General features: G+C 27.4%; 5 protein-coding genes and 1 pseudogene across 11 annotated transcripts; 1 reads left to right on the forward strand and 5 right to left on the reverse strand.

Moving 5' to 3' along the window:
- Positions 1-249: 249 nt before the first annotated feature.
- On the reverse strand, positions 250-12,664 carry TERT (telomerase reverse transcriptase). Of its 6 annotated transcripts, none has more exons than XM_068642919.2 (14): positions 12,250-12,664; positions 11,132-11,188; positions 10,579-10,644; positions 10,322-10,475; positions 9,628-9,682; positions 9,252-9,540; positions 7,761-7,893; positions 7,152-7,296; positions 6,767-6,905; positions 5,265-6,497; positions 2,587-3,131; positions 2,106-2,378; positions 1,341-1,623; positions 250-576 (listed from the first exon to the last, which is right to left on the reverse strand). In XM_068642919.2, the coding sequence occupies exons 1-13, from the start codon at positions 12,541-12,543 to the stop codon at positions 1,350-1,352; spliced, it is 3,657 nt and encodes a 1,218-aa protein (XP_068499020.2). In that variant the 5' UTR covers positions 12,544-12,664; the 3' UTR covers positions 250-576; positions 1,341-1,349. The 6 variants fall into 6 exon arrangements, with proteins under 6 accessions (XP_068499020.2, XP_068499019.2, XP_068499018.2 ...); XM_068642918.2 differs by having other exon boundaries at positions 11,108-11,188; positions 12,250-12,663; XM_068642917.2 differs by having other exon boundaries at positions 9,252-9,682; positions 12,250-12,662.
- Positions 12,665-13,831: 1,167 nt separating this feature from the next.
- On the reverse strand, positions 13,832-14,651 carry LOC137836126 (MLP-like protein 31). The gene is made up of 2 exons (XM_090302552.1): positions 14,427-14,651; positions 13,832-14,232 (listed from the first exon to the last, which is right to left on the reverse strand). The coding sequence occupies exons 1-2, from the start codon at positions 14,617-14,619 to the stop codon at positions 13,958-13,960; spliced, it is 468 nt and encodes a 155-aa protein (XP_090158678.1). The 5' UTR covers positions 14,620-14,651; the 3' UTR covers positions 13,832-13,957.
- A 2,315-nt stretch (positions 14,652-16,966) lies between these two features.
- On the reverse strand, positions 16,967-18,414 carry LOC150027419 (MLP-like protein 43 pseudogene; annotated as a pseudogene).
- Positions 18,415-27,213: 8,799 nt separating this feature from the next.
- Positions 27,214-28,563, reverse strand: LOC137834748 (MLP-like protein 43). Its single transcript, XM_068642924.2, is given in 3 exon segments — positions 27,214-27,731; positions 28,354-28,470; positions 28,473-28,563. Coding segments are annotated over 3 exon segments (456 nt in total). The 5' UTR covers positions 28,537-28,563; the 3' UTR covers positions 27,214-27,456.
- Positions 28,564-32,953: 4,390 nt separating this feature from the next.
- Positions 32,954-34,317, reverse strand: LOC137834749 (MLP-like protein 43). The gene is made up of 2 exons (XM_090302551.1): positions 34,098-34,317; positions 32,954-33,461 (listed from the first exon to the last, which is right to left on the reverse strand). The coding sequence occupies exons 1-2, from the start codon at positions 34,288-34,290 to the stop codon at positions 33,187-33,189; spliced, it is 468 nt and encodes a 155-aa protein (XP_090158677.1). The 5' UTR covers positions 34,291-34,317; the 3' UTR covers positions 32,954-33,186.
- A 6,861-nt stretch (positions 34,318-41,178) lies between these two features.
- LOC137834750 (delta-latroinsectotoxin-Lt1a protein) lies at positions 41,179-45,561 on the forward strand. 2 transcript variants are annotated; one of them, XM_090302942.1, is made up of 4 exons: positions 41,179-41,976; positions 42,899-43,084; positions 43,709-43,797; positions 45,102-45,561. In XM_090302942.1, the coding sequence occupies exons 1-4, from the start codon at positions 41,383-41,385 to the stop codon at positions 45,130-45,132; spliced, it is 900 nt and encodes a 299-aa protein (XP_090159068.1). In that variant the 5' UTR covers positions 41,179-41,382; the 3' UTR covers positions 45,133-45,561. The 2 variants fall into 2 exon arrangements, with proteins under 2 accessions (XP_090159068.1, XP_068499026.2); XM_068642925.2 differs by lacking the exon at positions 43,709-43,797.
- The last annotated feature ends 26,528 nt before the right edge of the window (positions 45,562-72,089 follow it).

Genomic DNA, 72,089 nt, shown 5'->3' on the forward strand with positions numbered 1-72,089 from the left:
GACCAAATCTTATAATTATCATTAGATAAAACTCTAGCTTTCCAAATTAAATCAGATTTGATATTTATGTTTTATTTTCCAAATAAAAGATGTTTTGGACTGGGACGGGAATTTCAGTGGCAGCATTTATAGAGTATGTTGGGATACAAAGTTGAAAGTGGTTAATAAAAAGCTTTTACTGAAAAAGGCTATTTCTAGAAGAGAAAATTTTAAAAGAACTTGATTTTATATCCAAACAAGAACTAAGGCTTGAGCGTTCAACATCTGACCTTTCTAATTTTCATTCGATCATATAGATATTTGTTTCACCAAGGTATGTAGGTACCATTCATATACCTGCTTTACATCATTACACAGCAACGATGAACATATAGTAGAAGCATTTGCATATGTTATGTAACTAAAAAAGCAAAGGAGGAAGGTGAACCTCAGATTTCAAAACTCCCTTTTTCTAATCATTTTTTCCTATTGTTGAAAGCCAGGTAAAAAAACAAAACCAACTTTACCATTCAAAATCATGTAAACCCAAAAAATTGAAAGAGTGAGCATTCCCATCATGTTAGGACTATCTCTTACCTGCAAGGAAGGGCATTTCAAAATGTAACAATTATCAGTACGTAATCGTTTTTTTCTCTTTCCATTTTAAAAATTAATCACTAATCATGCTGAAAAATTGCTGCTAAAGTGTTCAACTTTGTCTAAAAAACTAGCAATTTTTTTAAAATACATTTTCCATGAAAAACAATATACAAATTTAGACAAGTTATTCAGTTTAGCAATAGTTTGTTTACACAATTACTGAAATTTATTTTTAAAAAAGGACAGCATGTGTAAAACATTGCATTATCCCCCAATGCCACAGGCTAAAGTAGAAGGCTGGTACCCGAGTTAAGGGGAAAAATGCTCGAACCAATTAACTATGGTCAGGTCAAATTGGCTAGGTTTCTCAATAATATAAACTAACCTAGCTTGAAGCAAACCAATCAAATTTAGGTCAGGTTATGATATTGGTTATGAATATTTATATATTTTTTAAAACTTTGACAGAGAAAATTAAATTAAATAGTAAGGAGATTTCAGATTGTGTATTTAAAAAATTTAAAATATTATTCATAGAAGAAAAAAACTGCAGTTCAAGACAGTTTGAACTCAAGTGGTTCGACTGTATGAGTATGACCTCAATAATCGTTGGTTACATCCCTGTGGACCTGATTTAACCAGTTTATCCAAACTAGAGGTATTTTGGTTAGGGTTCATCAATCTATCCGGATTCTTGATGACCCCATAGAACTTGCAATGCAATATTTGAACAGAGAACTACAGTAATTATCGAAACTAACCTTTAAGAGCTAATACTTGATGTCCCAAAGCAGAGAGGAATTTTTGGTATCAATCGCATATTTAAGATCAGGTGACACCCTCCCAGACATTCTATGTGATAACAACCTTGACTTCAAAACAGCCAGCAACTCCTTATGACGTGATTCCTTTCTCTTGAGTACTTGTATGTAAGCATGGAATCCAAGCCATTCCACTTCTTCCTTCTCCAACTCCAGAATCGGCTCTACATCAGAATTAAGACTCATGGAGCACATCCTTTTCTTTATCAGCATATGCATATATCTGGCAGTTCAGCATGAAAGAAAACAATTGATTAATGGTTGTATACTCCATAGAGTTGAAGTATTCAGAAAGAAATACATAATCATTTGATCGAAAACTCATGCAGAGCATTAGTTTGATGAAAAATAATAGGTTAGACACTTCAGAAAGAAAGCAACATAATAATTCATTGATTCTGAAAAGTAAAAAAGATAAAAGTTCAGGGTGCTGCTGACTAAGTATTTCTAGAGTTAAGCTAAACAATCCTAACTGACTAGTAAGATCAAACTGTCACCAAAAGACTGGTTTAGATCCATCTGTCAACTAACTAACGACTTATAATTACACAAACTTAAGGTAAAACATACAGTATAAACATGTGTATGTTAGGTGCTAATTCATCCGAGAAAGTATACTCTGATAAGAAAAGTCTATCAAATCAAAATGAGAAAAGGCAGTCTTAATATAAGCTCCAAGGTAAGATCATGATATTACATTCATACCTCAAAGATCCCTGAATAATGTTTGAACAATATCTTTTGTGAAGTTTGAAGATGAATGATAGATCCCGAATATAACAATGAAACTTCATTGCACATAACAGAAATACTTGAAAAATATTTAATCTGACAACAGCTGCTGAATTTATATTCGAATCAAAGAATATCGGGTGGCATTTAGGTCTTAGAAAGAGACGCAGCTTCTCCTTAAGATTAATGCCTGGTTTACCTTGCCAGCGAACAGTAAGTGTGGAGCTTAAATGGTTACCCAAGTACCTGTTAGGCACATGGAATGGAACTACTTATTTCAAGGAAAAAACCAAAATCTTATCAAAATTTGTAATAGAACTAAAAAAATCTTATCAAAATTTGAAACTCTACACTCAAACATTAATGATTAATAAACATAGAAGAAGATGCCTATCTATAAAAAATGCTAATTATGACAACAAGATCTATCAAAAAGCTTTAAAAGAATATTAACCTAGTGTAGTCAGCCTGAATTTCCATAGTGGAGCAATTGATAAGAAGACCACTCCATCGAAGAAATGAAGTAGCACCATCTTCACCCACGTAAACCCTGTTCAATGAGGAACCTGATATCTGTTCTACATCAAAGTTCGCACCAAACTTTTTCCCATTCATGTAGCAATTGTAACCACGAAACCCTCTTTGTAGCCTGGAGAAAAAGCTATCTGCCTGCTTTTTAGAGGTTGATATGAAAAGGAAATCATCAATAAATCGCATTAGCATGTAAGAGGAAGATGATACTTTATCATCACAGTTGGTTTGCCCATCATCATTCTCCTTGCAGCTACCAGATTCAAGAGTCTTTTCAAGAAATGGAAATATTATATGTTTCTCCAAATGTCCATAATACATGGAACAAAGCAAAGATGACAAAATTCCTCCCTGGGGAATACCAATATCTTGCAAGTAAAATTTTCCATCAAACTGCAACACATTGTGCTTCACATGCTCCGTAAGATATGAAAACAGAACTTTCTTTTTTACAAGCTTACACCGTTCCTGATATAATACACGAGTTTAAATTAAGTAAAGGAATTTTTAAAGTAAAACTTGTTGGACATAAATAATCATATACTTTGAGAATTTACCACAATTTCTTTGAAAGTAAAACAATACTAAGACATTATAGCTTGAGAAATATGTACAGATTGGCAATTAGGCCGGCTTACCCCATATTTATATCAACCATATACATTTAATATTCCTAAAACACAATAAATTTAACCCACAACTCAATCGCTCTTATTGTTCTCAAAGATAGATGAGTCACAATTAGAACAATAGACTTAATTATTTCATTTATTTAAATTACATAGCATTAAACGATCATGTTTTGCTAGATTTGGATACGAGCACCAAAATCTCATAAAAAAAGCCACACTAGAGACATGGAAAAAAATGCATGACATTGCACTATAAGTAAAATCTATGAGAAATTTGAGTTATCATTGTTGAGAATGAGATATCATTTGTCTGCTCTCTCTCCTTTCTAGTAGTTACAGGTCTCGTTTGGTGCCTTTAGAGATTTCACATCAAAATCTGTAGGGACTTGGATATTATGAGATGCTCAGTCCCAAATCGAGTGCTATGAGATTCTCGATGGAATATTTAAATGTTGGTTGACCCCCTTAATAGCTAACTTTTAAGGAAAGGTTTCCCAAGTGCTTAGGTGTTTATCAATTGGTATCAAAGCTGACTGTTGATGGAATGCTCGGTAGAGTAGAATAATTAAGCTTTTGGTTCTCCCCCTTTAACAATTAGATTTTAAGGGTGGGTTTCCCAAGTGCATAGGTGTTTATCATTTTCTTTTCTCCAAACTGTATTTCCTGCTGAGATTTGGACAAAAGACTGTCAACAATAGTAAAATTTCCTGCACTGGGCTAAAGGTCATCAATATTAAGTGGGGTATGATATGCAACAGTGTTTTGGAGAAAATGAGGAACTATTTACTAAGGATGTTTCCATGAATTTGCAGGAAGCACTAGCTGACTAAGTTGTGGTATGATATGATAGACTGAAATTCTTTTACTTCTATATATGGTTTGAATGGGGAACATTAAAAGATAATAGGCTTATTGCTTATTATTGCGCAATTGGATTAGCTTATTTTGATGAAACATCGCTTTTGTTTGCTGCATCCTGAGAAAGCTTTTAAAAACAGAAAAGAATGGTTCCTAGAAAAAGAAGGCAATACCAAACATGCATTTAGTCTTATTAGTGTTAGGCACAGACCTACACTTCTAGTACTAACATAGCTATCAATCTTGAATAGCAGTATAGAACAGCTGATCCCAAAACAGCCTCAATGGGATAGCAAGTAGTGTGACGGCCACTATTACAAAATTTTATATACAATTTACATAATATATATACTAGAAATTTATACAATTTCCTAATGTATAAATAAATAGTGCAAATTAAATCATATTAACTGAGTAGAAAAGGATGCTTCAAATTGTCCTTTGTGCCCAAGCCAATGCCTGGACCATGGAATCTAGTATAAAAAGATAATTAAATAAAACAAAATGTCATTTTAAAATATGAGTAATTTTAGTGCCTTTCTAAGCTTACAGACAAGGGATAAAAAGACAGTTTAAATTAAGGAAAATTCTTCCTACACCCAATCTCAATCTTTTTGAACATGCACCCTACATAATTTTAAATTTCCAAAAATGCCCTTCATTCTGAAAATAAAATCTGAAATGGGAAATAATACATTCCAAAAAAGTTGATCCAGAAGAGATTATTGTGTTCCGGCATAAAAATCTGGAAATCAAAATCCCTTTCCAGATAAAAAAATTGTAATACAAAAACTTCATTCCAGAAAAAAAAAAATCAAAAACATATTCCGAAAAAGGGGTCCAGAATGTATTTTTACATGTACCCATTTTATTTAGGGGTATTTTTGTCTTTTCATACTAAAATTGGGTGCAGGAAGTAATTGCCTTAAATTAATATACATCTCCAATACCCCGTCCACATGTTAATTAATCATAAATAGGAGGAAAAGAAATATCATATTTATACATTTATGCTTGAATGTGTAAACTTGTGACAAAATTAAACAGAATAGATGATGACGTGACGTGCAGTATACACACCCAGTTGACTTTCTCCCATGAAAAATAATACCTGGTTAACAAAGACAGAATGCCGGGAATGAGCGGATGTAAATGAAGTGAATCGTGTGTGACCATTGTTGCTTGTTTCATCCAACATTGTAAATTGCTTTTGAACCCACAAAGACTTTTTTGTGCAAACAACTTGATCACACTGCTTAAGAATATATTCATCTTTCAGTAGAACATTTTTAACTATGCCAAGAAGGTTGTTCTGATCAATAGAATCAAATGCTTGCAACACATCAGATGTAACAATGAATAAATTAGGCATAGTTCCTGGTTTTTTCTTTTGGCCAACCAAAAATGGGCATAGTTTTTTGTAAACATCATTGTAGTCAAACACCGAAGAACCTAGCTTGTCAGGATTCTCGAACAGAATTCCTTTTAGAATAGTGTGGGCATCACGAAGAACAGAATTTACAGATGGATAACGTTTACACTTGATTTTCTGGTGGTTTACCTTCCCTTCGGTTCTACAATTCCGAACTCCCATAGTGGACAAAGACAATGGCATTGTTGACGAACCTTTCAGATTTGCCACCATCCTTACTCCATTTTCTTTGGGTTGAAGTCTAAGTTTTGAAAACCCAAATGGTCTACCTCTAAGAATATTATGTACAGCTACATCATCCAGGTAACTGTATCTCCGGTCTCTGAAGCAGGCAATAGTGTTAGCAACCAACTTTTCCCAAACTGGTTTTGGATAATAGTAAATATCTTGCTTCCCTTTCTCACTTTCAGTAACATAAAAGTTTGCTTGCAGCAAAGGTACAACCAGACAAGAGAAATACCAGAAGATCCACTTCTCCAACAGCTTGCGTTTGACAACATGCACAACATCATTCCTATTCTTGAATTCTTTATGAAACAATTCATTTTGCCCTTCTATATACTTTAGAACACGGGCATTTTTACTACTTAAGAAATATTTATTTGATAAGAAAGGAAACAATGATATTTTAAGTTTGTGCATGCATAGCTTTAAAGGGAATTTCTCAAATCTTCGTAGGTGTATGAACTTTGAAATATTTCTCCTCATTATTCTCCAAGCAGGAGGAGTACCTAATATTTCCGAAGGAAGTAAACTCCTAGAAACAGCCCATATGAAAGATACAACTTGACTTTTTGAGCAGTATGAATTAAATTCATCAGATTGCGAAGATATTGCTTCCAAAGTATCCACACAGTCTTTAGTACCCAACTCCTGATATTTCTTGCGCAAATTTGTCCCTGATTCATTGACCTGCAGTAAAAATTTAGTTTCAAAGGTATATGATATTTCTTTGAATATGGAAAAGTAAGAGTATCATAACTATTAGGAAAAAGCTACAAACTTGCAAGCACTAGAGAGATTCTAATTTCTATGTGTGAATCAACTTGAACACAAAAATGTACCCATGCACATCCACTGAGAATTCTAGGGAAAGTTATACATAACCTCACCAAGGAAGTGGAAACTTCTTGAATCAACCGACTAGCACTTTAGTATTCTAAAAGGGGGGGAAATATAACCTGAAGTCCGGAACTTGATCTTCTAATTTTATTTTTAACCAATGACGGAAAAACACAATGCTTATTCAAGAGTTTTGTATGCTGGCAACACCGTGTCCTACGAATGAGATGCTTAAACCACTTAACAAGAGAGTGATACCTGCAGAAAGAGCACTTAATTTTTTTTAAAATAATTACAACTTATAAGAAATTAGATAATTCATCATTGACTTAAATCTAGTATATCAAAAGATCATCTAAACTGCTCGATGCGAATCGTTAGAAAACTGAAATAATAAAAGGAGCAATTCGAAAACATGAAGAAACAAGTGTAATTAAAATTGAAAGTGTAATAACATTCATATTTAAGAATGTGTTGTAATAAAAAGGGCCTGCCTGAACTTACAGGCATTCAGAGTCAATGAGACATGAGTCATTGCTGTGCAAACAAGACGTTGGCGGAGCACTCACATTTACATCAGAGAAGCCAAAAATATGGCCAATGAGATGCTTTGAACAAGCCAAATTTGGCTTTAAGGAATATAAAATATCTGAAGATAATCAGTGAAGGAAAAAGCATACTATCTTTGAATTAGAAGGAGCAACACAATAGGCTCTTATGACATTATTATAATAGGGTAAAATAATGTCTTTAATACAAGGGTAAAATAAAGTAATGTCTCTATACGGAATTTGAACAGCAAGAAATTGTGTAAGAATTAATAAAACAGTTCAAGCTTGAGCTTGTAAATATAGGAGCAAATCCATGTAAAGTATTAAAGTATCAATGATGAAGGGAAACCAAAATATCCCATCCAAGAAGTGCCAAGTATAACATTGAACGTCTTAGCTTTGGTGTATAGAGAGGATTGCTGGTAATTGTGTGTCTTGTACACATATGAGTACTCTTATTTATAGTGAAGAAAAACAAAAACAATAACTAAAAATGAGAAATGTTTGCTAAGATATTTCCCTATTTAATGTAATCAAATCATATCTCTAACATGGTGGATACTTTTCTTTGGAAGAACTGAATGAGAAGATTCCAGGCTATAAAAAATAGATTGCCTTTGGATATTGGTCCTCTTAGGAACAGCTGGAAGAGATTGCAAGATTAAACAGCAAGAACATTGCAATGACATCTGCAGCTAAACAACATTTAAGAAGCATGTGAATATAAGATAAACAATTATTGGAAGATAAGTTATGCCAAATCAGCATTGAAATAGTAAATTACTGTTGGTGAAGATTGAAATAGATCCTATGGTCCTCTTGTAGCTCAGCATTAATAATTTTGGTAACGGAGTTGTAACCTACCATCAACATCTCAACGCTCACTCCATCATTAACATATTCCAAAACTATAATCTGCATTCTTCTGAAAAAAGGATTTACTGTAGAGTAACTAGAATCTGAATGAAGATATGTCCATCAACAGTTTTCATCAGGCAGGCTAGTTTCCGTTGCTTTTTTTTGAGATTTTGCTAGCTGGATTTTAAAGCTTGCCTGGAGAATATGCTTGAAAATATTGTAGGTCTTATGACTGAAGCAAATTCCTTTACTCTTTTATGATGTTACTTTGTAACCTAAGGTATATTATTATGCCTCCTTTCTATCTTGGTGAACTTTTCTATTATGAAGAAAAAGTACTTTGTGTTGTGCCTATGGTAGATATGCTAACTTTCAGGGAATTCATTGCATGTTTCTCATTGTAATTAGTTACTTTTTTGCTCGTGGATTCCACCACGGTACAAATTTCTACACGCCAGAGTCTAGCTTTAGAGAATTACTATTTTCAATACCACTTATTGATGCAAATGATTATTGGAAGCAGACAATCTAAACTATTTCAGCACTTCATAAAAATATCACATGATTCTATCAACAGTAAAGACCAAAGGTAAAAAACATCAAATATAATGGAAATAGATTAGAATATGTAACAAACTATGTGAACTTTTCTAGCACTTTATAAAAATATCCCGTGATTCCATCAACAGTAAAGATCAAGTATAATGGAAATAGATTAGATTACATTTCCTCCAGTTAGAAATGAACCGGACCAACTCAAGTACTCAACTACAACGTTAGCTAAATGAAGGATATTTCCCAAGTCTCATAAGGAGCACTATGTTCATATTCCGAGTCAATAAGGAATCTAATACCTACAATATCAAAGTACAATGAAATGTCTTTAGAAGTTTAACTTCCTCTAAATGTTGAATGATTACAGAAGAGTAAATAATTATTATCATTATTGCACTATGCACTGAATCCAAAAGAAGTAAAACAGCCTAAAGATTTCCTTCATTCTTATCAATCCATACAATTATAAAAATTATTACACAAAAAATTATCAATATTTTGCATTGATGCTAATAAAAAAAAGTGTGGAGTACATGAAGAATACAAGTTCTATACAAAAATGAATCAAATACATACCAAAATTTCAGGACAAATGTTTGTAAGTGGCATTCTATAATAGTTGATCAAAACAATTAATCACCTTTGCATGATAACTTAAGCTGCTGGTGCTTGGCGGACGCAGGCAATCTGAACCAGTGGGAAGTATATTGCAATGTATATTTAGACTATTTCCTTCAAGGGTTGACTGATTTTGCATTTTGCAACGGCGTCGCTGCCATCTAAATGGCCTACAACGCTTTCCTAGCCTAGGTGTAACACAATTTGAACCTTGTTTTCCTTCAGACTCCAACTTCCTTATTACAGTTTCAGTTCTTGTCGACTTAGGAACTTCAGAAACACTGACATCATAATTCCTGCTCCCATGATGCCTGATCAGTTGCATTGAAGACTTATCAGTTATGCCAAGGTTACTTGAAAAGCCCAGAGGATCATTGATACTACAAGAAATATCACACTTTCGTTTCTCTACTGGTAGGTCATCAGCATCAGCTCTCTTCCTCTTTTGCTCGCCTATTGCAAATAAAACCCATTATTGCAACATCTTACATTCCCAATATGTCACGTTTCTCGAACTAATCATTTAAGTTGTCAGGAAACATGACACAAGATAACGATAAGAATAAATTGGTTCAAAAACATCCACAGTTCATTGATTTCTGAGTTTATCCATAACTGATATACAGCAAAGACAATGTTTACTGATTTCTCAAATGTGTCAATTTACATTAAAATCTTCTAAGAATTTCTGAATTTCTAGACAAGTAATTTTAAGATCATAGAATCAAATACTGATCAACAGTCTGGCACTGTATGGAAGTCTAAATCAATAACAAAACCTTGTATGCTTTAAGAAACACGGTGGATTTATGAGTTAGGATCCATTTATACCAGGTGTAATGTAAGTATGAAGACTTACACCCAATCCCAACCATTAATTTTATCAAATATGATGATGTTGAAAATTTAATCAGAGAAGATTTTACAACCATATCCATGAACTGATTCAAACCATCAGATATGATAAATTAATGGTAGGGATTTGGTGTAAGTCTTACACATATTGTAAGCAGGTCCTAATTGTGGATTTAAACATGCTAAATGCATATATATTATTGCAATAACAAAAATCATAGATAAACAGACACTTACCATATGCCTGATAGCCAAACCTTCGCGAACCCGTGAGCATATCAAAACATAGACGACTGATAGGAGGACCTCCCACCTGGTGGTGTTTTCCAAGGGGAGTTGCCAAGAATATTGATGTATTCCTTAGTAGGTAAATCATAAAATCATCCCCAACCTGCATTGATGAAAGTTTTTACCAAGTTTTGATAAGAATAAAGCATAAAAACTACATTAATCTAAACAATGATGATCCTAAAAATCTTTATATCATCAAATACCCTGCTTAACAGAAGACACCAAGATGCACTGGATAGAAGCTCCACAGTAAGGCTTGAACATTTACTCTGCATATGAAGTTCAAACGGGAAAACAAACACCCTAAATCATAATAGTCTTCATAAAAAATTGTATTATTGCATCCTTTGATATTCCTCCATTTGACAATTTATATCATGTCAACACTCAGTATTTAACTAAAATATCAGATAACAGACCTAGTGTGCAAACAAAAACCATTAACAAGAATGCAACCTTGAGAGATGAAATAGCATAAAAGCCACTTAATTCGCAGTGCAAAACCATAGTTGAAGAACTAAGGATCAACAACGTCTTAATTAATAAAACAAATCACTTTAGGTAGTACCGAATGAACGCAATTGCATTATAACTCCGTGAAATATCTAATCCATCAGTATGAATATACAATGGAAAAACGGCAACATAGACAACAAAAAAAACAATTCCCGAGTGTAAAAAATAACACAAATAACCTAAAAAATGGTACAATAGAAAGGAAGAACTTGTCACCCTATCATAACCAGAGCACAATACATTGGAATCTGCTGGTACCCTTTGATGCAGCATCTGTTCAATGGTCCTCTTTACAACCTGAAAGCCAAAAAAAGCATTTATAAACCATTATCTCGAGGATTCTACCCAAAAAACCAAACCCCAACACAGGGGAAAGCATATCCTACATTTTTCAACAAGTAAACTGTCAAAAACAGAAATCAAACAGTGATAACCATAATCTATAACGTTCAGAATGAAGTGGAAAACTGTATTAATCTCACTATGGGATGGAATTAAATATCCGAGTATCAGAAACCTAAATATAAATTAGCAGAAAACAATCAAGGAAACCCTCTATTTCCTTGCCCAAGCTAGGTTTAATTCTCAAGGACATATTTCCTCCCCGAGACCCCTCTCTCTGTATAACAGATACCTCCTTCCCCCAACCATCCCCCTGCATCGTGCCTTCTCATTTTAACTATGTTTTTGGAACCTAACTCAACTCAACAAATCTGGTTTATTGGTAAGTAGTGTACCCCATTTATTTACATGTTCGTGACAATATCTCATAAGTTTATGTGAGACTTGGGTTGTTTTTCTAAGCACTTTTGGACTTGCAGCAGTAATAATATTATAAGTAGACAATAATGGATTAGACAAACTCTGACATCATATAATAAAATAATATGATATCAGAGTTTGTCCCAGTTATGTACATTGTTATCTTGGTACTATCGCTAGTCTATTGGAACATTTTTCCCAATAATGATTAAGGATACAGTAGAAAAAAAAATTATTGTTCAGTTGATTGTTGAATATAATATATTGAGTCAGTTATTAACAGTCTAATGATTAAGAGGTTCTTATAATGCATTGCAGTCTTTTGTGTTGTCTAACTTTTTTTATTTGTCAGTTTTTTAGAAGGAGACTTATTGGTTCTTATAATGCTTACAGTTCTGCAATGTATCTATTTAAAACGCTATATTACTCTGAATAATAGGTATAAGAGAAAGAAAAAGTAAACTCATATAAAACACTATGATACACATTCAACGTAAAAACCTTAACTATGAGTGATTTGGATCTCTTTTTTCCTTAAATCTCACTTAACTTTCAGATTTCTAGTAGCTCAAACTTGTACTCCTAAGATTTAGTACCTGATTTTGGGACAAGCCGGAGAGGGGGACGAAGACCGGGAGCGAAGGTGCGTTTTCGGAAACGACGACGTAGCACTGACTGAGGAGTTTGCGGTAATCGGAAGGATCGTCAGGTCGGAGGAGAAAGGACTTGGCGTCGAGGGTGCAGCCAAGGCAATGGCGTCCGTTGCAGCGGCAAAGCTGCGGCGGAGGAGGGAGCAAGGATGTGACGGTGTCGGAGAGGGTTCGCGCTCGGTGGCGGAACATGCGCCACAAAACGCCGGGAACCGATCGCTTGTTGCGCTTCCGTGCCATTTTGGCGGGAAAGTGATGGAAGAGTGAACGACAGAAATAATTTCAAATTAGAGAGAGTGAATTTATTAATTACTTTAGATGATAAAATGGAAAGTAAAAAAAAAAAATAGAAAGTAAGATTATTCGGTGTAATTTATTAATATTTATAGCCTTTACTATGAAAATTAAAAAATATTAAATAAAATAAATTTTTTAATAATAAAGAATTTATTTAAGTTTTTAACTTTTTTATTTTTTATCCAATCTATCTAAAAAAAATCTTTTTTTTCTTCTACTTCTTCATTTTTTTCATCATGCAAACTCTGTCAGTGATGTTGATGGAAATACCTAAATGATATAACTTAAATAAAATAAAATAAAAATCATTTTGATACTAAAAAGGAAAAAAGAACCAAATTGAAACTAATAAATAAAATAAATGTAAAAGGTATAGTTAAAAAAATGAAGTCTATTTTTCAGAGATATGTTTTGGTTTGCTTTGCTGGAAGACTTTTTAAAGGCTATTTATACTAATTATAATAGTAAAATTTTATATTATCATGTAAATATATTGTATGTATTTATATATAACTATTTATATAAAACGTAACATAGTAAATTATTTATTTAAAAACTTCTTATCTAATGAGCTTCTTAAACCATATATAAATTTATCCTTTGATAATTTTATAAATTTGATTTTTTTTTGCGGAGTAATAAAAAAAATTCTGTCTTTCTCTTTCTATACGTATAAATACTTGTTGCTTTAGTATTGATCGATGGCAAAAAAATTTATTTAATTTAGTTGAGAAGAATATAAGTTTTTTTTTAAACAGCAAGAAGAATATAAGTTTGATAATAAGTGTTGAGTAAATTTTTGTCAACCTAGTTCGAATGAGTTATCATTTTAATTAGCAATTCACAACCAACTGTTTATTAATTAATTGTCAATAAAGATTAAGAACTACTTATTAGTTAATATTAATAAATGGTCATCTCAAAATTATTGCATAGCATTTAAAATTATACACAACCAAAATTCACAATGACTAAACACAAAACATAAATTTGTTAAGCTCACTCCCGTTAATTCTTCATGCACTTTATTATAAGTAGTTTGTAATATTTTCTTTTGGACAAAACATTTTTTTTATTTTTTTCTTTTTACTTTTAATAATATTTTTTTTCATGTGATGATAAATGATTGTTGTTACTTGAGGTGTGAGTCTAACTGAGATGTCAAGTGTCTAACTGATATGTCAAGTTGCATAATGATACCTAATATGAAAGCTTTTATGACAAAAAACAATTTATACATAATATTGATGGAATTAATTAAGGGGTAATTAAGTAGGCCTCACAATACATCGATTATTATTTCTTAGATAGGAACAACACGAGATATGAGCTTTATTTATATTTGACAACTAATGATCTAGTTGTGCTCCTTAATAAGCTGAGTATCAATGTTCTTGCTGAGCTCAACTCCCCATTGCATAAAGTTGTGAGGATCAGGAATGTGGTTTTCTTGTTTCTCAAACTCCATTGCAAACTGCATCACACTGCCATTTTTCTTTGGAGTAACTTGCAAATTAAATTTAAAGCTCTTGTAATGTTCCAACAGGTCTCCCTCTATAACTTTGAAACTCACTTTATAATTTTCCCTATTTATTCCTTCAACCACCTCCTTTGCCACACAATTGTTTCCATCTGTTGTTGTTCAAACTAAAATTTCAGTTTCTTTATAAACTTATTTCTCTTTAATTTCTCAAAAAAAATGGCACCAAGAATCACAATGTCTCAAATTATTCATGTAAATCAAATTCTGATTATGATGTTCTTAAGAGAAATTGTGAGGAACATAATGTTTTGTTAATAAGGTTTTGAAATGGAAGTTTGCATACCATGTGTGTAATTCCAAGAAATGATGGATCCCTCGGTGCCCCATTCTCCTTTGTGAATTTGAATAGACTTTACTTTCTGAGGTGACATGTTAGCAATATCGTGTGGCCTATTGCAAAAAACATCATAGAACTGCTTAGCAGAAGCCTTGATATGGATCTTAGTTTCAATCTTTTGAAATTGAGAGTATGCCATTTTTGCTTCACTCCTAAGAAGATATGAAAAATATGTGGACAATACACCTATATATATACTCCTCTTGTCTTGTTGGAGTAACCTAACAACACATAACCTAATTAAGTCTTTTATAAATTGAGTTATTTATTAAAAGTTTTCCTTCTTTTAGATGAAAATAAAATATATTTAAAATATTAATATAATTTTTTTTTTTAAAAATAATTAAAAGTATTCCAATTTATGAAGTAATTAAAACTTAATTATATATAATATGATCTAGAAAAAATCACATTAGTTTAGGAAAAGAATTGGAGGCAACATTTCTTAATAAAAAATAACCTTAGAATTCATTTTGCATTTTGTTTGATCATTGATTTTTTCTAAATTAAAGGAATATATGTGTTTTTGATGTTTCAGCTGAACCACCACTAGTGGAGGAGGCATCTTCTTTTCTTTGCAATACTATGACTTTATGGGCTCACATGGCAGAAGATTTTAGTTTCTCCCAATCTGATTTTTTTTTCTCTAGAAATGTACACTTAAATTAAGTGTTAGCATTTAGAGAATAAAATTATCAGCCTTAGGAATAAATTGAAGTTAGTTTTGTTCACACAAATAATTCAAGGTTAGCTTACTTTAATAAATCATGCTTAAGTAATATACTAGTCAATAATTTAAAGTTTAAGTATAATTAATTGTTGGAGATTCCACATTGACTAGAGATCCCACATCCCACATCCCACAACTCAATGGAATCATTGAGTTGGCGTGTATGAAATTAATGGATGTATTTGAGATATATGAAGATTGAATTGAGGGAACACAAAATTAATATTTAGAATGGTAGCATAGTCAAGTTATTTTCGTTAAGAAGATAATAGATTTTAACTTTACTAATAATTTAAATTACATATATTAAGGTATTTCACATAATGAGAAACTAAAGAAGGTTATTACATCATGTTCCATATCGTAGGTGCAAAAAATCACCTCAGCATAAGAAATTGAGGTTGAATTATCAAAAGTACTTAATATGAATATTCTATAAGGGGTCAAGTTGTAGCAAAATTATCTTGATGCTATAAGAGATACTATGTGTGTTTGTGTTGGCTTTTAAAATAAAAAACATTAGCAAGGACTACGCTAAATTAAATACATTTTAAAATATAAAACACTAGTGTGGGTCAAGCGAATGCTAAATTAACTAAATTTTTAAATAAAAAAATATTAATATGAGCTAAACAGACTCTAAATTAAATAAATTTTAAAAAAACACTAACATGGATAAGCGAACGTTAAATTAAAATAAAAAATATTAACGTGAGCTAAACTAATGCTAAATTAAATAAAATTTAAAATAAAAAACATTAATGTCACTAAATTGATGCTAAACTACTTAAAAACGAGTGACAAATCTATCTTCAAAAACTGACCCTAAGTATCTTTAAAAGTGATATGTTGATTATTTACACAATAAATTACTACTAAAGAAAATGCTTTTTTTAATGATTTTTAGTGAAACGTAGGACATACAACATTAATTTAAAAAAGTAACCGATATAGTATGCACACTTCTTACATCAATTGATAAAAACTTCTTTATTTTTTATATGGTTAGCATCATATATGTTGATCATGCAATCAATGTAAAAAATAGTTTTCTAGTAGTTATTTTAATAACTAATAATATTTTATGACCAAATTTAATAATAATTAATTTAATGACCAATTTTAATGATAAAAGAAATCATTTATTAGAAATTCAAACTTTATTTAATAAAATAATTAAAATAAATAAGTATATATACAACATTGAGTTCATAATTAAAATAAATAATTATATTATAACAATGTAACATTGTTAGGCCAATAAATGTCAAGTAAAGTCTTTCCAACCTAATTCAAATTAGTAGTCAACAATTGATAACTAATTATTTGCTAATTAATCGTTAACTAGATTAATAACTATAAGCTTAGTAACATTCAAAGTTCTACACAAAGGAAAATGTTGTATGATAGGTGATTGTTGAAGTTTGGAATATTAGTCCAGAAAATATGTTAGACTTCATAGTGATATATAACATAAAGATTTAAAGGGAAAAAAAAAGATTTCAAAGCAAACTTTGTGTCCCAAAGTTGACAAAACACCAAATACAAATCATACAACATAACATAAATTTGCTAAGCTCACTCCTACTAATTCCCGATGAACTTTATTATAAGTACTTTATACATAAGATCGATGAAATTAATTATAAAGGATAATTAATTAGGCCCCATAATACATCAATTATTATTTCTTAGATAGCAACATCATATAAGATATGAGATTTATTTATATTTGACAACTAATGATCTAGTTGTGTTATTCAGTAAGGTATGAATCAATTTTCTTGCTCATCTCAACTACCAGTTGCAATAAGGTGTGAGGATCAGGAATGTGGTTTTCTTGTTTCTCAAACTCCACTGCCCACTTAACCACACTGTCATTTTCCTTTGGAGTAACTTGCAAATTAAATTTAAAGCTCTTGTAAAGTCCCAACAGGTCTCCCTCTAAAACCTTGAACCTCAGTTTACAATTTTCCCTATCTATGTCGTCAACCACCTCCTTTGCCACAACTTTGTTATAAACTTATTTCTCTCTAATTTATCAAAAACTTGGCACCAATAATCACAATGTCTTATATTATTCATGTAAATATTATTATAAAGCTAATTTTCTTTTAATCCTTGAAAATAAATCAAATGTGAATAAATAAATAAAAGAATATAATGCATAAAAATAATACTTGAGTGTTACTAAAGACGTCAAATATGGTTAAGCAAATCAGATTATGATGTTCATATGAGAAATTGTGAGGAATGTAATTTTTTTTTAATAAACACTATAAAAAAATTATTAAATCAATTTTAGAGAAAAAATAATTAGTTGTTATATTGACTAAATTAGATAGTATTTTAGAAACTAGAAAAATTATTGGTATCTAAATTAGTTTCTATTATTGATAAATAGTTTATAAATTGGTAGCTAATTAAATAACAATTTAGAAACTATTTATCAATAATAGAAACTAATTTAAATATCAATAATAATTTTTTTGTCTCTAAAATATTATCTAATTTAGTCAACATATAATAACTAATTATTTTTTTTAAAATTAATTTTTATTTAATCATTTTTAGTAATGAAATTTTATACTTCCAGGAAATGATGGATGATGAAAATGAAAATATATTTAAGATATTTAATGAACTTTTTAATAAAAATTTAATTAAAAATACTCCAATTTATAAAGTAATTAAAACTTAACTATTTATAATATGATATAGAAAAAATCACATTATTTTAGGAAAATAATTGGAGGCAACATTTTTTAATAGAATTAACCTTGAATTTTACTTTGCGTTTGGTTTTATCATTGAATTTTTCTAAATTAAAGGAACATGTGTTTTGATCATTGAATTTTGCACAAATTATGAATCAATCTTTTTAAAACTCATTTCATAAAATACATTAAATAATTAAAATAGATAAGAAAAATATTTCTACGTGTAAATGAAGAGGAAAACCATAAATAAGGGAACAAAATATAAGATGACTTAGTAAAACATGATTAATTTCTATCACAAAAATTTCCTATAAATTTTAGAAATTTATTTCTATAATATTTTTGTCTTTTAGGATTTATTGACCTATTTGAATTTTGAGTAACTAGTTCATATATATAGTTAGAGAATAAATTTTAATTTCATATTTATTGTGGTTTAATAACACGATCTTAGAAGAATTATCGTGTTCACATACCTAGTCATTTCATGATACTTGTTGCTTTAGTATTTGTAACACCAGATTCCCCCACGCATAGTTTCTTTCTTTTCTTTCTTCCTTATCTCCACTTCTCTCTCTCCATATTCTCTTCTTTCCCTCTCTCTTAATTTACTCTCTTAATCTTCATCTATTTTAAAATCTGATCGGACCACGTTGTAGCTGGCGAGTTAATGAACATTTCTACCCCGATCAGATTTTTAAACAGAGTAAGTTCATTTTTACTCTAAATATCCTTTGTTCTTTATTTTTCCGTAGGATTTAGTCATCAATCTTGGTGGGTCAATTGAGAAGTTTAATCTTATCAACTTATTCTATCTATTATGTACTGAATTTTTGTTCTGTTTGGATAATTTATATTAGGCCCGTACATCTTGAAGTTTATCCAGACTGTGGGGAATAAAATCCTAGAAGTTGCTTCAAGCAAACAATTGGGATAAGGAAAGTTAAATTTAATTTTTAATAGCACCCTAGGATAAAAGATCTGAATGCGGAGGGGACGTGGTCCCAATATTCAATTTCTGTTGCAGGGATGTTGTGTGTTTATATATTGTGTTGTTTGTTTATATATTATTTAAACTAGTAAAAATATTAGATTTTGATGGTTTAGTATTTAAGTGTTGTTTTTTCTGTTAAATAAGATTTTGAATATTGTGGATTGCGTTTTGAGTGATATTGTATGATGAAAATTGTATGAAATTGATGTCATACATTTGGGATAATGTATGAGTTGTTATTTGATGGTACATTAAGTATAAAAAGCCTATGTTTGAACTTACCCTGATCTTTTCTATTGGATTCGCTGGTAATCTTAATCTTTGGGTCAGGTGTTAGTCTCTGGTAGGGGCATACTTAATGAGTCTTCCGGAAGATGAAGTGGGATTGAAAGGAAATCCAATGATTGTGATTGAAATAGATCCATGTGTGGTCTATATGAATAATGAAATTGATATTGAAATTTTATATGACAACATTTAAAGAAATATTTATAAATGAATTGTTTGATTGGTTCTTTTTGCAAAAATTAGATAAGATATGAAATTTCTTTTCATTAGCTTACCCTTGCTTTTCTTGCTGTGTTTGAACTACGATGACTGTACTATGTACACGAGCAGATGACCATACAGGTGCAGGAGAGCCTTAAAGGTTTCAGAGTTTTGTTTTGAGTTATGGATATGTAAATATTTGTATTTCTATAAATTTTAATCATGTATTATGAATGTTTTGAAAAACTTCAAGTTTATATAGAGACTGGTAGAACTTTTATTTTAATAGTTATAGGTAAATTATGGGGTGTTACAGTATTAATTGAAGACAATTTTTTTATTTAATTTAGTTAAGAAGAATATAAGTTTGATAACTTGTATACAAATTTTTACTGTTATACTGCGAAATTTAGGATAAATCAAACAATTATTATTAAAAAAAAAATACTTTCTACATTAGTTGTAGATTGAACGAAGGTGATATGTTCATTATCTACCGATTCTAGTAAAGTATTACGAAGAAAATGTTTTTTTTATTGTTGTTGAGTTATATTACTAAAGGTTTTTTTTATTGTTTTTGAGTGAAACGTGAGACCTACAACATTATTTTAAAAATGAACTGATATAATATGTATACTTTCTAGCTCAGTTGATAATTGATATAGAAACCTCCTATTTTTTATGTTGTTATATATATTTATTTTTTATGTCGTTATATATATTTATGTTGGTCGTAAAATCGAAACTATAAGAAAATTATTAAATAAAAATTAATTTTAGAGATAAAAATAATTAATTATTATTTAATTAAGTTAGATATCATTTTATAAATTAAAAAAATTAAAATTATTGGTATTTGAAATAATTTCTATTATTAATAAAAATTTATAAAATAGTTTCTAAATTGGTATTTAACCATTAACTACCAAGGTTTTAGCTACTTCCTATTTTCTATTCTAAATTAGTCTCTATTAATCCTTTAGAGAGCGATTTAAAATCTAAAATATTAGTCGTTAAAACTTATGTACCTAATTTAGATACAAATTTAAAAATTATTTTATAAATTTTTATTAATTATAGAAATCACTTTAAATATGAATAATTTTATAATCTTTAAATTGGTACCTATTTTAGTTAATATAGTGACTAATTACTTTTCAGGTAGTTATTTTAATAATTAAAAATATTTTATGACCAAATTTAGTAATAATTAATTTTATGACTAATTTTAGTAATAAAAAAACATAAATTACGAATTCAAAAAATAATTAAAATAAATAACTACAATATAAAACATTAAATTCATAATTAAAATAAATATATAGTATAAGGATGTAACATCGTTAGACAATAAGTGTTGAGTAAATTTTTTTCAAAACCTAATAATCGGCAATTGAGAACCAACAATTTGTTAATTAATTATTAAAAAGATTAATAATCATTTATCAATTAATATTAATAAATGACCATCTCAAATTATAAAAGAGATTACTCTATGAGAGATGATTATTAAAGTTTGGAGTGCAAGCTTATCTCATATGTCAAACTTCATAACGATGTCTAGCATAAAATTCTAAAGAAAAAATAAAATTTCAAAGCAAACAGTGTGTCCCCAAATGACAAAACACCAAACACAAATGCGTCTGTATTGCGCTGAAAAAAATTCACACAAGTACTTTCATATGTTGCTTGCACGCAGGTAAGGAGGCAAGTCCATAAACGAATCACAAAAAGAAGATACGGGGAAGAAAAGCCAGGACGTTTTGTTTTTGGAAAACCGGTTTTGTTCACTCTTGGTGTGTGACTTACTACGCCTTAGTCCTTGGGTGTTTTGGTCGGAAATTTTTACCAAACGTTAGTCACTGTGTCTATTGAGTTTTGGCATAGATTTGAGTCCCAGATTCGTCTCACAAGATTGACAATAAATTTTTTACTGATCACTACCAGGGCTGAAAGGAAGTTTTGTTTGTGTGTGAAACTGTTTGATTTTTTTCGTGGGTCAATACTCATCCGTTTGACCTGAAATTTGTCGCTTTTTTTCCCAAATTTAGTGGAGATTCTTATGTGGAATTTCAGGAAAAAACTATTTCGGGAGAATTTTTCAGAAATTTTTGCTCAAACCAAGACTATCCTCTATCAAAACTTGTGAAATTTCGCCCTACTTTTCTGCAATTTTTATTCTGCGTTCGTATTGCGTTGAAAAAATTCACACAAGTACTTTCATATGTTCTTTGCACCCAGGTAAGGAGGCACGTCCATAAACGCATCACAAAAAGAAGATACGGGGAAAAAAAGCCAGAACGTTTTGTTTTCGGAAAACCAGTTTTGTTCACTCTCGGTCTGGGACTTATTATGACTTACTCCTTGGGTGTTTTGGTCTAAAATTTTTACCAGACGTTCGTCACTGTGTCTATTGAGTTTTGGCTGAGATTTGAGCCCATGATTCGTCCCACACGATTGGAAATAATTTTTTTATTGATCACTGTCAGAGATGAAAGGAAGGTTCGTTTGTGTGTGAAACTGTTTGATTTTTTTTGTGGGTCAATCCTCATCCGTTTGACCTGAAATTTGTTGCGTTTTGTCCCAAACTCAGTGGAGATTCATACGTGAAATTTCAGGAAAAAACTATTTCGGGAGAATTTTTTAGAAATTTTCGCTCAAACCAAGGCTATCTTGTACCAAAACTTGTGAAATTTCGTCTTACTTTCTGCAATTTTTATTCATCAGTCGTATTGCGCTGAAAAAATTCACACAACTACTTTCATATGTTTTTTTAACCTAGTTAAGGAGGCACGTCCATAAACGAATCACAAAAAGAAGATACGGGGAAGAAAAACAAGGACGTTTTGTTTTCGGAAAACCAACTTTGTTCACTCTCGGTGTGGGACTTACTACGCCTTACTGCTTGGGTGTTTTGGTTTGAAATTTTTACCAGACGTTTGTCACTGTGTCTATTGAGTTTTGGCTGAGATTTGATCCCCAGATTCGTCCCACAAGATTGGCAATAAATTTTTCATTGATCACTGCCAGGGCTGAAAAGAAGGTTCGTACGTGTGTGAAACTGTTTGATTTTTTTCGTGGCTCAATACTTATCCGTTTGACCTGAAATTTGTCGCGTTTTGTCCTGAAATCAGTGGAGACTCTTACGTGAAATTTCAAGAAAAACATATTTCGAGAGAATTTTTCAGAAATTTTCGCTCAAACTAAGGATATCCTCTACCAAAACTTGTGAAATTTCGTCATACTTTCTGCAATTTTTATTCTGCGTCCGTATTGCACTGAAAAAAATTCACACAAGTACTTTCATATGTTGTTTGCACCCAAGTAAGGAGGCACGTCCATAAAGGAATCACAAAAAGAAGATACGGGGAAGAAAATCGAGGACGTTTTGTTTTCGGAAAACAAGTTTTGTTCACTCTCGGTCCGGGATTTACTACGCCTTACTCCTTGGGTGTTTTGTTTGAAATTTTTACCAGACGTTCGTCATTGTGTCTATTGAGTTTTGACTGATATTTGAGCCCCAAATTCGTCCCACAAGATTGACAATAAATATGTTATTAATCACTGCGAGAGCAGAAAGGAAGGTTCGTTCGTGTGTGAAACTGTTTGATTTTTTTCGTGGGTCAATATTCATCCGTTTGACCTAAAATTTGTCGCGTTTTGTCCCGAATTCAGTGGAGATTATTACATGGATTTTCAGGAAAAAACTATTTTGGGAGAATTTTTCATAAATTTTCGTTCAAACCAAGGCTATCCTCTACCAAAACTTGTGAAATTTCGCAATACTTTCTGCAATTTTTATTCTGCGTCCGTATTGCGTTGAAAAAAATTCACACAAGTACTTTCATATGTTCTTTGCACCTAGGTAAGTAGGCACGTCCATAAACGAATCACAAAAAGATACGGGGAAAAAAAGTCAGGACGTTTTGTTTTCGGAAAACCAATTTTGTTCACTCTCGGTCTAGGACTTACTATGCCTTACTCCTTGGGTGTTTTGGTTTGAAATTTTTACCAGACGTTCTTCATTGTGTCTATTGAGTTATGGATGAGATTTGAGCCCATGATTTTTCCCACACGATTGACAATAAATTTTTTATTGATCACTGCCAGGGTTGAAAGGAAGGTTCGTTTGTGTGTGAAAATGTTTGATTTTTTCGTGGGTCAATACTCATCCGTTTGACCTGAAATTTTTCGCGTTTTGTTCCAAATTCAGTGGAGATTCTTACTTGGAATTTCAAGAAAAAACTATTTCGGGAGAATTTTTCATAAATTTTCGCTCAAACCAAGTCCTCTACCAAAACTTGTGAAATTTCGCCCTAGTTTCTGCATTTTTTTTTATGTCCGTATTGCGCTGAAAAAATTCACACAGGTACTTTCATATGTTGTTTGCACGCAGGTAAGGTGGCACGTCCATAAACGAATCACAAATAGAAGATACGGGAAAGAAAAGCCAGGACGTTTTGTTTTCGGAAAACCAATTTTTTTCACTCTCGGTCTCGGACTTACTACGCCTTACTCCTTGGTTGTTTTGGTCTGAATTTTTTACCAGACGTTCGTCACTGTGTGTATTGAGTTTTGGCTGAGATTTGAGTCCCAGATTCGTCTCACAACTTTGGGAATAAATTTTTTATTGATCACTTCAAGGGCTCAATACTCATCCGTATGACCTGAAATTTGTCACATTTGGTCCCGAATTCAATGGAGATTCTTACGTGGAATGTGAGGAAAAACTATTTCGGGAGAATTTTTCAGAAATTTTCGCTCAAACCAAGACAATCTATCCTCTACGAAAACTTGTGAAATTTCGACCTACTTTTTGCAATTTTTATTATGCGTCCATATTGCGCAGAATAATTCACACAGGTATTTTCATATGTTTTTTGCACCCATGTAAGGAGGCACGTTTATAAACGAATCACAAAAAGAAGATACGGGGAAGAAAAGCCAGGACGTTTTGTTTTCGGAAAACCAGTTTTGTTGACTCTCGGTCTCAGACTTACTACGCCTTACTCCTTGGGTGTTTTGGTCTGAAATTTCTACCAGACGTTCGTCAATGTGTCTATTGAGTTTTGGCTGAGATTTGAGTCCCAAATTCGTCCCACAAGATTGACAATAAATTTTTTATTAATCACTGCCAAGGCTGAAAGAGAGGTTAGTTCGTGTGTGAAACTGTTTGATTTTTTTTCGTGGGTCAATACTCATCCATTTGAACTTAAATTTGTCTCGTTTTGTTCAGAATTCAGTAGATATTCTTACGTGGATTTTCAGGAAAAAAAATATTTCGGGAGAATTTTTCAGAAATTTTCGCTCAAACCAAGGCTATCTATCCTCTACGAAAACTTGTGAAATTTCGACCTACTTTTTGCAATTTTTATTCTGCGTCTGTATTGCGTTGAAAAAATTCACACATGTACTTTCATATGTTTTTTGCACCCAGGTAAGGAGACACTATAAACGAATCACAAAAAGAAGATACGGGGAAGAAAAGTCAGGACGTTTTGTTTTCGGAAAACCAGTTTTGTTCACTCTCGGTCTGGGACTTATTACGCCTTACTCCTTGGGTGTTTTGGTCTGAAATTTCTACCAGACGTTCGTCAATGTGTCTATTGAGTTTTGGATGAGATTTGAGCCCCAGATTCGTCCCACAAGATTGACAATGAATTTTTTATTGATCACTGCCAAGGCTGAAAGGAAGGTTAGTTCGTGTGTGAAACTATTTGATTTTTTTCGTTGGTCAATACTCATCCGTTTGACCTTAAATTTGTCTCGTTTTGTTCTGAATTAAGTGGATATTCTTACGTGGAATTTCAGGAAAAAACTATTTCAGGAGATTTTTTCAGAAATTTTTGCTCAAACCAAGGCATCCTCTACCAAAACTTGTGAAATTTCGCCCTACTTTCTGCAAAGTTTATTGTGCGTCTGTATTGCACTGAAAAATTCACACAGGTACTTTCATACGTTGTTTGCACCCAGGTAAGGAGGCACGTCCATAAACGAATCACAAAAAGAAGATACGGGGAAGAAAAGCCATGACGTTTTGTTTTCGAAAAACCAGGTTTGTTCACTCTCGGTCCGGGACTTACTACGCCTTACTCCTTGGGTGTTTTTGTCTGAAATATTTACCAGACGTTCTTCACTTTTTCTATTGAGTTTTGGGTGAGATTTGAGCCCCAGATTTGTCCCACAAGATTGACAATAAATTTTTTATTGATCACTGCCAGGGCTGAAAGGAAGGTTTGTTCGTGTGTGAAACTGTTTGATTTTTTTCGTGGGTCAGTACTCATCCGTTTGACCTGAAATTTGTCGCGTTTTGTCCCGAATTTAGTGGAGATTCTTACGTGAATTTCAGGAAAAAACTATTTCGGGAGAATTTTCAGAAATTTTCGCTCAAATGAAGGTTATCCTCTACGAAAACTTGTGAAATTTCGCCCTACTTTCTGCAATTGTTATTCTGCGTCCGTATTGCGCTGAAAAAAATTCACACAGGTACTTTCATATGCTATTTGCACCTAGGTAAGGAGGCACGTCCATAAACGAATCACCAAAAGAAGATACGGGGAAGAAAAACCAGAACGTTTGGTTTTCGGAATACCAGTTTTGTTCACTCTCGGTCTGGGACTTACTACGCCTTACTCCTTGGGTGTTTTTGGTTTGAAATTTTTACCAGACGTCCATCACTGTGTTTATTGAGTTTTGACTTAGATTTGAGCCCCAGATTCGTCCCACAAGATTAGCAATAAATTTTTTATTGATCACTGTCAGGGCTGAAAGGAAGGTTCGTTCGTGTGTGAAACTGTTTGATTTTTTTCGTGGATCACTATTCATCCATTTGACCTGAAATTTGTTGCATTTTGTCCTGAATACAGTGGAGATTCTTACGTGGAATTTTAGGAAAAAACTATTTCGGGAGAATTTTTCAGAAATTTCCGCTCAAACCAAGGCTATCTATCATCTACCAAAACTTGTGAAATTTCACCATACTTTCTGCATTTTTTATTTTGCGCCTGTATTGCGCTGAAAAAATTCACAAAGGTACTTTCACATGTTGTTTGCACCCAAGTAAGGAGGCACGCCCTTAAATGATTCACAAAAAGAAGATACGAGCAATTTGAAATCTAAAATATTAGTCGTTAAAACTTATGTAGCTAATTTAGATACAAATTCATAAATCATTTTGTAAATTTTTATTAATAATAGAAATCACTTTAAATATGAATAATTTTGTAGTCTTTAAATTAATACCTATTTTTTTTTAAATAGTGACTAATTATTTTTGTCTCTAAATTTGTTTACTATTTAATGATTTCTTGTAGTGCGATATAAAATATCCAAAATAACTTATATACAAAATTAGTTTTTCTAGTAGTTATTTTAATAATTAAAAATATTTTATGACCAATTTTAGTAATAATTAATTTTATGACCAATTTTAATAATAAAAACATAAATTACGAATTAAAAAATAATTAAAATAAATAAGTATAATATAAAACATTAAATTCATAATTAAAATAAATATATAGTATAAGAATGTAACATCGTTAGAGAATAAGTGTTGAGTAATTTTTTTCAAACCCTAATGAGTTATCATTTTAAGCCCCAATTGAGAACCAACAATTTGTTAATTAATTATTAAAAAATTAATAACTATTTATTAGTTAATATTAATAAATGAGGATCTCAAATTATAAAATAAATTATTGTAAGTTTGATGATTGTTGAAGTTTGAAATGTAAGCTTATTTGATATGCGAGATTTCATAATGATGTTTAACGTAAAGTTTTAGAGAGAAAAAAAAAGTTTTCAAAGCAAACTTTGTGTCTTAAAATGATAAAACACCAAACACAAATCATACAACATAACATAGATTTTCCTAGCTCACTCCTATTAGTTCTTGATGCACTTTATTATAAGTACTTTATACATACAATTGATGGAATTAATTAAGGGCTAATTAGTTAGGCCCCATAATACATCAACTCTTATTTCTTAGACATCAAGAACATAAGATATGAGCTTTATTTATATTTGAAAACTAATGATCTAGTTGTTCTCTTGAGTAAGGTAAGAATCAATGTTCTTACTCATCTCAACTCCCAGTTGCAACAAGGTGTGAGGATCAGGAATGTGGTTTTCTTGTTTCTCAAACTCCATTGTCCATTGCACCACACTGCCATTTCCCTTTGGACTAACTTGCAAATTAATTTTGAAGCTCTTGTAAAGTCCCAACAGGTCTCCCTCTAAAACCTTGAAGCTCACTTTACAGTTTTCCTTATCTATGCCTTCAACCACCTCCTTTGCCACAACTTTTTTTCCATCTGTTATCCAAACTAAAATTTTAGATTCTTTATAAACTTGTTTCTCTCTAATTTCTCAAAAACTTGGCACCAATATTCACAATGTCTCAAATTATTCATGTAAATATTATTATAAATTTGGTGTTCTTTTAATCCTTCAAGAATAAATCGAATGTGAATAAAAAAATAAAAGAATTATAATGCATAAAAATAATATTTGATTGATAATAAAGACCTCAAATATTACAGTTAAGCAACTCCGAGTATGAAGTTCATAAGAGAAATCGCTAGGAATGTAATGTTTTTTTAATAACACTACAAGAAAATTATTAAATCAATTTTAAAAAAAATAATTAGTTTTTATATTGATTAAATTAGATACTATTTTAAAGACTAAAAAGAAATTTTGGTATCTAAATTAATTTTTATTATTGATAAATAATTCCAAAATTAGTATCTAATTAGCTATCAAGATTTTAGCTACCAACTATTTAGATTTTAAAGTTGGTAACTAATTAAATACCAATTTAAAAACTAAAATGGTATCTAATTTAGTCAATATAATAACTAATTATTTTTTATTTGTAAAATTAATTTTTATTTAATTCTAGTAATAAAAGTTGAGCAGTGGAAGTTTGCATACCAAGTGTGTAATTCCAAGAAATGATGGATCCCTCAGTGCCCCATTCTCCTTTATGGATTTGAACAGACTGTACTTTTTTTGGTAAAATGTTGGCAATATGGTGTGTCCTGTTGCATAAAACTGTTGAGCAGAAGCCTTGAGATGAACCTTAGTTTCAATCTTTTGAAGTTGAGAGCATGCCATTTTTGCTTCACTCCTAAGAAGGTATGAAAAATATATGTGGACAATACACCTATATATACTTCTCTTCTCTTGAATTTGTCTTGTTGGAGTAACCTAACAACATATATTATTTATTAAGAGTTTTTGTTCTATTATATGAAAATAAAAATATATTTAAAATATTTAATAAAAAATTAATTAGTTATGGAAGGAATATATGTGATATGTGAGCCCATAAATGAAAGGAATATATGTGCTTTGAAGTTTATATGTGCTTTGAAGTTTCAGCTGAACCACCAATAGTGGAGGAGGCATCTTCTTTTCTTTGAAATAATATAGATTTTATGGGCTCACATAGCAGAAAAGGGATAACCATGATTCAAAGTTCATAACAAAAATGGCAAGTGCATATTGTAAGTGCTGATAGAATTTTAATTCTCCATGTTACTAAAACATTATTTTAATCCATAGTGTAGAATATTATAGTTTCTCCCAATCTGATTTTTTTTCTAGAAATTTATACTTAAATTAAGTGTTAGCATGTTTGAGAATAAATTGAAGTTAGTTCTCTTCACACAAATAATTGATTTACTTTAATATTTTATATAAGTAATGTGATTATTTTACTCTAATCACAAGTTTAGTCAAAGCACCACCCTTGGTAAAAAAAACTGTGGTTTGTGGTAGATAAAAAAAAAAGGAAATTTTCCTTATGACACCACTATTTAAAAATTCATCTATTCCACAACTATTTTTTATATTAAAATAATAATTTTTTTCATTCAAATGAATGAAAAAAAAATTAATGATAAATGATTTATGCAATGTAGCTAATAAACTCCGAGCATAAAAGTTTTAAAATCTATACTTATTGAAGTAATATCAAACTCATGAATTCACTTGATTTTAATCGATCCAATTATTTTTCATTCTAACATAAGTTTCTATTAAATAAAATAATGTTCATTATATATAGTTATTTTACTCTTATATTTAGTAGAAATGATAAGTAACTCATAAGGGAATAGTTATTTTTTAAGTGAAAGGCTAGGACGGGTTAAAGCACATTATTGATCAACAAACCAAAAACAAAGTAAAGAGAAGTACAAGAAATATAAAAGGATTGTCAAAACTTATGAAAGAAAAAAAAAGTTATATCACAAAATAAAATAAAATAAAATAAAAAGATATTGTCTTATTTTGAATAATGTCATAAGTTATGAGTTTCTTTGGGATGATTGTTTTTACTTAGGTTAAAAAGTATAATGAGATTGATTTAATGTGGTAATGAGTAAGACTTGTAAGGGAGTGTAGGTTAAATAGTCTCTCATTCTTTGTATATAGTTTGGAACATTTCTTAAATATTTCACTTTAATTTTAATTTATCTTCTACATTAAATAATAATTTTTTTTATTGAAAGCCTAAAGAAGAGTCACATTCAATCTATAAAAAATGTCGTTCCATTTTTACGATGTACTCCAAAGCGAATATGATGGAAAATATTACAACAACTAGAACAAACTTTGTATTTGTAGAATGTGGTTAGGTCATAGTACTTGTCACTTTGCATGTATTATGAGCAATATCTCTATGATTTTATTTCTGTTTAATCTTAAACATTGTTACATATTTAAGTTAGTGTCAACAATCCTATACTATATTAGTTGACTAGGTGATTAGGTTCAAAAAAGAAAATAAGAAGAAAATACTTTAAGAGCAAACACATTTCATGGAGATGACAAATATTTGGATCTCTTTAGCAACACAATTGGGTCAAACAAATGTCTATTTTGGAATAACTAAATTTGAATTATATTTGGATATTTTTAGCGATACAATTGGATCAGACAAATATGTCTATTGTGGAATACCTCAATTTGGACCAAAGTCTTTTTTCAATATATACTACTAGAAAATCATTAAATAGAATAGAAACTAATTTTTGAAAAAAAATAATTAGTTATATATTTACTAAATTAGATATTAAAATAATTATTTTAGTCTCTAAAATAGTATCTAAAAACAATTAATTATTTTTTGTTTTTAAAATTGATTTCTATTTTTTTTTTTGCCTCAATCTTAATTTTAAAATATTGTATTCATTATTTGTTATGGAATTTGTGCTTGGAAATGTCACTGAACCACTCTTTTTGAAATCTTTTGCTTTCTTATCTAGATTCTAGCAATAAAGATAATGACATTTCTTACCTTTTAATACTTACTTTTTAAAAATTTATAAAATAATTTTTAAATTGATATTTAATTATTAGTTATCAAAATTTTAGCTTACTCAGAGCTTTATATTCTAACTTAATATCTATTAATTTAGTCTTTTAATGATTAATTTATAATTTAAAGTATTAGTAACTAAAATCTTGATAGCTAATTTAGATATTAATTTAAAAATTATTTTATAAATTTTTATTAATAATAGAAATCACTTTAGTTATAAATAATTTTTTAATCTCTAAAATAGTATCTAATTTAGGTAACACTTAAAGAAAATCATGAAATAGAAACTAATTTTAGAGACAAAAAATAATTAGTTGTTATAGTGACTAAATTAGAGACCATTTTAGGGACTAAATAAATTTTTACTTTCTAAATTAGTTTATATTATTGTTAAATGGTTACTAAATTGGTATGTAATTAGCAACTATGATTTTTGCTATCAATTTAGAAACTATTTCACAATAATAGAAACTAATTTAGAAACCATTTTTTTTTTTAGTTTCTAAAATGATCCATAATTTAGTTACTATTGTAACTAATTATTTTGGTCTCTAAATATTAGTTTCTATTTGATGATTTTCTTGTAGTGTAATATAGTGATTAATTATTTTTTGTCTCTAATTTTAGTTATTATTTGATAAATATTTTTAGTGTAAAATATATAAATTTTGAAATCATAAATTATGGTAGATATGATTTATTAAAATAAGTAAAATCTGTTTGATCATTACTATTTATAATTGAAAGTAATTTATATTTTATTGTTGGGAAAGTTAACAAATTTGTAAGAAGTTGAACTTAAAAAGCTATTTTCGGAAATCATTTTTAAGGAATATTATTTTTTTAAAGCATTAGTCAAAAACCTTGAAACAAACCATCCTTAACTTCTTATTTATGAGAAACTACTTTTTCTTTATATTAAACACCTCTAATATTTCTTATGCCTCATTTAATCAAATTATTATTGCCAATAAAAATAAAACAACCCGAATATTTTTATATGTTAAATGAGGGACTTTCGTCTTTTTTTTAATACAAATTTAAATAATATATTTTAACTTTACTAAATAGTTTAAATAACATATATTAAGGTATCCGCAAAATCACCTCAACATAACAATTGAGGTTGAATTAGTACTTCATATGAATATTTTAGAAAGGTCAAGTTTGTAGTAAAATTATCTTGATATTATAAGAGATACAATGTGTGTGTTGATTTTTAAAATAAAATAAAAAATATTAGTAAGGAGCAAACCCATTCTAAATTAAATAAATTTTAAAATAAAAAATATTAACGTATATCAAGTTTACTCTAAATTAAATAAATTTTAAAATATAAAACATTAGTATGGGTCAAGCGAACGTTAAATAAAATAAATTTGTAAATAAAAAACATTAGTATGGATTAAACAAACACTAAATTAAATAAAATTTAAAATAAAAAAACACTAACATGATCAAGCGGACGTTAAATTAAATAATTTTAAAAAAAAATATTAGTGTGATCAGACGCTAAATTAAATAAATTTTAAAATAAAAAACATTAGTGTTAATAAACTAAACTGATGTTAAACTACTTTAATTAAAAAATTAATTTAAAAATGAGTGACAAATTGATCTTAAAAAACCAACCCTAAAGATCTTCAAATGTGATATGTTCATTATCTACACTGACTTTAGTAAATTACTTCTGAAGAAAATGCTTTTTCGTATTGTTTTTTGGTGAAACGTAGGAGATACAACATTAATTTTAAAAATTAACTGATATAGTACGGACACTTTCCCAACAGTTAGTTTTTCTAGTAGTTATTTTAATAACTAATAATATTTTAGGATCAAATTTAGTAATAATTAATTTTGTGACCAATTTTAATGGTAAAAGAAATAAAAACTTATTTAAGAAAATAATTAAAATAAGTAAGTATAATATAAAACATTGAGTTCATAATTAAAATAAATAATGATAACATAACGATGTAAGCCGATAAGTGTCAAGTAAAGACTTTCCAACCTAATTGGAATTAGTAGTCATAGTAGTCATTTTAATTAGTATTTGATAACTAATTATTTGTTAATTAACAGCTAACTAGGTTAATAAATATAAGCTTATTAACATTCAAATAAGCTTGTTGAAGAGTGATTGTTGAAGTTTGAAATGATAACCTAGCCGAAATGTCAGACTTCATAATAATATGTAACATAAACTTTTAAAGAAAACAAATATTTCAAAATTACGAAACACCAAACACAAATCATACATAAATTTTCCTAGCTCACTCCTACTAGTTGTTGATGCACTTTATTATAAGTACTTTATACATAAGATTGATGAAATTAATTAAGGGATAATTAGTTAGGCCCCATGATACATCAACTGTTATTTCTTAGACATCAACAACATAAGATATGAGCTTTTTTTATATTTGACAACTAATGATCTAGTTGTTCTCTTGAGTAAGGTAAGAATCAATGTTCTTACTCATCTCAACTCCCAGTTGCAACAAGGTGTGAGGATCAGGAATGTGGTTTTCTTGTTTCTCAAACTCTAGTGCCCACTGCACGACACTGCCATTTTCCTTTGGAGTAACTTGCAAATTACATTTGAAGCTCTTGTAAAGTTCCAACACGTCTCCCTCTAAAACCTTGAAGCTCACTTTACCGTTTTCCTTATCTATGCCTTCAACCACCTCCTTTGCCACAAATTTCTTTCCATCTGTTGTTATCCAAACTAAAATTTTAGATTCTTTATAAACTTATTTCTCTCTAATTTCTCAAAAACTTGGCACCAATAATCACAATGTCTCAAATTATTCATGTAAATATTATTATAAAGCTAGTGTTCTTTTAATCCTTAAAAATAAATCAAATGTGAATAAATAAATAAATAAAAGAATATATAATGCATAAAAATAATATTTGATTGATAATAAAGACCTCAAATAATATAGTTAAGCAACTCCGATTATGATGCTCATAAGAGAAATCGCAAGAAATGTAATGTTTTTTTAATAAACACTACAAGAAAATTATTAAATCAATTTTAAGAAAAAATAATTAGTTTTTATATTGATTAAATTAGATACTATATTAAAGACTAAAAAGAAGTATTGGTATCTAAATTAATTTTTATTATTGATAAATAATTCCTAAATTGGTATCTAATTAGCTATCAAGATTTTAGTTACCCACTATTTAGATTTTAAAGTTGGTAACTAATTAAATATCAATTTAAAAACTAAAATGATATCTAATTTAGTTAATATGATAACTAATTATTTTTTATTTTTAAAATTATTTTTTATTTAATGATTTTCTAGTAATAAAAGTTTAGTAGTGGAAGTTTGCATACCAAGTGTGTAATTCCAGGAAATGATGGATCCCTCAGTGCCCCATTCTCCTTTGTGGATTTGAACAGACTGTATTTTTTGAGGTAAAATGTTGGCTATATGGTGTGGCTTGTTGCAAAAAACATCATAGAACTGTTGAGCAGAAGCCTTGAGATGGACCTTAGTTTCAATCTTTTGAAATTGAGAGTATGCCATTTTTGCTTCACTCCTAAGAAGGTATGAAAAATATATGTGGACAATACACCTATATATACTTCTCTTGTCTCTATTTTGGTCTTGTTGGAGTAACCTAAAAACATATATTATTAATTAAGAGTTTTTGTTCTATTATAAGAAAATAAAAATATATTTACACAACAATAAAAACATGAAATAGAAAAAAATAATTAGTTGTTATAGTGACTAAATTTAAGACCATTCTAGAGACTAAATTTTTTATTTATTTTTAAAGTAGTTTCTATTATTGTTAAATAATTTCTAAATTTCTTGGTAGCAAAAACCTTGGTAGCTAGTTAGATACCAATTTAAAAACCATTTAACAATAATATAATAGAAACTAATTTAGAAATATTTTTTTAGTCTTTAAATGGTCTATAATTTAGTTAATATAATAACTAATTATTTTTTGTCTGTAAAATTAGTTTCTATTTAATAATTTTTTTTATAATTTTTTAATAAAAGAATAATTAGTTATCAAATGAATATATGTGTTATGTGAGCCCATAAATTAAAGGAATATATGTACTTTAAAGTTTCAGCTGAACCACCACTAGTGGAGGAGGCATCTTCTTTCCTTTGCAATAATATACCTGCTATGGGCTCACATAGCAGAAAAGGGATAAAAAAAACTTAAAAACTGTGGTTTAAGCAACTCTCACCAATCTTTAAAAACTTAAAATCGCAAAAAAAAGGAAAATTTCCTTATGACACCACTATTTAAAAATATATCTATTCCACAACTATATTTTATATTAAAATAATATTTTTTTATGGATATCAAATGAAAGAAAAAAAAAACATTAATGATAAATGATTTATGCAATGTAGCTAATAAACTCCAAGCATAAAAGTTTTAAAATCTATACTTTTTTATGTAGTAATATCAAACTCATGAATTCATTTAATTTTAATCAAACTAATTATTTTTCACTCTACCATGAGTTTTTATTAAAATAAAATAATGTTCATTACATATGTATTTTTCTCTCTTCAATATTTTACTCCTATATTTAGTAGAAATGTTAAGTAACTCATAAGGGAATAGTTATTTTTTTTAAGTGAAAGGCTATGACGGGTTAAAGCACATTATTTATCAACAAACCAAAAACAAAGTAAAGAGAAGTACAAGAAATATAAAAGAATTGCCAAAACTTATGAAAGAAAAAAAAATGTCTCACAAAATGAAAAAAAAAAGTTTGTCTTATTTTGAATAATGTCATAAGCTATGAGTTTCTTTGGGAGGATTGTTTTCACTTAGGTTAAAAAGTATAGTGAGATTGATTTAATGTGGTAATGAGTGAGACTTGTAAGGGAGTGTAGGTTAAATAGTCTCTCATTCTTTTGTATATGGTTAGAAAATTTCTCAAATATTTCACTTTAATTTTAATTTATCTTCTACATTAAATAATAATTTTCTTATTGAAAGCCTAAAGAAGAGTCACATTCAATCTATAAAGAATGTCATTCCATTTTTAGGGTTTAATTCCATTTTTACGATGTATTCCAAAGCATATATGATGAAAAATATTGCTAACAACTAGTACAAACTTTGTATTTGTAGAATGTGGTTACACTACAAGAAAATCATGAAATAGAAACCAATTTGTAGAAACCAAAATAATTAGTTGCAATAGTAACTAAATTAGAGACCATTTTAGAAACTAAAAAGAAATTTGGTTTCTAAATTAGTTTCTATTATTTTCTATTATTGTTAAATAGTTTCTAAATTGGTATCTAATTAGCAACCAAGATTTTTGCTACCAAATTTAGAAACTAAATAATTGGTAGTTAAAATCTTAGTTGCTAATTAGATACCAATTTAGAAACTATTTAACAATAATATAAAATAATAAAAACTAATTTAGAAACTAATTTTTTTTATAGTTTCTAAAATGACCTCTATTTTAGTTCCTATTGTAACTAATTATTTTGGTCTCTAAAAATTAGTTTCTATTTCATGATTTTCTTGTAGTGTTAGGTCATAATGCTTGTGACTTTGCATGTATTATGAGCAATATCTTTATGATTCTATTTCTAGTTAATCTTAAACATTGTTACATATTTAAGTTAGTGCCAACAATCCTATACTTATATTAGTTGACTAGGTGATTAGGTTCAAAAAAGAAAATAAGAAGAAAATACTATAAGAGCAAACACATTTCATGGAGATGACACATATTTGGATCTCTTTAGCAACACAATTGGGTCAAACAAATATATCTATTTTGGAATAACTCAATTTGGATTATATGCGAATATTTTTAGCGATACAATTGGATCAAACAAATATGCCTATTTTGAAATACTTCAATTTGGACCAGAGTCTTTTTGCAATATACACTACTAAAAAATCATTAAATAATATATAAACTAATTTTAAATAAAAAAATAATTAGTTGTTATATTTACTAAATTAGATACTAAAATAACTATTTTAGTCTCTAAAATAGTTAATATAAAAATTAATTATTTTTTATTTTTAAAATTATTTTCTATTTAATGATTTTTTTATAGTAATATATGTATTTTGGAAATTCAGTTTTTTTATCATGCTTATAGAATATTAGATGAGAACATAATTTGATTGAAATGTTTTGATGACCTACCGAAAGTTTTTATATTGGTGGATGATGTTCATCAATCTAATTTTTAAATATTGTAATCATTATTTGTTATGGAATTTGTGCTCGAAAATGTCACATTAGAGAAATCTTTTGCTTTCTTATCCAAATTCTAGCAATAAAGATGATCACATCTCTTGTATTTTAAAAATTTATAAAATAATTTTTAAATTAATATTTAATTATTAGTTATCAAAATTTTAGTTATTTATATTTTTATATTTTAACTTAGTTTATTAATCTTTTTAGGATTTAGGATCGTATAGCTAATTTAGATATTAATTTAAAAATTATTTTATAAATTTTTATTGATTTTAATATTTAAAATAATATTTAATTTAGTTAATATAGTGATTAATTATTTTTTATCTCTAATTTTAATTATTACTTAATAATTTTTTTAGTGTAAAATATATAGTTTTTTAAATCATAAATTATGGTAGATATGATTTATTAAAATAATTAAAATCTGTTTGGTCATTACTATTTATAATTGAAAGTAACTTATATTTTATTCTTGGGAAAGTTAACAAATTTGTAAGAAGCTCAACTTAAAAAGCTATTTTTGGAAAACATTTTTAAGGAATATTACTTTTTAAAGCATTAGTCAAGAACCTTGAACAAACAATCCTTAACTTCTTATTTATGAGAAACTACTTTTTCATTATATTAAACACCTCTAATATTTCTTATGCTTCATTTAATCAAATTGTTATTGCCGATAAAAATAATTTTTTTTGTGAAAATAGAAATATTATGTTTATGATAACAAATAATATTAAATATGTAGTACTGTTCTAGTTAAAATATTTGTTGAATAATAATCAATAATTTTTTTTGTTATTTTTTATAGAGTTTATTTTTTTTATAAGATGTTGGCGAATAAACCATTTCTTTAAAAAAGTAGAATAAGATAATGCTTTATTTTTGTGTGGAAATGATTAATTTTTCTTTTTACTTTTAGTTACACTTTATTTTCTAACGGCTATATTTTTTAGAATTACATCATATTTCATAAATATACTGATTGTTTTATGAGACTTTCTTAGAAGTTAGTTGTTAAAAGTTAGTTGGAGAGAGGTAGGTTATTTCATCGAAAAGAAATTAGTTACTTTTTAAGAAAAAAAAATATGAATTTGGATTTCTAAAAATCTAAACTACTTACAACATTTAAAGTGATGTAATTTATTGTTATAAAATATGAATTTTTGACTGGTAAAAATATTAAAAAGGCATACATAATAAATAATTAATAGTATATGACCTCAGGATCACCATCTAATAAAAGATAAAACAATTTTTTTATACAACTTAAATCGTTTCACTCGAATCTAGAAGTAATGTAAACCCACAATTAATCTTCTCTCACTTATCTCGATGAAAGGAATAATCAATCGGAGACTACCGCGCCTAGAGGTCGTGAAGACAAGAAAAATAAGACAAAAATAGTTATTTTAGAATGAATCCTTCCTTGTAAGAACAATATATAATTTGGAATTATAAAAAAAATTTATTAAGCGACCTAAGAGATACATTCTTAAATGATTAAAATATAGAATAAAATTCTAATACATTTTGATTATACATTCATAAATACTTAGCTCGCTTAATAAGATTTTTAGTATCTAATTAAAAGATTAGAAAGATTTGAGAGTGGTCGAATCATATTGCCACTCTTTTCATCCATCCATACTTACATTACCATTCAATAATTAACTACAATCAGCGTATAGCTTTTGGTTTTGAGGAATAACTTCTTTAGGTTGAAGATTCAACATTGTTTAGAGATGTAGTTAACATAAAAAAAATATAAACTAATATCAAACTTCTTTTATAAATTCATTTTTTAAGATTAAATTAAATTTAAAGACTATTTTCTAATAAAAATTAAAGAACACTTCCAAAGTTAAGACAAAAAATAAGAGCAAATTTCATATAAGTAAATGATATTTTAGCATATCTTAGCCAAATCAGAATTTAGGGTTTAAAGTTTAGAGTGTAGGGTGAAATCACTCCAAATAAAAAAAAAAGGATTCTACACTATAAGGAAACACATAAATAGTGTCATTTGTAAAGGTGGAATGGTAGATGTTTTAAAAGTTCTCTTGTTCAGTTAAATGTTTGGTCTTGGGTTACGTTCAAAATACATTGAATTGTTTTCTCTTATTTTGACTGGTGTCTGGATCATTTGGGTTGTATGAGGATGGTTAAATGATATGTTAGATTGTTGGTTAGATTCTTAGTTGAGTTTTGGTAGTTTGCAGGTTTTCTGGGTGAGTCTGAGTACTTTTCTTTCTTGGTTTGTATAAGAGTTGAACTACCTGAAGTAATTCACATTAATTTATTCTTTCCTACTGATAAAAAAAAATTATAAATAAAGGATAAAATGAAAATGAAAATGAAAGAAGCGCAAAAAGTTTTATTGAAGATGAGTAATATATATGCTTTGGAATGTACAATGATGGTACTAGAGGTGCGATTCATAATGTTTTTGTACAAAAGCAAAAGATACCCTCTTCATTACTCTATTTTGCTCAATCTTCTCATCCTTATCTCACAATCATTACAATATATGTTTTTCACTTCCAAAGGAAGAAATGATCTATTAAATTCTATCTCTACTTCACTCTTAATCTTTTCCTCACTTTTCTAAATCTAAACTTCATCCAATATTTCTATGTTTTACCATTAACTTCTCTATCTAATTTATTGCGAAAGAAATTAATTAACATGTAATGTAAGAAACACGAGATAGTTAACTTAATTATAAGGGCGTTTGATTAATTTTTTCTAAAAAAAATGTAAGAGGAAAAAATTAATAAATTAAAATTAAGCTGTAAATAAATTAAATTATAAAAACCTTTTCATTTGGCTTTTTAAATTTTTATTTCTTAAATTATAAAAAATCTATTATATTTTTGGGTTAAATATGTTTTTCGTCCTGTAATATAACACAAAATTAGTTTTGGTTCATAGTCCAAACTTTAGATTATCCAGTTACTTGGTATATGAAAATAATTGGAATGAGTTTGGTGTAGAATTAGTTCGATTTGAGATTTCATTTTATCACTGAAAGTAGTTATTGAACATCAATTTGCAATTAAAACAATAACAAAGTTTGAAAAAAAAACTAACAATTTAAAAAAAAAAACTAACAATAATTTCATATACAGAAAGTCTCATTTCAATATTTTTATACTACAAGTATCTAGATGGTCTAAAGTTTGGACCTAAAACTACTTTAATGTTCTAATATTATACTACAAATAAAAAAAAACATATTTAACCCTTTATCTTTTTATTTTTTTTTCAAAAATTTGCTAGGGAAAACTTCTCTAAATATTTCGCCATCTGAAAATATTGGTGCACGAAGTTTTACAAAGGAGGATTAATTTTCAATCACACCAAATTAACATTGGGATGAGGGATTAATTATAGTGTATACAATGCTAATTTATATGGAAAATTGATATATGTCTAGCTTGAGAAGAAGCAATGGAAGAATCATGATTGCTAACATTCAAATGTTTTGAGTTCTGAATCCTGATATTATAAAAGTGTTGAGATTATTTTACTTAATCATTTTCTTGACTTCAACGCTAATCTTTAGATATATTTTTGGAAAGAGTAAAAAATAATAAACATGAGAAGTTATAGTAAGAGAAATTACAGAAAAATAATTGTTTATTTCACCCTTTATTTTGATAGTTTTAAAGAGCAATCAAATTTTAATAATTAAATAATTAAATAATAAATAATAAATTATAAATTATAAATAAAATAAAATAAAATAAAATGGAATAAATCCTTCATTGGTGGCATTAAATAGTATTATCCTTTAGGGTTAGATCTGAACCTTTTGCAGAACATTAGAAATATGAAACATCATGGTTAAAGCGTGCTTACTTTGTTATCATTTGTTGGATGTGAAAAGAGAAACAATTCGGTGTAAAGCAAAATTAATTAATGCCCTCATAGGTATGCAAATCAGAGTTATCATAGTGCCTTTTTCCTTAATAAATAGATTAATTGGATTTACTTTCCCTAATAAAAAAATGTTTCTATTTATTAACTTTTTCTTTTATTAAATATTTTAAAAAAATAATAATATATTAGTATCTTATTAATGTTTTAACCATGTGGTTCTCACTTCTCCATTTGTTACTTTAATATACAAATATTTTTGCACCAAGTGGCATTTGTAATATAAGAAGCAACAATTATGTTCCTCCATAGTTGCACTCATGTCCCTTAATGAACACCTAAAGGAGTGCTATAATGCACCAAACAAACACAAAACTTTAGGCATGAGGAAAAAAAAAATGCCCTACACTTTGCCACTCCTTCATAATGCAACCCTTCTCTTTATTCCATTTTAAAAACCCCTCCCTCATACCTTCTTTCTCCATGTAAGATAAAACACTCACAAACACAAACACACACAATAATGTCCAACCATAATGCAATGCACCACAACAACGTTGTTGAAGATCATGAGACTCTCATGTATCAAACCTACCCTTGTCCATACTATGTCCAGAGCCCCTCTACTCTCTCCCATGCTAACAGTGCCGACATTCGTATTCAAAATGATCCAGAATCAACTTTTCACTCTCCTATTCGTTCTGAAACTCATCCTTTAAACCCTACTCACGAAGAGGATGAAGCTTCACGCTTCGCCCTCTGTCGTTATACGTCTTCTCGTGGTTCTAGTCACTCTTTCTCCCATCATAAGAAGGTTTCTTATGATGGGAGTCATGTTACCGGCACCGAAAATGGTGACGTAAACCGTTTTGTTATTGTTGATGGTGGTGGTGAGAATGGGAGGGATGAAAGGGAGAGTAGAGAGGGAGGGTCATTTTTTGAGTATCATTATGGGAAGAGAAAAGGAGGGTGGAAGAGGTACTTCTCTTACCGGAACTCGGATTCTTGTGCATGGATTTGGTTGCAAATGTGGTGGAGAATTTTGGTGAGCTTTGGAATTGCTTTGCTTGTGTTCTACATTGCTACAAAACCTCCATCACCTAATATATCCGTTGAGGTACGTACTCATTAAAATTCTATAAGATGATCCTGTGTCAATTGCATTAATTGAAAAAAATGCTAAGTATTAGTGTTGTTTCTATTTATATAATTTAAGTTTTAGCATGTATATTATAAAAGAACGTGTAAATTATATTATTTTTCTTCCAAATTTCAATAAGAGTGTTTATATGTTGACAATCCTTTACCAAATTATAATTAGAAAGATAAATAATTTTTTACTAAAATGAACCAACATTACAAGAAAATATTCAATAGAAATTAATTTTAGAGACAAAAAATAGTTAGTTGCTATATTGACAAAATTAGATATTATTTTAAAGACTAAAAAAATTATTGGTATCTAAATTAGTTTCTAGTATTGATAAATAATTTATAAATTGGTCCCTGGTATATAATTAGATACAAATTTAAAAACTATTTATCTGTAATAGAAACTAATTTAGATACCAATAATTTTTTTAGTATCTAAAATAATATCTAATTTAGTCACTATAGAAACTAATAATTTTTTATTTATAAAATTAATTTTTATTTAATAATTTTTTAGTAGTCAAATTTAAAATTTTATTCACCAAATTTATGAATGTATAATTGTGAAAAGTAATATCTTCTTTCCAACAATGAAAGTAGGTGGCAATGTAGGTGAAATGATTGTGTAAAATTAGATGTGTCATCTTTTTGCTATAACTTTCATGATGCTTCTATCTTTTGACTGTTGGTTGTGTTGCAGCTATCATAACCAAAATTGTACACTAGTCAAGTCAATATTTGAAATAGTTTTATAAAATTAATAACTTTATAACATATTAATTATATGGAGTATATGTTGTTTTAAGTATATGGTTGCTTCACTTTTTTATTTTATTTTTTTTTATTATTATTTTTAATCAGCATATGGTTGGTTCATTGATCTGCAGATTGCAAGGTTTCCACAATTTAAACTAGCAGAAGGGGTGGACAGAAGTGGAGTAACAACAAAGATTCTGACCTGCAATTGTTCTTTGAATTTAATCGTAGAGAATAAATCCAGGTTCTTTGGTCTTCATATTCATCCTCCCACCATGGACATGAAATTTTCCAACTTACCCTTTGCATTTTCAAATGTAAGTACACCCTAATCAATATCATTAGAATAGATATACGTTGAAAAAAAAAAAATATATATATATATATATATTATATTAATAATTTTCTTTTGATTAATAAGAATATTTTATAATGCATAAGTAAGAATAAATCTCATTTAAATTGGTTTATAAGGTTGAGTTAGACTTAAAAGTTTACTCACTAGTGCAGAAACATAAAACAAATGCGGCTATTTCGAATTTATAAATGCGGTTTTACAACCGCATTTGATCAACACGCAATTGTAAATCAAGAAATATAAATGTGGCTATATAGCCGCATTTATAAATACCATTTACAAGTGCGGTTATTTGCTTTAACCGCACTTGTATATGCCAAATCATTAAAAAAAATTAAAAATTTTAAAACACGGGAGCGAACAACGGTGGCGGCAGCAGAAGCGACGGCGGACAGGGAAGCAGCAACGGAGCAAACCAAAAAATCCACAAGAAACCACAAATACAATGAAAGAGTGCTCCGAGACCACCAATGCAAGGAAAAAAACATATATAAGAAAAACGAAAAACATTTATGCATATATTTGTGAAGATGAAGAGGAAGAAAGAAAGTTCAAAAACTTACATTGCACAAATGGGATGCAGATGCAGCAGAAGAACTCAGCGAACGCGAAACGAAGGCAAAGACGAGAAATAAAGTTTGAAATTATGTGTGGCGCGCTTCAAAATTTAAGGTAAAAAATGATTTACGAATGCGGTTAAAGGTAAAACCGCATTCGTAAATCAAAGAATTTTGATTTACAAATGCGGTTATTTGAATAACCGCATTCGTAAATCAAACACTTTGATTTACAAGTGCGGTTATACAAATAACCGCATTCGTAAATCAAGTGCTTTGATTTACGAATGCGGTTCACTTGATTTACGAATGCGGTTATTCAAATAACCGCATTCGTAAATCAAAATAATTTCAAAAATGCCACCGCGTTTTTTACGAAAGCGGGTAGCGCAAAAGCCGCACTAAATAAAGCGTATCCTTTTCTTCTTTTTGCACTAGTGACTTCTTAATAAGATATCAGAGTCATTTAGAACCTATCATTATGAGAGTTTGTTGGGTTTATCATGTTATCCGCTATCATACTATTCATGAATATATAGTCTTACACACGAATTGGAGAGTATAAGCGTGAAAGGAGGTATTTTGAAATCTCACATCAACTATATATTAAGTTATTTCATAGTATATAAATGAATATAAATATCATCTTATAAGTTAGTTTTATAAAGCTTATTCTTCTTAATAATAATAATAATGTGTCTCATATTAAATCGTGGACATAGATTAGAAATTCTAAGAAAACACCACATTATTGGAGGGCAAATTTTGGAAGAAGACTTTAGTAGAGGTGTATAAATGGGTCGGTTCAATAAGGAAGTCAAAAATTTGTAAAATGAATTTGATTAGGTTAAAAAATTATGATCTAAATTAAGGTAAACTAACTTTAATTTTTTCTAATTACTCTATTTAACATATACTTTAAAAGGGTTTTTGTTAGTTCGTTTATAAATTTACAGATTTTCAAATAATAAGTTTTTTAAAGTTAATAATTAATAATTTTATTTCAGTAAAATATATGCAATCAAATAATTATATTCAAAACTTAAAACTAATTTTATTAAGTGGCTTACATTTTAAAAATATAAATTTTATTTTTTTAATAATTTAAATGTTTTAATTTTTTTTATATAGAATCAGATTAAAACTAAAAATTACAACTAGTTTAAATATTAGTCAGATTTAAAAATTACAATCATTTAAAATATGAGTTGGTTCAATCTTTCACATTTTTACTATCACCAGTTTAGAATACAATAGTTAAACCTAAAAATCACACCTTATTTAAAGTATGAGTTGGTTGAAGCCTCTTACTGAAACTTTGAAGATAGAATGTTATATAGTAGTAATAATTTTATAAGTTATATTATTATTTTTTTATCAACAATAAATAATTTAACTTAAAAGTTTTGAATATTGCAGGGTCCTGAACTGTATGCTGAGAGTGGTTTAACAGTGTTTGAGCTGCAAGTGGGAGCAAAGAACAAGGCAATGTATGGTGCAGGAAGAAACATGCAAGACATGCTGGATTCTGGAACAGGATTGTCTCTAGTAATACGTGTAATGTTGAGTTCTAGTTTCAAAGTGGTTCCAACTCTCATAAAACCAAGCTTCCATCACCATGTTCAATGTTTGGTGCTTCTCAAGAACACTTATGACAACAAACATCGAACCCAAGCATTTCATAGCACCTGTGCTCTAAAGTAAAGTTCTTGATTCAACTGCATGCATGCCTTTCATGTTCTTCAGGTCTACACACATTATTGTATGATATAGAATGAATACCAAAAGTAAGGGTGGACAAAAATTTTAATTGGATGAAACTGCTCTATTTTTGTACGAATTATTTTAAAAAATAAATAGATCTTTATTTTTGTACGAATCCCTTAAAAAAATAAATATTTTATTTTATCTTACGTTCTTTTCTTCATGCACCAGATCAATTATGATGTACACCCAACATTGTAAAAAAATTCTATTTTACCCTTATTTTTTGGATATTTATATCCACAACACAAATAAGACCGTTCTGAATATACAAATTCAGAACTGAGATGTAGTGCTTTCGATATGATAATCCCCAACACAATAATATCTTTTAGATATTAATTCGAAAGTTATTTTTTATTCAAATACAAAAATTCAGAAAAGATGACAAAACCATTTGAAGTTTAAACATAATGAGTGCAGATCAAAATTAATTTAGTACAGAAAGAATTAGTCATTAAAATATCCCTTGATAATACATATTCCATTTGACCGAGTCTAATTTAAATTATTTTGTTTCAAAGTAAAAAATCCACGGATAATTTCACCTATTTAAATATTCACAACTAAAAAGTATTAATTTTTTTTATTCAAATAGACCCACAAAAAGGAAAAAAGGTTGAAATGCCAACATATCTATTAAAAGTTCATTCATATAAATTTAATTTTTATTTTATAATTTTTTTAGATTAAATTTCCATTTTATTTATACAAATTTTACATATTGAAAAATCTAAATTTTTATATAAAAATTGAAAATTTTCTAAAATATTTTAATTTATTTATTTTGTTCGATGAAAAGAGTATGTAAAAAATAACATATGAACACAATACCCACAGATCCTCCTTTGTTGCCATTTAGTACATCAGGGACAAAATTGGTACTTTAACATTTATCTGGTGCTAAGGAAAGCATAGAGGTGCAAAAATAAAACCCCTTATATGTTTAACTAGAAGCCCAGATATGGGTCCAACGTCAAGGGAAAAAATTGTACGAATTGCATGGAATGTACTGAAACAAAAGGTTATTCTAGCATAATTTATAATAGAAGACATTACTTCAAAAATTTAATTTCTACCATTATAATTTCTAATTTTTTAACTGGTCAAACGTCAAATAAGATTGAATTTATTTATATTTTAATACTAACCAATTAAATTATCTTAGATTTTTTCAATCGAAATTTCTGAGTATTTTTGCTACGGTATAGGAAAAAGTTTAAAATTCTAAAGTTAAAAGTTTAAAAATAATTATATTTTGAATTAAATTTCTGATAAAGTTGGAAATAAAATTTTGGTTGATACATTTAGAATGAAGCATCGTCATTAATATTTGTCTATAATAATGATAAAAATAAAGATTGTTTCTAAATATATGAGACAATAATTAATAATGATTTATTCCACACTATTAACAATATTCTCGTTTCAAAAAAATAATAATTTAAATGTTAAATATTAAATCAAATCATTTCCCATTAATGACCCTTTTTTTATAAAAAAGTTAATAAGTTATTTTAACATTTTGAATTTTGTTTAATTAAGATCTAGGATTCAACTTTCAACTTGAATATAAAATCATAATTGAAGACTCTACTTCATAAAAAAAAATGGGTCTCTTTGATTAAAGAAGTACTATACCTCTTGATTATAAAAAAAGTTATAATGTTTTAGAAATAAATTTTTTTATTTTTAATTAGTGACGAAAGTAACAGGTCTAATTTTATATTTTTTAATTAATATGTTATAAGAATAGGGAATTATTTTCTTATTTTATTAATTTTTAAGCTCCTATATTATTTAATTAAATTATTATGTGACTAATAAAAACATTAGACTTATTATTTTGAGAATAAAAAAGATTCACCACTTGTCCACTTGTATTACCAAAATATTCCCACTAGTCCACTTGCAATATTTGGTTCCCATGTCTAATTATCAATTATTTTATAACATTTAATAAATAAAAAAATTATACAACTTTATCATATCATTAAAGACTTAATAATAATATTGTAAAAATAACCTATTTAGTCTTTTAACATCATTTGCATATGTAACCTCAAAAGTTCAATAACATTTTATTCGTTACTACTATTTTCTTTTACAAATATCGTAAAATTTAATTAGAAGTGCTTCACATAAACCATTTTTAAAAGCAATAATAATTTTGATTTGCAATTTAGTGATATATTATTATTATTAATATATATATATATATATATATATATAACGGGAGAGTTTTGTCACTTATATGAGTTCTATCAAGTTCAATAATTTTTGTTGTTGTGAAAGAGACTTCAAAGTTTGAAAAAAAATAATTCAAAGTTATTGTACAAATAAAAATTAATTATTATATTAATTAAATTAGATATTATTTTATAAATAAAAAATATTAATATTTAAAGTAATTTTTATTAGTAATAAATAATTTTTAAATTATTATCTAATTAATTATCAAAATTTTAGTTATCAACTTTAGACTCAAAACTAAAAAATTTGGTAACTAATTAAATACTAATTTAGAAACTATTTATTAATAATAAAAATTATTTTAGATATTAATAATATTTATTTAGTTAATATAATAATTAATTATTTTTTATTTAAAAATATTTTTATTTAATTATAGTGTTGATTTATATTTTGTTCACTAATAATAAAAATGAAATGAATATATAATTCGTGTTAATTAATATAATAATTAAAATTAAATTGTCACAAGTTATAGCAACATAAATATTTGTAAAAATTATTATAAGTATTCTAAAGTGAAAACAGAAAACATGATGTTTACTTCTAAGTTAATTTTTAATTTAAAACTTGACATACTGCTGTTTAACTGTTTTTATTTTTAAATATTCATAAAAGTTATTGTTGATATTGATATAGATATTTAAAAATAGAAAACAAATAAAAATCAGATAAACTAAAAGTAAAACAGAAAATAAAAATATCCCATGTTTTCCATAACTTCATTGATGTGAAAGAATGAAGAGGAAATAATAAAAGGATTTCATTGATAAGCAAAGTACAATTTTTTTTTTTTAAAAAAAATAAAATTACAAACAAAACTAATTTATGATATGAGGTTTACACCCACTTATATACTATGAAATTTCTTAATCTCTAGTCGATGTGAGAGTGAACTTTAAGTCGGTTTCCATCGACTTATATATTATGAATTGTTTTAATCTCTAATCGACGTTAAACATAAGGTGAATAAAATTTATTTTCTTTGTTTCCATTAAAATGCAGAAAAGAAAGTTAATTATTTTTTCCTCTTATTCTTTGTATTCACCCACCACAATGAAAAAAAGCATAGTGTGTGTTTCTTTAGTTTGTATAGTAACCCTAGAAAGAAAGAAAAGAAGAGTTGGAAAAGATATAAAGAAGAATGGTAGAAGAGCATAGAAAGGGTTTTTGAAGATGTTGAGTTAGAAAGATGTTGAAGAAGAGTTGTTATATGTCAAATCCATCACCAATGTTGGCAACATTACGACATGGATGCCATGATGTGCATCAAACTAAACTCACTTCTGCTATCAGCGTGCAAAGAACAACAAGATATTTTCTCTATCACACCACTTTCAAGCTTTCAAAATGGAGCCTATCATCCACTTCCATTATCTTTCAAAACCTTCACATTATTGTGGGAAAGAACCACCACCACCACCAACCATTACAATGCAACACTTTCATCTAATTATACTTCTTCTTCCTCCAATCATGCAATTACAAAATAATATTCAACTTTTACATTCCAAGAAAATCATGAAATAGAAACTAATTTTAGATACAAAAAAGAATTAGTTGTTATAGTGATTGAATTACAGACCATTTTAGAAACTAAAAAAAAATTTGGTTTCTAAATTAGTTTCTATTATTGTTAAATGGTTTCTAAATTAGTATCTAATTAGCTATCAAATTTTTTGCTACCAAATTTAGAATATGATTAATTGGTAGTTAAAACATTGGTAGCTAATTAGATACTAATTTAAAAACTATTTAACAATAATAAAAACTAATTTAGAAACCAATTTTTTTTTTTTTAGTTTCTAAAATGGTCTCTAATTTAGTCACTATAACAACTAATTATTTGTTTTCTATAAAATTAGTTTTTATTTTATGATTTTTTCGTAGTGTTAATAAAAAATTATAAACTCTTCCATGTAATTTTTGAAAAAATAATTTTTTTTTATAGTGAGTTCAAGCTACCCCATTCAGTAATGTATCTAGGTATCTAGATTTTCAGTAATGTATCTAGGTATCTAGATTTTGATAGGATATGTTTATTAGCTGAATATATTACTTAAATGTGTTTTTTTTAGCAATTATTTTGTATATTAGAGGTTATTATTTTGTATATGTGTTCAAGTAACTCTACTCCTCCCATTTATTTGTTTTTGTACTGTTGATTAAAAAAAATATACACAAACCAACCAATTTTTTTTATTAAACTATTTATTTTTACATTATTTAATGTAGAACTTTGATGAATAGCTACTTAAAAATGAGTAATATAAAGTTCTATCAATTAAATATAGTAGTATATTTTCTTTCAGATAATATTATAAAAAGAATGATAAATCTATCGTTTGGTTAAATATATTATCATGTTAGTTTAGTTATTGGCTTTTTGTCTATTAGTAAAGATTATTTCAATATTATTTTTTTTCTTAGATTTTTCAAGCCTAATGTTTTTATGGAAAATGAGTGTTGTATTTTCTATGGAAAATTACCTACTAAGTTTTTTTTTTAACTAATTAGATATTAATTAAAAATTTCTTTATAAAATTTATTAATAAAAAATTACTTTAAATATCATTAATTAATGAATTTAATTAATATAGTAGTTAATTTTATTTTTTTTAAATTAATTTTTATTTAATAACTTTTTTTTATAGTATGCTTCTCGAGCTTTGTTAAAAAGTCATCTATTGTTTTATAGATTTTAACACATGTGAGATTTTATTAATAGATATTTTCATTGCCCAATATCCACTACCCACATGAAACTATAAAACTATAAGTGAATTTAATTCAAATATTTCATCATGTTACTTTTTAACTCTTTTAATCATATCATACATATCGTTTTCATCTTTCTTGTTTACATCATCATTGTACACATACACACCATTTTTTCTTTAATGTGATACTGAAAATTTAGGTCATAGAGATGAAGTTTTATGTTTAAGTTTTACAATTTGAGTGAAATTCTATATAAAAAAAAAAAACTTAATAATTGAAAGCTTTTTCAAAGCTCACTATTGAATTACAGAAAATCGAGTTCATGAACTTGAGAGAGATAAGTTTTTATTAATTTTTCTTTGTAAAAGAATTTAGTTCATAGTGTTGGGAAGGGATCCAATGATGAAAACTCAGCTATAATGAAGATGATCAATCATTTTTATCTCTAAGTTACGTGATTTTATTTAAATATTTTTAAAATAAAAAATTACACGCGTCCATGGGTTGACAAAATGAGAAAAAATAGAAAAAATATTTCAACAAAAACAAATTTTCATCTAATTTTTTTTTTTAAAAGTAAAAATTTAGGGTAAATAAAACTAGGTTAAACGGTTAAAAGAAAAAAAAAATTAAATATTTGTATCAACTAACAAAAAAAAGCATATTATAAAGAAATAGAGGAAAACATGTGATAAAATCTAAATTTGTATTTACAAATATACAAGTATAAATAAATATGAATTATTTTTAAGTGATTACGTTTCATCATTAAATTCAAGAACTCATGATAAATTTTTATATCACTACAAGAAAATCATTAAATAAAAATTAATTTTAGATACTAAAATAATTAGTTACTATTTGATTAAATTAGACATCATCTTATAAACTAAAAAAGTTTTTGGTATCTAGAGTAATTTATATTATTAATAAAATTTTATAAATAGTTTTTAAATTAGTATCTAATCATTAACTATCAAGGTTTTAGTTACTAACTACTTTATTTTCTAAATTAGTCTCTATTAGTTTTTTAGAGACTAATTTATAATATATATTAGTAGTTAAAATTTTGGTAACTAGTTTAAATACCAATTTAAAAATAGTTTTATAAATTTATATTAATAATAGAAATCATTTTATATATCGATAATTTTTTAGTTTTTAAAATAATATTTAATTTAGTTAATATAATAATGATTAATTATTTTTTATTTTAAAATTTAGTTGTTATTTAACAAATTTCTTGTAGTGTATATCCAAAACATATTATTAATAATATAATATAAATAAAATAATAAATACAAATATTCAACATACTAACAATTTTACACAATAATAAAAAGTTAAAAAATAAGTTTATGCAATTTCAAATATCTATGTCACCACATTAATTTTATTAGGGACAGTGGACCCGTTGAGGTTGTCACCAATGTCCTAAAGGTTATTGAGAGTTAGGTTGGTGTTGTGAAAAATTGATTTTGTAGATAAATTTTGAAGAAATAATTAGGATGATGAGTCAATTTTTTTATTTGTCTTATGTACTATTGAGAAAAAAAATGTTTAAATTAGTAAATGACTAAATATTTTCATCTCTCAGTTTGTGAATAATCGGTTTAAACATATAGAAAAACATAAGAAATGACTACTAGAGCCTATAATAAATGGGTGAAGTCCCTTAACCCAAATATTAGAATATTTAATTAAATAAATTAATTAAGTTAATAATAGTAACATGTAATAGTGTTTGAGGGTGTATTGAATTCCCTAATAAAAACTAATACAATAAAATCATGAAATAAAAACTAATTTTATTCACACAAAAATAATTAATTGTTATACTGACTAAATTAAAAACTATTTTATAGACTAAACAAAATTTTAGTTTCTAAATTAGTTTTTATATTGTTAAATGATTTTTAAATTGGTATCTAATTAGCTACCAAATTTAAATTCTAAATAATTGGTAGTTAAAACCTTGGTAGCTAATTAGATACCAATTTAGAAACTATTTAATAATAATAGAAACTAATTTAGAAATCAATTGTTTTGTTTAGTTTCTAAAATGGTCTCTAATTTAGTCACTATAGCAACTAATTATTTTTTGTCTCTAAAATTGATTTTTATTTTATGATTTTCTTGTAGTGAGCACATGATTATAATAAAATCATTAAATAGAAACTAATTTTAGAGATATAAAATAATTAGTTACTATATTGATGAAATTAGATACTATTTTAAAGATTAAAAAAATTACATATATATAATTAGTTACTAGTTTCTAAATTGGTATAGAATTAGCTACCAAGTGTAATATTAAATATCTTTTTAAACCTATTTATAGCTTGGTCCTTTTGTCTTTTCATACCTTGACTAGACTAGGGAAATGTTCTTGTTTTTTTTTGTAGATTCTCGTCTGAGGGAGAAATTGGTAAAAGGAAGACTACAACTGGCGTGGAGGCTTTTAGAAGGCTATTCGACATGTGTTACAGTGTCTTCCTGGAGGTTTTTGGAGCAACTCATGCATGAAAATTTGTATCTGTTGTGGAGTTTGCTTTCTGGGGAACAACACTGCATGCTGATTTCCAACACAAGCATGCTTTGGATTATGTTGGTGGGATAAGAGGGTTGATGTTGCTAGCACTTTTGGGCCTTGAACTCCTGCACTTTGGCAACTATGTATTTTCCATGGTGAATCTAGAACACATAACAGATCGAAGCACGATGTTTCTCGGGTTTTGGTTGCCACAACTGCAAAACTACCAAGGAATCTAAGTACTCTAGACAACTTGTGGTTTTGATATTTTTTGTTAATTAGTTGTTGCATCATTATGTGATGTTTTGAGCTTTTAGTTAGATTTTTATGTTGTTAGATTGTAATAAGTTATGTCTTAGAGCATCTAACCTCTTTTGTGTATATGAGTCGAGACATTTCTTAATTGTTCAATTTTATTCAATGTAATTAATTCATAGATATAAAAAAAAAAGTTTTGACTACCAATTTTACAACTTAAAACCTTAGTCTATTCCTCCTTTTTAACCATGATTTTTTTTTAATGGTGATAGATGTAGACATAATAAGGATGGTTGTATTATGAATTGATGTGGTTTGTTATAGATGAGGACAAAACCCTTAGTAATTAGGGAAGTTTGTGTTACTTATGAAGAAATGATGGTAAGGAACATGATATGATGAAGTTTGGAAAAATAATGATGTTTATGGAGTTTGTACTTTGAACATTCTCAGTCTGAAAGCAACAAGAAAAGGTTGTTCCCACCAATGTCTTAACTGATACTGATATGATCACAAACATTTTATTCGCGCATGGATCCATTGTTTGCCTCATGTTTAGAATGATGCAAGAACCGGACAACTTCGTACACACAAATTTCAACTCTAACCATAATAATTCATCTAATATGGTAAGCCACAAATCTAGGGTTTTGTGGCCGACAACTCTCACATAATCATCATCAACATTTTCTTTATTTTCATTATTATTATTATTATTTATTATTATTATTATTTATTATTACTATAATGTCTAAATCCTATCTACCCAATCTAAATCAAGTGCTTTTATATTTCTATGGTGATTTGACATGGTAGGTTGTGAAATGTCTTCCATGGTGGGAAGTATATTTATATCATAATTGGGTTTAATCAAAATTTAGATTCAATCTTTTAGGGTTTGCTTCCACCTCATAACTCTCCACTCACTCTCTCTCATTTTCACCTCTTAATTATCCATTTGTATGTTGTATCAAAGAAATTATTTTTTCAATAATCTAAAATTAGTTTATCCATGGTTTAATTTGTAGAAGTTATTTCATAGAAACATTTTTAAAATCTAGGTTTTGATTCATACACAAAGTAATTTCATCTTATGAAAAAATTAATTTAATTTTTTATATTTTTATCTTATATTTACTTATGCATAAATTTTCTCTAAAGAAATGGTTCTTTATAAAAAATAATTGTATTTGAAATTTGAGGTGAGTGGTTTTTGTCTCCCAATATTAAAATAAAACATCATTTTAGTTTTTAAAATTAAGATGAGTTAAATATGTTTTTTGTCTTTATATTATAATGCGAAATTAATTTTTTCCATAGTCTAAATTTTGAAACTTCTGAATATTTGTAGTAAGAAAACTATTGAAATAAGTTATGACAAATTTATTAAAGACTCATTTCAATAGTTTTCTTATTATAAATATAAAAAAAAATTCTAAAATTTTGAATAAGGAATAAAATTATTTTTGTGCGAAAGTATATGGTTATTAAACATATTTAACCCAATTAGAATATGTTTAACCTAATTAAAAAATATTTAACCCAATTAAAAAGGAAACGAATTTTTTTTTAATCTTGAAATCAAATGACATTAAAAAAATGGTGGTGATAAGTTGATTAAAATGGACATGTTTAAAATATTGGTAATATCACATCACCCTCTTCCTTTAATACTATTAACACCATCTAACTCTAGAGATAAAAACCTATTTTTAAAAGTCAAAAGTGAAATAATTTATTTTGAAATTGTATTTGACTAAAACCGAATTATCCAAAAATTTGGAAAACTAAATATTTTAACCAAAGTTTCCGTACATTGTGTCACCATTACTAATTGACTTTGGAAATTAGTTCAGTACGATTGCCTTTTAGGCCATTTGCTATTTCAACAATCAAAAGTAACACTCTATTTCGACAATTAATCATCTCTATTTCTATCTATTTTTTCTTTTGTTTTTCGTTTAAAAATCCTTCACATAACTTTTTATGTACCCAATTTATTAAAAACCATTTTCATTTGCACTTATGTGAATACAAATTTGGATGAATATCATCGCAATAAAGTAGACATGAATTTACAAGTCAAAGAAACGTATTTTTTAGGACAATCTGATAAAAAAAATAGTTACAATAACACATTATAATATTATCTAAAGTATATAGATATTTGCGGTAAATTGTTTTAAGTGAAATATTAATTATGAGTTATATTTGCAATATAAGATTTTCTATTTTGATGGTTCTAGAAAATGTAAGAGGAAAAAATATGCAGATAATTAAATAATCAAATATAAATACCAATATTTTTTTCTTATTTTATAAGAGAACTCCTTTATATGAAAAAATAAAATATATTATATGTTGGAACTCCTAAGTTTGAATTTAAAAGTGTACTTGTATAGATTAATAGGAAATTATATGTTGGAAATCCTAAGTTTGAATTTAAAAGTGTACTTGTATAGATTAATAGGAAGTTTAGATAGTATCTGAAATTGACAATAATAATTATTTTTATATGTTAGTTTGTTCTTTCGTACTATGTCGTAGCAAATGAAAATACAGTTACTACCAATACAAAACAACACAAAACGTATTCCATCCATCAACTTTGATTACCAACATCACAAATAATTACCCAAAAAAAAATCACTATCGTAGCAAATAAGGAAAAAATTGTTGAAATTAAAAAAAAATAGAAAAGGAAAAATTTATTGAAATTAAAAAAGAAATAGAGGTAAAGAGAGAATGTACGGAAAAAGAATTTGTCTAAAACAAAGAGGATCCAAAATTAATTTTAGAAAATGCATATATCTCCTTGAAAATATTTGAAAAATATATGAAGATTTCACATGAACACATAAAACTAAAATATATAAATATATTAATAAATATAAATCTTATTTTATAAATTAATTTTATAATATTAAATTAGATTTAAAGTGTATTTTTTTTAATAAAAGTTTTTTTAATAAAAAAGAGTTTATAAGTGATATTGATGGTGTCGAATCACGAAGCAAAGTAATGGTTTCCACAATTTCACTAAGGAAATTATTAGAACTCAACGATTTAAATTAATTTATGTTCCTACGAAAGTTATCGTTTTGTGGTCTTATAATGCGCATTTCATGAATATGCCAACCTCTCATTTCACTCACCATGCATTTCATTTTTTCTCTCTTTTTAATTATGCCAATATTATTTTAAAGTTTCTTAAACAAACTACACTAACTTCTCTTAATTATTTATTATTTATTATGTTTTATGTTTTCCTCTGGACTAATTCATTCTTGATGGTACTAGAATATATTATATTGGTAAACAAACGATTAATTTAGGATAAATAATATGGAAAATTAAGAAATACATTATTGTTAATCATGTAAGTTAATTTTGGCCAAACAATAAAAATGTTGATTAAAGTCATATAAATAAACACGATAATCAATACATTATTACTATTATAATATTTATTATACTTAAATACTAAATTCTTACTTAATCGTAGTTAAAAACAATTTTGCAACTCAATCAAGAACCAAATATCATATGTTAAGAGAAAAAGTGAAAAGAAAAAACATGACAAAAAATAATGAATCAATTGTTCATTCATTAGACAACTTCCTTACAATAACAAATTTTATAATAATATTACTTTGAAAATTTCTATAAACTGCACTATTATTTACTTATTTGAAAAATATTTTATTTTGTAATTATTTAAAATGGTAGTTATAAATTTAAAAATAGAAAACTTAATATTGAAGTTTATAGATTTTAAGTTTTTCTTTTTTCTTTGGACCTTTTTGTCTAACGATTTAAGTTTTTTTCTCATCTTTCCTCTATTTTTGTCTTTATATAAGTGCGTCGAGCATCAACGAAGATAATAAATTTTGTAATCAACAATACATTAGACATACTTATACTCACTTGTGAATTATAGTGCATTAATTCTTTTTTTTTTTAGTTTCTGTTTTTGTTTTTTTTATATTTTGTTTTCTCTGGAGGTAAAAATCAATACATAAATATTTTAGGGTTTTATAACCATCATGGGACTTTTTTTTTCATTTATACTAAAATGAGGTCGTTTTCAAAAAAATTATAAATATGGACAAGTCATATCAACTTAGCACGACTTTATATGCAAAAGTCGTGCTAAATTGACACGACTTTGTCACGTCGAAGTCGTGTCAAGTTGGCACGACTTCTGCCACGTCAACTCCTGAAGTCGTGTCAACTTGACACGATTTTGTCCACGTCATATATATATATATATATATATATATTTTTATTTTTATTTTTAATTTTCTTGTAAAATTTTCTTATTTAGATATTGACTAGTAAGTTATGTGATGTTTAAAATTAATTTAATACATAATTTTCTAAGGGTGTTAGTTTTAAGCAATAAAAAAATGAATAATTGTGTATGGATCATGTTTGACGATAATGTAATATATTAATTTGGTTATTAGATTAATAAAAAATATGAAAAACAAAAAAAATGTTCATATTGCAAAACCGAAGGTCACAATAAAAGTAATTGTCCGCACAAACAAGCTAGATAATAAAATTCAATTTCAAGTTTGATTATTAATTTTCTCATAGTATTTATACCTCATAAAAAATTTATTTATCAAATTAATTTCAAATATTACATAACTTATAATTTTAATTATAATTAAATAATTATAATATATATTTATTTAAAAACAAAAAAAAATTTAAAAATGATGTGGACAAAGTCGTGCCAAGTTGACACGGTTTAAAGTTGACGTGGCAGAAGTCGTGCCAAGTTGACACGACTTCAGGCTGACTGGCAAAGTTGTGCCAACTTGGCACGACTTCTACATATGAAGTCGTGCCAAGTTTGCACGACTTGCTCCATATTTGTAATTTTTTTTACAACAACCTCATTTTGGTAAAAACAAAAAAATAGACACCATGATGGTCATAAAACCAATATTTTAGGCTATTTGAAAAAACTGTAAAACTGTTAATGTAATTTATTTATTTAAATTTTTATTTGTTATTTCCTTTCTATATGTTTATTTTCTAATATTATATATATAGAGAGAGAGAATTCTAAAAAATTATAATTGTTTAATTAAAAAAAATGACTGATTCTTAATAGAGATGACAATAGAGCTATACATGTATAAGTTTGATGATATCATTTCTATGTTTTTAAATAAAAACTCATACTTATTTTGCTTCTGATAGTTAATAGGTATAAAATCTATATTCATTGGTTTCTTTGTTAGGTAAAGTTAAACACATACTTGCTCAAATATTTATTATTTTAAAAGAATAAAAATCAAAATAAATATAAAAGAATATTATCAAGACACTAACGTATAAAAAGACTTACATTTTCTCCTTTACATCAAAATTATAATTTCATAAATTTTACAATAGTACTAAATAAAATAATAGTGTTTAGTAATTTATAATATAAATAAGTATGAGAATAAAGACAAGGTGATATCTACTTACATATTTTATATTTAATTTATTTAAAACTTAGATATTATGCATGTTTGGTTAATTCAAATATTTTCTATCTATATTATAATGAATTTTAAGTATGAGTTTTTTTTTTTATCTATAATACTTTCAAAAGACTAAATTATTGTTTTTTTTAAATTATATCATTTAGAAATAATTATACATTTACGTTTTTATAAAAGACTGAATATTCCCTATCAAGTATTTTCTATTCATTGTCTTCTTCCGCTATCCGTCCGTCAAGTCCAGTCCAAAAGGTGGAGGTACTTGCAAAGATACTCCAACGCTCAAATTAACTGAGATTGTTAATATGTTTATTTGGGCTTAAAGTTAGAAAAATCATTACTTTTTACCACGAGACCTATCTCTATTTATACCTTTTTATTGGACTTTATACTTCATGAAAATCAATGCAAACCTAATAGTCCTTTAATCATGCTTTATCATCCTTAATCTATTTTTGACTTTAATTAACCTATGAGAATCTTGTCGACAATTCGATCGATCAACTTTTGGTATAACAACCTATATAAATAATCTCTCGCAAAATAACAAAAATCTTGTAAAGTTTTGTTTAGTTGTTTTGTTTGGTATATACCACTAAAATCGATTTAGAAATTAATTATTAGTATACATGAAAAATACAAAGGAAAAACTATATGCTTTAAACATTAATTTAACATGCTGAAACAAGTTAAAATGGTATTCTACGCTCGATACTTAAACTATATGCGAATATGAAATTCATTAAAAAAATGTTATATTAACATTTCTATACAAACAAGATAAAAATAGAAAAAAAAGTCCTAGTCAATACACTTTGATTTTTCCAAGTTAGGTTGATAATTTACTACTCTAACTAGCTCAATTTATTTATGATCAACCCACTTTTATTTTTTAATTTCCTAAAAAAAATACTAACCTTATATTAATAATATAATAACTTTTTTATTATGCATGTATATAACATTTATATAAAATTATTCACCAGATATCTTATTATTAGAAATGATTTCATCTCAAGTGTGTTTAACTATCATCTTTATTCTCATCTCTATGTTGACTATCATATACATCCTCATTTGATAGTGACTGATGTTAGTGATTCTGCATTATATCAAATATTAATTAAATATATTTTATAAAAAATAAAAATTACAATAAAAAAATATACTATCAATTATTTAATATTAAAAAAATTCAATTTTAAATTTTTAAAAATTTATAATTTCATAATATTAAAATTGATTATCAAATAATAATTATATAAATATCAATTAATTATATAAAAGTAAATAATTACATATTATTCAAATTTTAAAAGAACTATAACATATATTATTTTTATAAACACCGGAAAGGAAAATTATTTTCAAAATTTAATGAATTTGATGAATATTAAATATGTGGAATTTTTAAAAGAAAAAATAAAAAATTGTATGACAAACTAAGAGTTTTTGAAGTTAAATAAAACCAATAACTAAATAAAAAATATAATTTTTTTATATAAACTAAGAATTTAAGTGGTTCAACATTCAAAGTTAATACTTAGAAATTCTCACATCAGAAAAAGTAAACAATAAAAAATGTGTACTAAGATTTTATATGTGATGAGACCCAATGAAAGATGTTCTATTCCTGAATCTATTTGTATAATAAGCACATTTAACATTAACAATAGTTTAAAAAAAGGTTTATATGAAATAGTTAATAATATTTATAAATTATTCGTGCTGACCAAATTTTGTTTATAAATTATTCGTGGGCTAAAAACAGTTTTTCTTTCTTTATGAGATTTATATTCGAGATTTTTTTTTAATTTTGTTCCATTATAATATTTTCAAATTTATTTATTTATTAAATTTATATTCAAGCATTTTTCTTCATTTTTTTTAATTTATTAATTCTAAAACTGTTAACTTATTTTGTGTGTCTAAGCATATGGATATTTTTTTTGAAACCCACAACTTCTAATCATTTTCATTGTGTGTTTTCTTAATATATATATATATATATATATATATATATATATATATTTCCTTTTTTTCTTCTTATTTTTTTCTGCTGTAAACTAATTAATAAAAATATTGAATAGATAAAATTTGTCATTAATTATAGAACAAATGCCCAACATTTGTCATTTTTCTTTTATGTAAAACAAAGTCAAAAAGGTTCTTTAGACCCCAGATTTTCAGATAAATTTTAGTTAACCTAATTAGAAGAAAGATAAGTGCATGAACATTTTCACTCAAAAAAAAGTGTAGAATGTTCTAATCTGTCTTCAAAGTGATAAGATATGTTAAACAAAATGAAGTAATGACAATGATGGGAATATAAGTTAGCTGAAATAAAATTATTTACTTTTCTATGCTTTATTTTATGTTTTATGAAACATCTCAGTGGTATAAATTTATAAAATGTCAACATAGAAAAGACATGCACTTCTCTGTTTATTATATTCCTAGAAATTTATCACTATGATTCTGGGAGAAGAATGAACCACTTGTTTTACTATATGCGCAATTTTTTTCTATATAAGCTTTGATTATTAAATGTGTTTTGCCAATAAGATTAGTATTTTTTTAATATGAAGAAAAGGAAGAGAATTTTTAAATATAAGGGATAAAAAGTGGGATAGGGATTTACATGGTTTGGGTCTTTCACATGCATGGCTTGTTTGATACAATGGGTGTTATTATTTTAATTTGATATCATGTTAACATCATGGAAATTGTACCAAATGATGCACTATAAGCTTGTTTTGATAGGCATGATGCACTATAAGTGTTTTTTTGATAGGCATGATGCACTATTGATGATAAAGTAAGGATCATTACACATATTTGCATTAGTTTAAATAATTTAAGTATTCATCCATAAAAGTTTAAGATTTTGAATATTGAATTTCACATAGGTGAGTTGAACTTTAGAATCTAAATTAATCGGTAGCTAATTAGATATCAATTTAAAAATTAGTTTATAAATTTTATTAATAATAGAAACTACTTTAGATATCAATAATTTAGTTTCTAAAATAGTATTTAATTTAGTTAATGTAGTAATTGTACCAGTGGAAACCAGACGAAATCCAGAAGTTTTGGTACCCGTTTTAGGTTGACCGACATGTTCAAAATGTATTAAGATCAGAAGAAGATTAACGAGCCTAAACAACACGAAAACATTAGGTAATATGTTTTTAATCATGATCCAAATGCTAATTCGGCCTAATAATAATTGACCTATAATAACCATATAAATAGTCATAAGTTTCGAGAAAAAAAATGTTATTATCACGCATTTATTTGCACAAAGCACCGAATACCGAGTACTCACTTGAGCGTTTAAGCACCTTTTGCAGGTGTCCTCCCAACCGAGAGTCTGCAAAGAAAATGAGAACTTAACTGAAGCAGTTGATCTGAGTAGAGAGAAGAGAAGTGACCGATCAACCGAAGCTAGAAAGTAGAGATTCTCTCGGTCCCTTCTGTACAAAAACAATAACTAATTTTTTTTTTAAAGGTAATATTTCCAAAAAAAATTATGTACAACCATGTTTTTGCTATAGAATCATATTAGTCTTGTAGACAAAGTGGTTAAGAGTATAAGAATAAAAGATAAACGAATAAACATTAGGTAAGATTGCACAGTGCGACTAAAGCTATTTTTATTTAAGATAAATTAATCTATTTTTATTTATTATTTATTAAACTAAAAGAATAACTCAAAGTATAAATAATAATAATAATTAATGTATGCAACCTAATAGATTAATTTTTATTAAAAAGATCCAACTAAACTTGGAATTAGTGTCTTATAAATAGCATAAAAGAAAGCACCAAATTTACTTTGATCCCAACCTTAGAAAACATTTCACTTAACGAAAACAAAATTAGTAAGTAATGTATTGCCTAATCAGAAGCAGATTGTTTACTAAGAATTGTTAATGCAGCACTAAAAAGTGAGTGATGTATACTTTTGTTAGATCAAACAATGTATGCTTATTAGTGTTTTCTTTTATGTATAATGGTGATGATGGAGATTGTACTAAAATTTTGTATGTTTTTGAACTTTCATCTAGATTGAACCTGGTTTTATGTACACTTTTGGTTAGTAATAAGCCAATTTTTTTATTTTAGAAACATTTCAAAAATATTTCAACTTGTTAGATTATGACTTAGCATTTCTTTTTTATCAGCAAGAAAAAATAAATAAATATAACTCACCCTTATACAAAACATCATCTCTCCAAATAAAAACAAAAACAACAAAGCTACCTCGAACTACCTACTCCAAAATTACCAGCTAGACAACGACAAAATCAAGAACAACTCGACTGCCCTATAAACAACTTTTAATCGAGTGCACACATACCAGGTGTTCTAGACACCAATCAGAGAAAGAGAAACTCAATGAAGGTACCTTTAAGAAAATCCAAGACCAAATCTTTAACTGGACTAAGGAGAAAATTTCAGAATAATCAACCACTCCACCAATAAAAATGTATTTATTCTCATGTTTCCAAATCTCATTTACCATTGCAATCCAAACATTATGACTCCAAGAGAATCATCAAGTGTTTATACAGAAAAATGTAACCCTCTACTAATATTAAAAAAATAATCCATAAAAATGTTTTTTTGTCTTACAAATGTCTAAATATTATAGAAGGAGACCCTAAGGTTTCAAAGCATTTAGAGTAAACAACTCTACAACACAAACTATAATGAATTATAATTATATGAATTAATTAAGGTTCCAAACAATGTTCTGAAATAAGGTGAGTGGATTAAGTGGAAGCATCATGAATTAAATAGGTAAGTAAAGCTTGATAGCCCATAGAATTTGTGGAGAACGCAATGATTAGGTTCAATGAATTGCACCATTTGTATCCTTCATGTCTTTGACTACTTTTCTATCTTTGCTAAGCACGCTTCACTTTGTATAGCAATTAAATATAAGTGAGAAAGAAGAGACTCCAACACATACATCAATTAAATACCAATACTTAACTTTTCTCTCACATCAAACTTCAATGTTTTCATAAATCCATTTAAGTTTCATAAAATGGTGTAACCATTCTATGATTTACTTCTCTTGAATTAGTTTTAATTAATTTATGTCATGTAGACCAATGTGTCATTGTGTCGTCATATGTTAGGTTCATAGGGCTTGTATATTTCAACTTTAATTTAATATAAGTTTTTGAGATGAAGATGTACTATATATAAAGGATGTATAACATGACATTTTTTTGCAAATGGAATAATTTAGTGAAGACACATAGGAAAATTGCATTTCATAAATGTTTAATTTATTAAAATCAAATTAATCATTGAACAAATTAATTAATGGTATCAATGGATGGTATTGCACATTTCATAATGATAATGTAAAGTTTTTTTTTAAGAGAATGAAAATATAAAGTTGTTTACACTATCTTCTAATTAATTATACTTCATGGCTTATCTGTATATTGTTATACTATATTTTTATAATAATAATATTATCATTTTAGTTTTTTTTTTTAAATAATGAATGAATATATTAAAAATAAAGTCTTTAGAGTGCTCTAACTCCTTGTACAAAAGTTATCTGGAATACACATGTTATCTATAATAGAGAATAAATTGTCTATTCAAAAATCACATTTTACATAATGACTGAATATTTCAATGTTGACATCCAAAATGATTCATCTAATGTACGATAAATGTTCCATAAGGTGATTGTACTCCGACATTTTTGAATATGCTTCCCTATGCATTATAGTTAGTTTTGTTAGCCTTGAAATCTCTAACTAGAATCTAACACACATGGTTGACGACTCCTCTTGGATTTACTTGATATTTTTATTTCTAAAATTGGTATGTTCATTCTGCATAGGCAAACTGTAATATAAGAGTGGTGAATGTTGTTCACAGATTTGTAACTGCTGATATGTTATCAATCCTCTAAAATTGACATGTATAGAGAGTGAAAATCTAAACTAGAAAGTCCGATGCAGGTTATATTCTATAGTTTTATTCTGTGTTCAAGTTTTTGGCGTGAAACAGAGTACATGACATTGAATTAAACCACAAGGATAGCTACCTAACATAGAATTGTTAACAAAAAATATTGATGCAACAAATGACTTATTTCCTCTCCTTAGTAATGTAGACTATTCCCGCCCTATATTGTGATACATCTACCTATAAGTATCATGGTTCAGCTTAATCATTGTACATTTAGATACTAACTTGTTGCAATTTGAATGCACTCAATTAGGCACTAGACTCAATCAAAAAATGAAAATTGTGTCTGGGGAGTCTTGTGTTTCATCCAAGCCCAAGTTTTTCAGTTGTGCCATACTAAAGATCTCTTATGCGTCAACATTTCCTTGTTTGAAGCATACCCTATTTCTATGATTCCAAATGCACTAAATAACATATACTTATAAACCTTTCCATAACTTGTTTTTGTCTTTATTGAAACACATACAATCAAACTATTTGAAATGCACCATCAACAGGTTGTGGTGGACAATACTAACACCTAACCACTTGTTGCACTGAATCCACACTTTGATGACTATTTGGTAAGTTATGAAAAGATATGTGATAGTTTTATCCTCCCTCCCACATAAGGCACATAATGTATCCCCTAAAATTAATCCTCTTATGATGAGACTTTTCTTAGTTGATATCCTATTCAATAATGCTTTTTTTAAAAAAAAATATTGTGTAGATAGCAGTACCTTTAAACTCTACAACTCAAAATTGACCATGTGACATTGTGTCTTCAACTTATTGTAAGCAGATTTTACAATGTATTGTTGCACCACTGTGTCTCTCCATAACCATTTATCATCCATATCCATATACATAGAGTATTGTGTTAAACACGTCATGAAATCTGCTAACTAAGTCTTCTGCCACTTGAATTACTCTCCTTCACTTCAATGTTCATTCTCATCCAATGTCTGTCCACCTTCCAAATTGACTTATTGGTTTATCTTTAATGTGAGAATTCCCATAGACCCTTGGGAACCTGATACTTAGTGTGGTATCACCTACCCGTGTGTCCTCTCAGAGTTTAATCCTAGATCCACATCCAACTTTCTAGTATATGTTATGGTCAAACCAGCCACCTTCGTCCCTTACCCTACAGACTAGTCTTAAATCTTTCAGCCACCTAGATGTGTTAGTTGTTCTAGTATTCACATTTAAACATGTCCAAGGGTTATACTTTGATTTTAACACTTGCTTCCATAAACTTGTCTCATCAGAATCTCATCTCCACTTCCATTTGGCTAATAAGACTTTATTAAAGAGTTCTACATCTCTTCCCCTTTCGCGCCCCCAGCCCAAAGAAAGTTCCTATTTAAGCTCCTAATGATTTTATAAACATTGGTAAGGAATTTATAAAATGAGAAAAAATACAGTGGTAGAGCATATATCACAAATTTAATTAAGCATATACGTCCAACAAATGTTAAGTGTCTTCCTCTCTATTTTGACAACTTATTTTTTATTTTATTTACAACATGCTCCCAAAAACATGTGTTTAGCTAGTTCCCTCCAAAGGCGAACCTAAGTATTTGAATGATATTTCCATACTGTAGTGCAGGATGCCAGAGAAAAATTCAGTTACTCTATTATCAACCTCCAAAGCTTCTAATCTGCTATTGTGAAAGTTCATCCTAGGACTCACTCAATTCAAAACACCTAAGCATAGTTTGATGGCCATAATATTTTGGATACTTCTTTCGTTCAGAAAGAATGTGTTATTAGCAAATTGAACCAATTTGATCTTAATATTATTATGAACACTATTTTCAAACCCGTGTGCAATATTTTTTAGTAACAATCTTGTTTACCATCGGAATAGACCTTGTACCACAATTAAAAGCATGAAAGGACCAATTGGATCCCTTACCTTAGTTCTGTTTAGATGATAATTATTTTAAAGTCATGAATAATTTCTATTTGATTGATAGTGTGAAAAAAATTAAGCTAACAGTACATGAAAATTAAACATTCTATAAGATATAAATAATATTATTACTACTAAAATCAAGTAAGTTGTTTTAATATTAGAAAACAAAAAGTGTATGCACTGTAAGTTAAAAACTAAACCATAATAATCTAAGTGTAGATTTTACACTTTAGCTTTATGCATGATCATGTCAAAAAGTATTTCTGTATAAATTTAAAGAAAAAACTATTCAAATTGATTTGCAGCTGTCACTGGTTTTCAATAGTTTCTTTATCAATTGTTTGCTCCACTGATATTTTCAACTGTGAATTGATTGGTTCACCAATTTTTCATCAACCAGTTATTTTAATCTTCGTTTGTTCCCCACACAACAAAAGTATTTGTTTTGATTTTTATATAGCACGAGTACATGCCTTCCATAGGTAAAAAGTAAGTGGAAAAACCAACTCAGTTTTTCTATAAACTATAAATACACTTATAGAAATTTGATGGTATTGGATGAAATTTTCCACAACATTAAAAAAAAGAAAAAATAATAATTTTTCTTAAGTTGAAGCCAATAGTATAGACTAATTTTAGATTATGAATAAACTTATATTTTTTAAATCTTTACAAGAAACATTTTCAAGCATTAATTTTATTTTTTTATTACTGATAGAAAAAAAAATATTAAATTTATCCAATGCAATGCTTTTTTTAATCGAAAAAAAGATGTGAAATATGAGGAATCTTTAGAAGTTCAGTCATTTTAATACTACTATGTTTAATATAGTGTATAAGTAACAAAAGAATATTCTTTTTTAATTGTATATGCTTTGAAGTATAAGATGAAACTTATTTTAGTGTGCATAAACTTGATTAGTATTATATGATCACTATGTTTGCTTGAAATAATTTAATGAAGTAATGGGTAGCATCGTGTGCCTCCCACACGAAAGTTAATTAAAGATTAATATTTAATAATCGAGGGCACGCAGCTTCCACATGAAAAAGTGAAAATGCCAACTTAGATATTATTGTGTGATTACTTTTAGTATGATTGTGATATCATTAGGACCAAAGTGATATAAGTGACATAAGCATATGCTTTAACGTTTTACCTTTTTATTCAATAACTTCTATATATGAATAAAAGGATTTGCTTTTGTAAGAATATTAAACTAGTGTAGAATTGTATCTTTCTTTCCATTTAAAAAATAAGATGGGATAGGGATCTTTTTGAAAAAAATCTGGAAGATAAAGATTCTCCCGTAAGAATAAACTACAGTTTGGAGGATACTGAATAAAAGTATAGCAATAAAGGATAATCTACTAAGACGATGAGTCTTACTGGTAGATAGCTTGTGTGGATTGTGTGATGAGGAAGAGAGGATAATTTTTCATTTATTCTTTAAGTGTAAGATTGCATGGAGAGTTTGGAGTTTGTGTTTGTCCTAGTTGGGATGCTTGTCAATGAATGACTTTGATGCTAAAGTACATTTCTTGATGTTTGGACCAACAAATGATAAAGGATCATTATCCAGAATCTTGGGATGAGTGGGGATTGCAATTGTAGGTGAAATTTGGAAACATCGGAATATGTGTCTTTAAAAATGGGAGAGTAGACCATATAGAGGTTTTTGCGATGACATAAAGAAAGTTTGGCTTGGATTACTAGTAAAGAAAAAGATGCAGAGTTCTCTTATTCTGACCGATGTTTGGAACCCATGGTATGTATGAAATCTGTTAAATAATTTTGTTTTCTTTACTTTGGTATGTAATGTTAAACCTTTGTTTTTGGAAGGAAGAAGTTGTGTGTTTTATAGATTGGGTGTAGGCAGTTTGAATATTTGAATGGAGTAAAGGGATTTTTGCTATAGGAGCATATGTTTCTTACATTAGATTAATATGACTCTTTGGAGGAGTATTTGTGTTGAGCAAATATTTTGTATTTTTTTGATTTTGTTATTTTTGTGGTTTGTTAAGGTGTTGTGCTTTTTGTATATGAGATTTAAAAAAAAAGGTCTTATATTGTTGGAGGTTAATGTTAGGTGAGTTGTTTATATTTGTATGTAGTTGGGAGTTTGTTGTGATGATATACCCTGGTTGTTGTCATGGGCGGACCTCTTTGGTTGTTTTTTGGAGTAAGGATTTGTTGGGAGTTTGGGATAGACTGTGGAATGAGATCCTATATTATTTTTTCTGTATAAGGTTGGGTCACCCCTTAAGTGATTCATATTTATTTATTACTTCTTGCTAATAATTTTTTTTTTGTAAAAATAGATGATACTCATATAAACACTTCTTATATTAATCTTCGTGTGTTTGGATCTAGGGGTGCACTGTTTATGCGTACATACGGATGTGAGGGTGCACCCCCTGTTTGTATTAGCTTATGCACAAGGGTGAGGGGGCGTGGAAAGAGAAAGAGAAGAGGAAGCCACGTAGGATATGTGATTTTACTTAGGTGTCATCTCAATATATGCATCCGTAAATTGATCACTCACTCCCAACCACTGTCATGCATAACTACAAACCTCCTTTATTCATGCATGGAGAGATTCCTTATTTTTCAAAGAATCTCATTGACTGAGTGTCTATTGAATACATTGACTACTAGATTAATATAAAAAATACATCAATACATACACTCCTTCACGCTCAAGTTAGACTTTTTCATAGTACCTAATCGATTATATCTGGAAAAACACATAGGACTTAATCAATTATATCATAAAAAGCAGTTGATAATAAATTAAGCATACAACATAATCGATTACCCTATATTTTTAGGAGGATAATTAATTATGTGGTGTGTGTTACAACAAACCTAATCGATTATATTGTTAAGATATTATACATAATCGATCAAGTTTGTTTTTTAAGAGACGGTATAGTCGATTAGGCTCCTAAAAACAGTGGATAAAAGGTTATGTTTTTTTTAAGGCAAAACATAATCAGTTATGTTATTCTTTTTTCAGATTTTCAAGTTTTTTGTTTTTTATGAATTTTTTCTTTGATTTTTCAGGTATTTTTGTTTGTGTTTTTTTGTGTGTTTTAATTTAATATTGTATTTGTATTTATTTTAGAAATATTAAAAAATATCTTTTATTAATCAAAATTAATAACATACATTATTTAAAATTACAGGCTATTACTTTTAGTAAATTCAGTAATCCAGATTTTGATTTATTAATGACTATGGAAAATTCATTTAAATATTTAAATTATAAAAATAGAAATAATAGAATTCAATTAATATATTATAATAATTCAGATCTTGATTTATTAATGACAATAGATAATTTATTCAGATCTTGATTTATTAATGACAATAGATAATTTATTTAAATATTTAAATTCTAAAATTAGAAATAATAGAATTCAATTGATATATCACACTAATCCAGATTTTAATTTATTAATGAAAATAGATAATTTATTTAAATATTTAAATTCTAAAATTAGAAATAATAGAATTCAATTGATATATCACACTAATCCAGATTTTAATTTATTAATGAAAATAGATAATTCATTTAAATATTTAAATTTTAAAACTAGAAATAATAGAATTCAATTAATATATTATAATAATTCAGATTTTTTAATTTATTAATGATAATAGATAATTTATTTAAATATTTAAATTCTAAAAATGGAAATAATAGAATTTAATTGATATATTACAGTAATCCAGATTTTAATTTATTAATGAGAATAGAGAATTCATTTAAATATTTAAATTCTAAAAATAGAAATAATAGAATCCAATTAATATATTATAGCAATCTAGATTTTTATTTATTAATGGGAATACTGACACTATTTAAATATTTAAATTTTAAAAATAGAAATAATAATATAACTATTTTATTTTTGTAATTGTTATTTTTGTTTTACTAAGTATCCATTTTAATATTAAAAACTTAAAATAATTATATCATTTTTTGTATATTACATTATTGATATAAGATATTTTAAAAATATATTAATTTTTCATAATAGTAATAATGAAAATTATCATTAATATTAATATTTTTATATAAATAAATATATATTTAATATATATAACATAATATAATAAAAATTAAATAATCATAAATAATATTAAAATAATCTAAATACACTAATTTAACTGGCAAATTAAATTAACAAAATGAATAATGATATAATTATATTTAAATATTTAATTTATTTCTTTATTTAAATTTTACATTATTTTTTTATTTAAATTGCAATTTTACATTATTTTAATTAACTAAAATATGTACAAAATTATTTAATATTTCATTTTTCTATATTTTTATACATAAGGGTAAATTTGTAATCTTACAATTTACACTATTAAAAATAAATTAAAATACACTTATAGTCATCACATCACACTTCAACAATTTTTTCTTACATTTTGAGTCTAACATACCTTAATTCAAACACACTCAACTTTTTTTACACTTTCACTCCCTTACACCATCAACTTTCCATTCTCCAATCTAAACAAAGCAACTTCACTTAATCTAAACAAAGCAACTTCACTTAAATTATAAAATTATAGTAAAAAAATATTGTAAATATATATTGAACTTAGTATGAGGATCTAGATTACTATAATATATTAATTGAATTCTATTATTTCTACTTTTAGAATTTAAATATTTAAATGAATTCTATATTCTTCTAATTAATAAATAAAAAATCTAGATTACCGTAATATTTCAATTGAATTCTATCATTTCTATTTTTATAATTTAAATAATTTAAATATTGTTGGAAGTGAGTGATCAATTTACAAATGCATATATTGAGAAGGCACCTAAGTAAAATCATATATCCTACGTGGTTTTATTTTTCTCTTTGTTGATGTTTCTTCGCAATAGTGCAAAGTAAAGAAAATAAGGTATCTTTGTCTTTCCGTGTCCCCTCACCCTTGGGAATTAGCTGATACAAACAAGAGAACCCTCGCATTCGTCTGCGTGAACAGTGCACCCCCTAGATCCAAACACACGCAAAGAAACTTAATTCAGCAAACAAGAAAACTTCTTAAATTTCACATTTTAGTATCAAATTGCCTCCACACCTCAATGAATATCAGGGTTTGCTTGGATAAACTTTTTCTCTAAAAACCCATAATAGAAAAAGTAAAATAATTATTTCCATAAACTAAATTAGTGTATATTCAAATTACAAAAAGTTATATAAAGTAAGTTATACTGGTTAGAGATTTCACATCCACTAGAGACAAAAATATTTTATAATATATAAGTGGGCATAAATCTCATCTTATAATTTGATTTTGTAAGGTTGAGTTAAGCTTAAAGTTTAGCTATTTAAAGTCTATCATAGTAAGAATTTGCTGTTATCAGACCATTCAAGGTCTTTGCGTGAGAATCTTAGAGATCGATAACAACATTTCATAGTAT

Source organism: Phaseolus vulgaris, chromosome 5 (assembly GCF_051622355.1).
Source record: "Phaseolus vulgaris cultivar YP4 chromosome 5, ASM5162235v1, whole genome shotgun sequence".
Taxonomy (NCBI): Eukaryota; Viridiplantae; Streptophyta; class Magnoliopsida; order Fabales; family Fabaceae; genus Phaseolus; species Phaseolus vulgaris.

Coding starts and splice junctions, on each gene's coding strand:
- TERT (XM_068642915.2), bottom strand. CDS start 12,543: ATGGCACGGAAGCGCAACAAGCGATCGGTTCCCGGCGTTTTGTGGCGC. Junction 9,683..10,321: donor GTTTGGCTATCAGGCATATG/GTAAGTGTCTGT, acceptor TATTTGCAATAG/GCGAGCAAAAGAGGAAGAGA. Junction 7,894..9,251: donor GCTTAAGTTATCATGCAAAG/GTGATTAATTGT, acceptor AATGTTGTTTAG/CTGCAGATGTCATTGCAATG.
- LOC137836126 (XM_090302552.1), bottom strand. CDS start 14,619: ATGGCATACTCTCAATTTCAAAAGATTGAAACTAAGATCCATATCAAG. Junction 14,233..14,426: donor TTCTTGGAATTACACACATG/GTATGCAAACTT, acceptor GAACAACAACAG/ATGGAAACAATTGTGTGGCA.
- LOC137834750 (XM_068642925.2), top strand. CDS start 41,383: ATGTCCAACCATAATGCAATGCACCACAACAACGTTGTTGAAGATCAT. Junction 41,977..42,898: donor CACCTAATATATCCGTTGAG/GTACGTACTCAT, acceptor ATTGATCTGCAG/ATTGCAAGGTTTCCACAATT. Junction 43,085..45,101: donor TACCCTTTGCATTTTCAAAT/GTAAGTACACCC, acceptor TGAATATTGCAG/GGTCCTGAACTGTATGCTGA.
- LOC137834749 (XM_090302551.1), bottom strand. CDS start 34,290: ATGGCATACTCTCAATTTCAAAAGATTGAAACTAAGGTCCATCTCAAG. Junction 33,462..34,097: donor TTCCTGGAATTACACACTTG/GTATGCAAACTT, acceptor GGATAACAACAG/ATGGAAAGAAATTTGTGGCA.